Genomic DNA, 72089 nt, shown 5'->3' on the forward strand with positions numbered 1-72089 from the left:
ACATCAAGCAATAACACCAACAAGTTCTGGAAGTGTTTAAAATAGCTGAAAGCTCTATAGCTGAAGTGCTTCAAGCCTGCAGGTCTAGAATTAACATTGTTTTTCAAGGCAACCTCTGGAGAAAACTTGTTTGCATACCTCTTTCCAGATAATGATAGAGAAGTGAACACTTCTGGATGCTTCAGTAATCACTGTACTTGTTTGTTTAGAGTCTATACTGTATGTGATATCACAGGCTGAGCTGGAAGAACAGTTAAAGCTAACGGTTTTTCTTAGAAATAAAAATGACGACCATGATTCCTGCAGAATGGCTTAATATAAAATTAATTATTCATTTACTTAAAAAGAGAAAAGTGATTCTGACTCACAGCTTGAGTCATTAAGAGATTTCATGTGCTTCTTAGTGCCTTCCTTAACTTTCACCTTTTTTTTTCTAACTCCATCCTCTTTTTTTTTTTTTTTTTTTTTTGACTTTTCTAAATATCAGACAAAAATTACATTGAGAGAGGTCTAAGACTAATGCTGGTTAAAGAGGTGCATGTGCTATTAACTTTCTGTGATTTGCCTTGTTAACCAGACACACTTAAAAACACCCAAACAAGTAAACTTTAGAGAGATCTCTGATGAAGGTTACCAAAGGAGGAAGAAGAGATGGAAATTACTTCTTTCTACCAGTTGGTCCTCCGTGTCATTTTTAAACTGGCACAATTTTTCCCTAGGCATAATGCCATCTTAACAGACGGCCATAATTGCTGTTATTCAGGGGAAACCAAAATGTGCATCAGCTTTGAGGATTTGGGTAATATTCTTATCCAGGGGATATCAAAGCAGAAATCTGAGCCAGATTTTCTTCTCAGTTATAAAGGTGTAAAAGTGTACAAATGCAAAATTTATTTTCTTTTACATATCAATTTTAGATCTATTTAGATATGAATCTTTACAAGTTGCTTCTCAAGGCTGATCATTTTAGGTTATCAGTCTTACAAGACTGGCTGCACACTTGGCTTGATCCTGATTTCTGTGAGTAGAAGATCTACATTGACCATTTGGTTTGAAGACAGATACTACACTTAGACTCGAAACTCCTCAGTTACCCATACAACCTACACAGTGTCTCAGTTTTTCATCTCAGGTCTTTATTCTGTTACGGAAATAGAGGAAAATAGATGGACTGGCAATAACTCAAGCTTCATCCTACAAGCAATCTGGATACAACCAACTTAAGCCTCACCTTGAATACAGTTAATAAAAAAACCCAAAACAAACCAAACCAAAACCACATTATTACAAGCACAGGGTTTTTTCCTTTACCTGGTCTGACTGCTTCTGGTTTTAGACTGGCTCTAGTACCTTACCTTAGTACTCTACCTTAATGCATAACATACCAGTAAAATCAGATTTGGATTTCTTACTTCCTTTTCCTTTCAAGACTCTACAAGAATAACTGTCATAAAGGAACATCTTTTATTTGATAACAATATAATACCTAAAAATATGCTGTCTCACTTGTTCTTACATTGACTACCAGTTTGGTGAGACAGCTTTTTCTCTGAGCCCCAAAAAAATATCATCTTGTGGCTCTACTTTTTCTGCTTCCTGCTGGTTTGATGTGCTTTGCTTTCTCTGAGAACATGGGAATTATAGATCCTACTTAGACATTGTATCTTAATGACTCTTCAGGTTATAGCAATCATTGGAGAACACTCAGGTTTTTCTGTCTGCTGTGAAAAATATTTTTTTTTCCCTACAGTAGAGAATCAGCATGTTAGAGCCAAAAAACAAACAAAAAACCCCCAAAAAACTTCACCTTAATATAATTCGCACACTTTTTTGCATAGACCACCTAGAAAAATGTCTATAGAGAAGACTAGAATTGTTACATGAGAGTCAGTTAAACATATAATGCACGTATGTTAGATATGTCATGACCTCAGGACCTGTTCTCTACTCAGTGGAGTCTGAAGTAGTTCTTCCAAACACTCTATTTTTATATTAATGTTAGACCTAATGCTTTAGCCACACCTTTAAATGTGAGGAAAAAAAGAAACTAGTAAAATTATTTCTAAGTAACGGATTTATACACGATTTGTTTTCTTTTTATCATAAAACATGCACAACTATTTTCATACAGCTTTAAAAAAACCCTTGCGGTATTATTAATGTAACATAACGTTTTCTTCTAATCAAAACTAATAAAACCAGGGAAGAAATCCATAGATGTAAGTAAATGTGAATTACATCTAGGAAAACCTGAACTACACGTGAGATCGAACAACTTAGATGTCTGCAAGCAATGTTAGAGTAGAAAAAGAATTTGAAAGAAAACCATAGCCTGTATTTATAGCTAGGACATGATCATACATCTCTCAACAGCCTCCAGTCTAAACCCAGCTGATTGCTGTCACCCTTGCCCCACAAGCTATTACTACTGATGATTTTGCTAGCTATGGTTCTCATGTAATTGTATGATAACCTATTTCAGTCAAAACTATTTGTTAGCAAAGACCTGATACTTACTTTGCTGAAGATCGCATTGTCTAATTTATCAAAATAGATTAGAGATTCCTTTCAGAGAGAGTACAAAGCTAGTTACAAAATATCATATGTTTCAATATTTCATAGAATCATCATAGAATGGTTTGGGTTGGAAAGGATCTTAAAGATCGTTTAGTTCCAACCCCCCTGACATGGGCAGGGACACCTTCCACTAGCCCAGGTTCCTCAAACCCCCATACAATCTGGCCTTGAACACTGCCAGGGAGGGGACAACCACAACTTCTCTAGGCAATCTGTTCCATTGTCTCACCACCCTCACAGTGAAGAATTTCTTCCTTATATCTAATCTAAATCTAACCTCTTTCAGTTTAAAGTCATTACCCCTCATCCTATCCCTACACTCCCTGATGAAGACTCCCTCCCCATCTTTCCTGCAGCCCCCTTTAAGTACTGGAAGGTCGCTATAAGGTCTCCCCGGAGCCTTCTCTTCTCCAGGATGAACAACCCCAACTCTCTCAGCCTGTCCTCATATGGGAGGTGCTCCAGCCCCCTGATCATCTTCATGGTCCTTCTCTGGACCCACTTGAGCAGGTCCATGTCCTTCTTATGTTGGAGGCCCCAGAGCTGGACACAGCACTGCAGGTGGGGTTTCATGAAAGCAGGGTAGAGGGGAGAATCCCCTCCCTCGACCTACTGGCCACACTTCTCTTGATGCAGTCCAGTGCACAGTTGGCTTTCTGGGTTGCAAGTACACATGGCTGGCTCATAGTCAGCTTTCCATCCACCAATATCCTTAAGTTGTTCTCTGCAGGGCTGCTCTCAATCCACTCTGCACCCAGCCTGTATCTCTATGTGGACCTTGCACTTGGCCTTGTTGAATTCCATGAGGTTTGCATGGGTCCACCTCTCAATCCTGTCCTGGTACCTCTGGATGGCAACCCCTCTCTCCAGCACATAGACCGCGCCACAAAGCTTGGTGTCGTCAGCAAGCTTGCTGAGGATGCACTCAATCCCACTTCCCATGTCACTGACAAAAGTTAAATGTCACTGGTCCCAACAGTGACCCCTGAGGAACGCCACTCATCACTGCTCTACATTTGGTGAGTGGTCCATCCATCTAATCCACATCTCTCCAATTTAGAGACAGATGTTGTACAAGACGGTGTCAAATGCTTTGCACAAGTCCACATAGATGCTGTCAATATTGGTAGTGGTCAGTGCATAACCTGTACCAAGTATACTGTTCTGTGTATATTAATACAACTGTGTTTACTTTGTACTTACAGTTTTCTTCATTTACATTTAACTAATCAGCTTGAACTGATGTCTTAGTGTTATTTATTTGTGGCTGTGTTTTTCCAAAATGTGCAGAAGCAGTTTTTACGGGTTACATTATTTCCAAAATATTTTACCACCCTCTAAGTACAGTTTTAATTAAAAATGCCTAATACTTTACAGTGCTGAATGACCGGCACTTTCTCTGGCTCCAGAACCGAGTCACAGTAATTGAAATTCTTAGTTTCAGCATCAGAGTTTTAAAGTAAAACCTAACTATGACAGCGTGGCTCATTAACTCCTTTCAATTGCTTTAGGTGCTTTCAAAGGTGTTAGCTGCTACAGTGAAGGAGAGCATCTGAGAACAGACATAGATGATAAGGCAAAATGCATCTCTGTTACTAAGCGGTATATCATCTTTGTGACAACATTCCCCTGGAATCCTGACAGAGGAGAAGTGTTGACTTTTCTTGTAGTAGAGAAGTTACAACTAATCCTGCAGGAAATTTTAATCTTAAATTTTGGCCACTTTATGTTGAAAAATGGGCATAAAGCACATTTCTATCTTTGAAGTATTCAAAAAAATAATCCCACTGAAGTATAGTATTTACTATTTTCACTGTTTTTGACAGTAACTCTCAAGTAACATCTACAATGAGAGACTGAAAATTGAATTTGATTAGCACCTTAATCTTAACATATCGCTTCACAAATATTAACGGAACTTTTTCCACCAAGTTAGAGAAAAACTGTCTCATTATGATAGCAGATTGACTACTACTTCAATTTTAAATTTAAATCAACATTTTATACTGAGACTATTATTTGTTTATATAAATACAGTAAGAAAATACTACTTTAATTTTAATAAGCAATGCATGTAGTCATGTAATCGATATTGTATTTTTGGTCTATATTTTACATGTTGAGTTTGAGGAATTACGTTGAAATTGGATAGTGATCTCACTTTGCATGTTGTTTCTGATAATTTAGTGCTATTTTCTATCAAAGATAATTTTATATATGTTTAAACTACAAAAGAAATATTTTTTTTTCCCCAGTTCACTATTGATATAAGGGGAACCAGGAAGTCAAATAACTACATAGGATGCCCTCAGATATAACCTCTGCAATGTAGAAATAATATAACTGCTAATGCTCTTATGTTTGATTAACATCATTATACTACCGTTCTTTTGAAGTATGGAATGTGTCAGGATATAGTAATTGCTGTGCTTATGTTACCAAGACATTCCTAACAAAGCAGAAGTACTGACATCTATGACTCAGCCAAGGATATTAACCTAATTATCTGTAATGAAGAGAATACTGTGATCCCTCACTTAAATTTCCGGTGAAGTTTCCATATCTTATCCTCCACCCAAAGTCTTAAAAAGAATTTCTGGCTCCTAAATTATGTTTTTGCATCAGTGATCTATTGAAAGGTAGAGGAGCACTATTTTCTGTGTCAGGTTCGGATTCAGCATCAAAATATGGATGCCTGGCCAGGACAGTTCATCCAGTGTTTATTCAATCCCAAACACTCTCACTGTCTCTGGCAAAGCAAAACTCAACTCTGAACTGTGTCACCTGATCATGCTATTTAGTCGAATTAAACATAAAGACTGGTAACATCAAGTCCAAGTCTTCTCTTGCTTTTCACCATACCTACTCTATATTTGCTACCTAAAACAGAAATAGATAATTTATGACCCCATAAATATTGTCCAATACCAAACACATGCTTTAACTAATGACAGAGTTTACCTATAATCAAATTAAATTTACTATTACTTTCATGCTATTTTAATTCATATGCCCATTTATGACTTTTTAAAATCTCGTTTTATTATTTCAACAACACCCTCAAAAAAAAAACAACCCACCAAAAACCAAAAAAAAACCAACCTATTTTGCAAGATTTATTAATTTATTCATTTTACTGTAGTCTTTACCTAAGATACTCCTGTGGAAGAAGTTTTCAATGGAACCAGTTTATGAAGTGGAAAGAGTTTGTAAAGTTAGTTATATCTGGACTTTTTCTTTATGTTCACAACTTTCCAAAAAATATAAAAATGGAAAAATTAAATATTGAATGACAGAACATGGATATTCCAACAATGTCTGAAAACTATTTCAAGCTGTCACCAGCATTTTAATTATATTTACTGTTCATACACTAAGTGACGATCATATGCAACAATCTATTCACAAAAGATGTTTCCTTTTATATCTACTTATATATTATGTATGTATGAGGGTGCAGAAGGAAAACATTTTAGAAAAGTGGACAAAAGAGGATATTTAACCATGCTACCTTTTTGACAGGTGGTTAGAGACAAAGTAAACATACCATGGAAATTACAAATTTCAAATGCTGCTGAAGATTTTCAGTTTGTTATTGCAACATCAACAAATGACAGTTCATTTCAGTTCTGGTCAACAGTAACAATTTAAGCCTTATTTTGAAGGGTGTGGAACATCAGTTATTTATCAAAGCTAATCTAAAACATGGTCTACATTCCAAGCTCAATTCTATGTTGCTGTAAGGTGAATAAATAGGTCATTCAGTAATTTCTATTGCTCATACCTGACCTGACCTGCCCTAAAATACACAATGAATTTCCAGTTGCTTGTAACAGGATAAGATAGTGGGCACCACCTCTCCCTTAAACATAATGATTCATTTGTTCTGCTGTACCAGCCCCAAAAGAAAAAAAACTCTCTCAAGTGAACAAACCCTATTCTAAAGCTATGTTAATGTTCATTACCGCGTTTCTAAGGATTTGAAAACTAAGGCCTTACAAAACTTTCCCCAGAGAAATAAGGAGCCAGCATGAAAATAAGGTGCAAAAAAAATTACCTCTATTTTTCCCAAATTCTGACTTTTATCGAATGTAGTTCAAAAGACACATTTTCAGACATATGACAGAAACAAAGCCTATTGCTGCATTGCATGATGAAACATCATGCATCTAAATAGAGTTGAGAGATTATCCCAAACAGCGGGCTGACAGTACAGCTGTACACCACTTCCTCTAGTTGTTTCTGGGACAACAAAAATATTCCTGCACACCACTGCACAGTATGGACATGCTAAATGTCTTATATGATACATGTTGCACATGATCTCACTTTTCTAGAACAAGATAAATCTAAAAGTCCATCCATTTTCTTATTACTGAAAGTACTCCAAGTACAGAATACATTAGTAACCGAACTGAGATTATTTTTCAACTATATTTCTCCCCACAGTTATCTAACTTGACTTGGTTGAAAGCAGGCCAAAAGAAAAAGCATTTTGACCTAAAGTATTTATTTCTATGGACAAGATTGTATTTTAAACAATATAAAAGACAACAAAGAAGGAACCTCTAAAACATCTTTAAATGCCCTGTTCTTTGTCTTTTGAAGGATGAGGAAAAAATCTTCACCCAAATCTTCCTATGTGGAGAGGCAGGGGAAAAATCTGACTAAAAGTTATATTAATTACTTGACATACTTATTTTTGAGTCTACAGCCTATGTAATTTCTAGTGATGTGACATGAATCATCCTCAGTTTTCCTGGGAAGGAATAATCCCATGCACTAGTACACCTGGCTTCCCAGAGAAATTGTGCAGTCTTCCTCTGTGGAGAAACTCAAAACCCAACTGGAAATAATCCTGGAAAACCAGCTCTAGCTGACTGCTTGATGAGGGGAGTAGAACCAGATGATCTTGAGAGGCCCCTTAACTCAAATCTGTGAAAAGCATGGCAAAATAGCTCACTGTATGCAGAATGTAACATTTAATTTACTTATCTGTCATAATAAGTCGTGTGCCCTGATAGACATTTTTAGAATAAAACAGACATTACTTTTTGACACCATTGTCTTTACTTTTCATTAAAAAGAAACCACAGACTTTTCCTAGCTTAGGTTTGTGCAAGGGAAAAATAACACAGGGAAACTGAATGACAGAAACTTTTTTATTTTACAGCGCTTACCAACTCTCAGAGGACAGAGGAAATATTCTTGAAGTGTCAAAAGTTTGCAGTTCACTTGTTTCCAACTAACTGACATTATGCCACAAGAATCCAACTTGCAGCATGGGATAATTAAAAAGGGAAACAGAAAATTATTTGGCTCTTATTTAAAGCTTCCAGTGAGAAAGACACAGACAAGTCTACATGATGTAGTACCTTGCTAAGAAAGCCTTTGGGCTCCATTCAGAGCTACAGACAGAATGTCATCTTCCTCAAAGGCACATAGCCTTTAATTCCATAGACTTAAGTGTTTGGATTGTGTTTCAGTGGCTTAAAAGATAAAGAAGCCTCAATAGACTTAAACTTTCCATTGATGTAAAGGAGAGTAATTAGGACTTCAAAACGGACATCATCATTTTGCTGCCCTTACAACTGAAATAAGGGTGAACAGAGAACTAAAGTCTGAAACAGAAATAAAGACAACTTATCTTCCTTTCTAAGGGAAGACATTTTGGCAAGTATAGAAATGAGAAATATACTGAGAAATCATTCCTAACATTCATCTTGACACTCTTTCTAAATGTCACAATGCATATCATATCTAAAAGAAGTTTTGATTTATTGATTAGGAACTTAAGGTCATGGTATCTCAGGGGCTTGTGCAGAAAGAAAGAATATTTGAGAAATATTGTTACATAGAGGGAAGATTACCTCTTTTACTATATTCTAAAGGAAAAATGTATCATTTGAGTTTCTAAATAAGCCTGTGAAAATGATTGTAAGCTAGAAGCCTAACTCCAGAAAGATTCCCTTGAAACCTGCTCTTAGATCTTTTAAGCATGTTAATTTCTATTATCAATACGCAGATTAGTCACATTCAAGAATGGTCAGGTGGTTAACAGACTACTGAAGCATATAAAATCTGTAGGAATGGATATTATACAAATTTGAGTGGCATTTTTTCTCAGTTTTTTAAAAGTAGCTATTTAATGTAATGTTTCTCCTTATTTTATATATGTGGAAAACTTCACTGTAAATCAAGATGTTATTTTTTATGTGAAATTGTCTTTACTTAATAAAAAACCTGTTTAGTATCTAAAGCTAACTTTAACGGATATTTCCATTTTTTCCTATCTACTTATAACTTGCTTAAAATAATGAATTCTCAAGTCACATATATTATTTCTCATAGAAATAGTTTTACTTTAAATACACAATGAAATTTGTTAGATACATTTCCAGTCTTTCTCCATTTTATATCAAGAATTTCATACGAGATTTTTTCTAGTTTTGAAACAGCTTTTATAAGTCTCAACTCATTTTCTTCTAGATTTTGAACCTTCAGTTTCCATTTCTATCTTTTGATCTGAACTTGTCTTAATGTTTAGACCAAACAAGCAGTGAGAGCAGATTGTAAAAGAATTATTTTCTTTATTCAAGTTAATTATCTAGCAGCTGAGCAGCAAATTACTATGACAGTGCATTTTGATGTAGTGTAATAATATAACAGGAAAAAGTTAATTTTTTTTTTTCCCCAGAAAACCAAAATCTAAGTAAGGTATATGGTATGAAGACTATATCAGAATTTGTATCATCAGCAGTGAGTGGGGCAGATTCAGGAATCATATACAAGCCAAAGATATAAATGGGTATAGACATCTTCGATGGGACTACATCCCATATTAGGATGGCTAGTTAGGAGTCTATGTATGTACTAGATGTCTAACTCCTGCTATTGCCATAGGGAGTCAAACATCAGTAAGCATTAGGTGCTCTCTTGAATCTCACCCAAAAAATGGAATCCCCACCCACTATCAGATGCCATACAAGAATTCAGACCTCACATTTACCTTGGCATAAAACAATGATGTTAATTGTGTTGAGGGAGAGAGAGGTGGAAAAGCTTCTTTAACCCTCCGTGACAAACAAAGAAAAGTATACATTACATATTTTTTTCCACAGATGACAGAGAAGGTGGTTGATCTGCATTACATGTAAATACAGGACCTCAGAGACAGACTGGTCCTTATTGCCTTGACATCCTAATGTGCAGCAGCAAAACTCTATAGAGGCACTATGGTGTCCCCAACAAGCCACTGCATGGATGTAAAGAAACACAGAACATGTAGTGTTTCATTGAAGGGAACCCATTGTTGCCCTCAAGGTTTTTTTTAAACTGTTCTGCTAACTCCACATAATCTCCAGGGCAGGTCTGTATGTTTAGAAAAGATCTTGAAAATCCTTGCTTTGACAAAGGGAGATGCAAAGAATTCTACAGGACAATGCTGTTGAATTAGGCATAGATCAATACCTGCTAACTGCCAAGTCTCTTAGGCAAGTTTGTCCTGTGCTATATGGCTACATAGCTATTCAAAGTCAGTCTCAATATTTTAGGCTGGCACAATGATTTATGACAATGGAGATTAATGGGAGGGGGACCTAGAAAAAGATATGCATTGCCTTAATTTAGATCTCTTGTTGAACTACAATTGACTAAATAAACTTACCCTTTTTTCTTTTTGTGCTAATGTGATCATGCTTTAAGACATTGGATGCACTTGATTTCTACTTTGTCAGAAGCACTCAGAGAATGTGTATAATTTTGAAGAGGTTGTTTTACTGTTGTTCTGCAATTAGAAGTTTTACATATTTCTGGAATTCATCTCCCTAGGGAGCATGAAAGAGGACAGAGCTAAGGGATGATGTGTCAAACTATAGGTAACTATTATGAGAATTATTATCCTGAAATATCTGGGTTTTTAGCACTGATTAATTTTGCTGTGTGAATACATATCTACTGTAATTTACTAGGATTTAGTAATCCTAGTTTCAATTTCTCCTTGTCTCCAGATTTACTGCTTAAAACAGGACTGGAAGAAAGTCAGAGAAATTCCATGCAACCTATGAGCCTAGAGGAAATACTAGACGAATATAAAAATCTTTACATTTCCATCCTTTCACTTAATTTGTGCCTGATCTTCAAGTGACTTCATTCATCAAGGATGGAATTGGCCACTGGATACAAATTAAAAAACATAAAATTTCACCTGAATATGAGAAAAATATTTTTACTGTGAGTGTAGTCAAAGACCAAAATAGGTTTACCCAGAGAAGTTGTGGATTCTCCACTTTTGGAGATGTTCAAAACCTAACTGGACATGTCCTGGACAACCTCCTCTAGTTGTCCCTGCTTAAGAGGTTGAAGACATGGGGTGGACTAGATGATCTCAATAGGTCACTTCCAAACTTCAAAAATTCTGTGATTCTGTGAATTTCAGTTGTGTTAACATGAGGTATTTAACATTCTCAGAAGACCTCCTTGTTCATGTTTGAATAAAGATAGGTCAATCATTCATTTTTCTATGACACATAATATTTGAGTTTCAATACAGAAACTTAGAGGTGAAGAAGAGCTCACATTATATGAGACACACAAGCTTAAAAACGAAACAAAACAAAACAAAACAACAAAAGGACAATAATGAGGAACTCTGTGAAATCCTTGCTTCCTTTGCAAGCCTGGCTGCACATCACTTCTGCAAATAATTCAAAACTTAGGAAATGTAATTTTTGTTGTGTTGTTTCAGGTGAATGGCAGATGAGCTTCCACTGTAGAGAGTAATCTTAAAACCAGCATAGGAAATATTCTCATGTGTGTGTCTTTATGACTGAATAGATTATCTTTTAGAAAGGAAGTATCTCTTCTGAATCAACCCAGACTGGGTTACCAGTTTTGCATTGAATTTAATTCTTGGCAACAAATTCATTAAAATAATTTTGTTTTTCTGAGTCTGTAGAATCATCCTGGCTTTCTGCATAATGGAAATACCAGAACTTATTTAGGTCTCTTGAAATAATTTTATTGACTTATATAAAATAAAGAAACCCCATTCTAACTGCTTAGGACTGAGCATATTTTCGGGACACAGAGCTCATCTAGACAGACAGACTTGAAATGGACTGTGAGTGTCAGGATCCTACCTGCTCTTCAGTATGTAAGATCATAGCTAATTATTTTAAGAATAGGGTTTGTTTAAACATTTCCATCCAACAGGACCTGCTACAGAGCATACTAATTCACAGAAAATAATTCTTTCCTATGTGAAGAGAGCAATTCACCATTGTGATGGAGTCCAAGTGTATTTGTAATAAGAATTGATTAAATTAACACATTCATTGTTATTTCAAAAACTATCAAACCTTTCTAAAAATCAATGTTAGGTCTTCATTACAAAAATTCTAGAGAAAATACAATAATGGATCATGGATCATCTAAACTAACATTTAAAAACTGGTTGAGAAATTTTGTTACCAGTAGATATTTAAGACAGCGGACCAACATTTTATCTTAGACTTGCACAAAGTACCAACTTGAAAAGTGTCATGGTGGTTTCACAGATTCTGACTAACACCACATGCACCAAGTTAAAAGAATAATGTATGTGGTTTTGTCATATAAACTGAGCAAGAATTACAGAAGTTGAAGGTAGAAATGTTAAAATATTAGATTTACAGCTGCATATCAGGAAACACAGAAGATATACTTTCGGAAGTACAGTTTTCTTCAAATCTTGCCTTAAAGCTGTGATTTGACACAATAATATTAAATAACAGAAACAAGAGCAGAGAAGTACAGATGGCAGTAAATAGGGAGCAATGTAATGAGGAGTCATCTCTAAGACAGAAAAACAAAAACCCTGAAAAGTAAAAGGGATTGATGGTAACTCATATGTAATATAAAAAGGGAAGACAATTTACTGTTTTTCTATGAGTACACCACACACAAATCTATACATACTTTAGACATACTCCCATCTTCTATATCTCATCCAGCTGAATCAGTAAGTAAAACGACTGAGAAAAATAATAATTGTTCAGCATGCTATCACTGCTGCATGTAGAATCTATTTTTTAATTAAATAAAAGAAGAAAAATGTAGTTTCAACTAACAAAAAGAAAATTTAAAAAAATAAATGCACTTTTTTTGTTTGTTTGTTTTTCTGCACAAAATATCAGCAACCTTCCAGGGAGCAGCATAAAGGATGCATCTTAAACTTCATGAAATTTGTAAAACCTAAATAAGTAAAAATTGCATCGTAGTTACTCTAGTTGGAGACCATGAATAAGATGGAAGTAGCTAAGACCCAGAGAAACAAACTATGTAGATGGAAAGAAAAAACAAAATAGGCACCTAGGAGAAGGCTCCAAAAAAGCGTGACTGAAGTAAGATGAGATGTGACAGATACAGAAGTGGGTAAATGGAAACAATACCAATAAGAGACATAAAAGTAATCCCAACCAGAAACGAAATTGTACATGAAAACTGTTCTGCCTTGAAGCAAAATAATAAAAGTGGTGTAAAAAGTGGTTTTATGTCAGATGCCATTTAAATAACTAGAAGGAAAATAATAGAAGTTGTATTAAAAATAAGGAAGTCAGTACATTGTGGCTCCAAGAAATAACAGAGACTGTGAGTACGGAAATTTTTATTCATCTCTGTAGGCTGTCTTAAGCTTAAATTGTAAAACAGCAGAGGGTAATCAGAGTCATCACTAGGAACTGAAGCTAATCAGACATTTTCCACATTTCCTTCAGTTGAACCAGGGCCATTCCTATTCCTGCAAATAGGAATGAAGATATATCAGACCAGAAATAAAACCCAGAAATTAATGTGGTTTCAGGTTTATAGTTAAGGTACCTCCATCCTAAGCGAAAGATACATGTTATGGTCCCTGCCACAAGCAACGTTTGACCTTTGAAACAAATAATTACTTTCTACCAGATGAACAAGACATCCTAGAGGGACAATTCAATGACTACAACTATTCTACCCTTAAAGATACCTGTGTAAACTTGCTCTTGACCATTTTCTGCATTGGACTCCAAAGGTCTGACAAAGAGAAATTAAATAAAACCCCATACAAACATAAAGCATTAACTTCATTTTGAGACTCAAAATAATCAGAGCACAAAGCCATGAAGAAAAACTGCATTAATTAATATGCTGAAATTTCTTGGATATGATTTTTCTGAAAATCATGTAAACAATTTTGAATCATTTTCTGTTTTATTAAACCAGTTGCAAAGTTTCATGGGTGGCTCAGCATCTATAGGTCACACCTCTAATAAACATTCACTGTCTGGATGAACCAAGCCCATTAGGAAGTTCAGTCTTGTTTTTATAAAGTAGACTGACTATAAACAACAACAACAACAATAAACTCTTCTAATCTGTGTACATGTGCATTCTTTTAATCTTTCTTGATCAGACCTGGAAAACTAGTCTTGGGTTCATTGGTGTGACTGTGTGAGAATTATACCATTATTAGCAGTTGTCTCATTGCTTTGAACAAAAAAGCCGATGATAACACACAGGGCGTGAAAAACTATGAGACTACCCTGAGAAACCAACCTGATCAATTAGGATTACCAACAGCCTAGTCACTGTTACGTTTTGAAATTTAATAGTAACAAAATAGTAATTTCTAATATCTACCACTTTTCCTTATTACTTCCTTTAACTCCTCACTACATACACCTATCTCTTGTCTCCACTGATAGATTTCTGGGAAAGGATCATCACTTTGTCCTGTGATCGATAACACCTGGACTATATAATGGTTTTGCTTTGTGCATCTCATATAATACAGTAATGCAAAGACCCATTCTTGAAAAGAAAAAAACCCAACCTACAACCCAAAACTAAAAAACAAATACACAAAACCCCAACCAAACCCTAACATTAATAATAGTGAGGTGTTTCAAAAGCGTAGCTTTTACAGTACAACACAGAATTAGAGTCTCAGATTAAGAAAGTAAGTATTATAAAAACTTATTCAGGAATTGGTGGTATACTCTTTGTTCTCTCTCTGAATTTTTTTAATCATAATTTTTCAATCATTTTCAGATTTACTTTTAATAGTATTTTATTTACAATAATTAAAGTGATTTGGTTCTTCCCTGTTCAACCAACCTAATTTCAAATATTTTTTGTATTTTCTCTGTCCGCACTTCCTTGTATTACTTTTTATTTACCGTCCTAGCAGTTTTCTCAGTATGAAAAACATTTCTTTCATTTTCTGAGAAAAGACCTTTATTCATATATCCTTCAGAATGCAATCATCGCTGTCCTCAGCTATGGGGAATCTTGCTGACAATGGTCTGACTTTTGACCCAGACATACACTTCCACTTTGCAACGAAAGTTATTTTAAATGCTGTTTTTGCTCTTCAGTGTTCCTAATTCCCTGAAAAAGGTCACTTAGTCCAAAAAGCTGGATTGAGCAGCTTGTATGTGGCTAAAAGATAAACACAGCTTGAATCACATGTGAATAAGTCTTCTCCTGGAGATTCTCTTGAGCTAAAAGGCTGCATCCAATTATGTTTTTACACTGCCAAAAGATAAACGTGCTTTGAACTCCATCTGAATTTAAGAAGTTTATTTTTCCTGTAGTGCTGTACTTTTCTTCTGGTAGCAACTAATTTCCTTAAGAACTTTCAGTTCTGAGAATCAACGTGTTTAAAGGATTCCTCTGTATATTGATAATATTGCTGAGAGCACAGCTGAAGTACTGTATAAATTATTTTTTAAACCTTTTTATTTTTGTTACTCTTCATCTAATAAATATTGCTTGTGTCATGAAAAATCCTTCCCCTCCCTCCCTCCCTCCCTCCCTCCCCTTTTTCCATGCTCTTTCCTCTCTCTGCTTTTTACTTATTTCACTATCATGGAACAGTGAAGCACCTGCAACAAGAAAACGTTTCCTAACGAAAGGGAAAAGCTCCCTCTCATTCTAACATACAAAATAAGCGATTTCCATACAGATAGAGATCTATCAATTGTTCTGTGCTGGTTGCCAAGAGCCCTATCCTGTCTGGAAGAGCAAATGTATTTCATAGAGAAAAAGTCAACATCAGGGATATTAATAATTGAATATTTAGGAGTCTTAGCATTTAATTAGCTGATTCATTTCATCATGAGTATTCCACAAACCATTCTTTAAGCATAATAATATAAATACATTTTTTCTCATTAATATAATTTAAATCATCTCTCTTCAAAACTGATTCTGACATTTCATTTGTCAGGTATTGATATATAAATTAGTTGAAATGAGTTGTGGGTGTATTCTTTTCCCTTTCACTCACCATCATTCTCTCCCATTGATCTCTGCATGGAAGAATTTTCTATCATTTCTTTCTAAATATTTTCCCCTATTCTTCATTTATACTTCAAAGTTGCATAAATTAACTCAGCCACTGCTCTTCTCATCACTCAAAAGATGTCAGTCTTTACCCCTCTTTATATACCTTCCCATTAGGTATAATTTCCATTATATTCATACAAAAAGTCGTCAAGACCTTGTACTAGTTTATGTTCATTGTTACTATTTATACTTGTCATGCATTGATACAGACTGCACTGGAACAACAACTAAACACCACACAGGCGCTCACTTACTCCCCTCTCAGCAGGATGGGGAAAGAGAATCAGAAGGGTAAAAATGAGAATACTTGTTGGCTGAGATAAATTTAATTTAATAATAATTAAAATAAAATAACAAGTTGTAATGAAAAAGAAAATAACAGGAGAGAGAAATAAAAGCCAAGAAAAACAAGTGATGCAAATGAAAAGCATTGCTCACTACCAACTGACTGATGCCCAGTCAGTCCCCGAGCAGTGTGTCCCCTGTCAAGCTCTCTCCTAGTCTTACTGTTGAGCACGACATCATATGGTATGGAATATCCCTTTGGTCAGCTGGGGTCAGCTGTCCTGGCTGTGTCCCCTTCCAGCTTCTTGCACACACCCAGCCCACCCGCTGGTGGGGTGGTGTGAGGAGCGGAAAAGGCCTTGACTCTGTGTAAGCACTGCTCAGCAGTAACGAAAACATCCCTGAATTATCAACACTATTTCCAGCACAAATCCAAAACATAGCCCCATACCAGCTACTGTGAAGAAAATTAACTGAATCGCAGTCAAAACCAGCACAGTGCCTTTATTTGTATGTAATCTTAATAAGCCAAGGTTCCATATGCATACTTTGACATTCTTTCTACTATCAGACCAAATTGTACCAAGTAATTTCACTGAAGTAAAGTGTCATACCAGGCAAATCTGACCCTTCATATTTCTGGTTTTATCCTTTCTTTTGCCCTGCTTGTTTGTCCACTTCATATGTTGTCGTTATGAGCCCACTATGATTGGGTAAGTGTGAGGGTGCATTTTCTTGTAAAGTACCTGACTGAGTCAGTGTCAAGGTAAATGAGCTAGTATGAAAAGCAAAGACCAGAGAACATGCGATACCCACCTCAAAATTTAGTGAATGCCGTTTAACTCTTACTTGTTCTAAGAAAATACGAGGGAAATTAGGTAACAATACTACATGCTGCAAATTGCTTGAGGCAGCTTAAATCCAAAATATTGTATTGAGATCGAATTTCAGTGCATTTGTAAATGCATACATACCCTATCTCATCCCTGCATCATATTCACCTTTTTTTTTTTTTTATCTTTAAAGTTGGTGACTCACTTATTTCATGCAATCAAACATTTGCTTTCCGGCACCTTATTGAATCTGTTTGCAGGCAAAAGTAATTTAGAATGCTTTAAACTTCACATTATAAGCTCAAAAGGTTATATCTGAGTTTAAGATCGCAACATAAATTTTTTTGTGGGTTTAATGACAAATATCTTTCCCTTCTATAATACTTTCTGTCAAGCAGAAACCTCAGAACGATACCAACATAGACAAGTTTCTGTCCAACAGAAGTGTTATCCTGAGTTTGAAATCAAATTGTGCATTTTTATCAAGGAACTATCAGTGCACTGTGACTCTTTAATACATAAATATATGTACGTTTTTTCTGCGACTAAAGATTAAAGTGCTCTCTCTGCTCCTCTGTTACCTGCTAAGCACTTGACAGTTAAGATCAGTGGTTCCACAGCTCATTACCTGTTATTGCGACCTACCTGTGATCTATTACAGATGCAGGGTCCATGATTTTGCAAAGCACCCTACCTACCTACAACAGTCCCTCTTGTAAGGCAAATCAATCATTCACATTCTTCTTATTTATCAGCAGCTTCTGCTGACAGAAGCTGAAGCTGCACATCTCTTCTAAGACTCCCATATATTTCATCCTATAGTATTATCTAAAGCCATATTTTTTCATTTTGAGAGCTACTTTATGTTTGCAAAATACATTTGTCAAAACCCTCAGCATTTACAAATGCACAGTAAAGGTTCAATATAGTATCAGGCATAGTGGTTTTGCTTTACAATGGCAAAATTTGCTTACACAGATGTAGAATTTCCAAACTTGCAATATCAAAATTAACAATTCATGTTCAATCTTTCAGTATTAAACCTTAAACATCTGATTTTCTCAGTTATTCTAAGGACGTGCAGTAAGATTAAGTTGTTTATTTCTTACCCACAGACCTTCGCATCTGCAACGCATGTACCAAATCTATGTAAACTTAAAAAGAAAGAGACATAAAAGATCTCTTCCATTAGAAGAGGTTAAAAACCCTACCAAACAACAACAGAACCAACGACTGAACCAGTCGGGAACAGGGAATACTTCCATCATCTTAGACAAAATTTTTAACCTACTTCTGTGTTTAATGCTTCACAACTAATTCTTTTCTATCTATGCACTGAAGCATTTAAAGTTTTAAGGAAAAACAGTCTATTCTGTTTCAGTACACAAGATTAATTAACAGATTTATTTTTTTTTTTTTCCTATGCTCTCCTTGAATTAGATCATCTTTGAGGGCACTGCATGTGTAATGAAGTTATTTGTGTATAACTTCTATAACATGAAGACATTCTACCAGCCTACCAAAGTCTCTGGAAAGGTCTTTCCCTGCTTTCTAAGACAACAATAATTGTCACCACTACACTAGGGAAACTGTAGAACACAAAAAATAAGCAGAGGCATGGATGGATAATACTGGAGACTGAGACTCTACATAAGTTGTCCACAGTGACCGAGGGGACAATCATAGTCCGTGTTAAATTTGTGAGTTCATGCAGCAAGCACCTCCTTCTTTTCAGATATTTTTTTTTCCTGACATATAGTTAGCAATACTCTCTATGCTATATAACAAGTTCAAAATTCTAAAAGGAAATACTAACTCCTGCTTTTAGAAATTAGTTTGTTTGCTTATAGATGTGTTCAGGAAAATGACAAGGACTAACTGTATCCTTTTCTGTGTTCAGAGGATGACGATGGCATGAAAAATCAGGCCAGATATCTTTCCAGATGATTTCCCACTGAATATATGGAACATTTATTCAGTTTAATAATGTTTTCTGATAGAGTGAGTGGTTAGCAGAAAAATATGGGAGAACCTCAATCCCCATTTAACAGAAATAAATAAATACCAACAAAACACAGTCTCTCCCACAAATAAAAACAATAGGTCTTCAACAGTACTATTTTAAAACCTGACTTTGGAAAGAGATCTAACTAATTTGGAATATCCTCGCTAGAACAGAATGGAACAGAAGAGAACAGAACAGAATAGTTTCAGTGGAAGGGACCTACAATGATCATCTAGTCCAACTGCCTGATCACTTCAGGGCTAATCAAAAGATAAAGCATGTCATTAAAGGCATTATCCAGCACAAACAACATCCAGAGGCTTTCATTTACTTTTTCTGGTTATTCCAAATGTGATTCACAGCTCTAGATAGGCATTTCTACTTATAGTTAACACGTATTTCCAGGAATCAGCAAATCCTTCCTTTACATACAAAGGCAACCCTTTTCCTCAAAGCTATTCTCCTTATAACTGTTTTTTAAAAGCAAGTACAACTGTCCTCCATCCTCCCTGAACCTGGTAGTGGAAGATCTATGACACTCGTCTTTCTCACAGGCACTGCAGGTAGTCTTTCCCTTTGTAAAAGGATACACAAGGGAAAGAACATGTTAAGGATTCTAACCCCCACAATGTTCTATCTCATAGCTACTCTGAGTTACAGCACACTGATCTGGATGCATTTTAGTTTCAAAAACACTAAGAAGGTGTGAAGCGTTTGCAACTGTGATTACAAAACCAGAAAGGACACAGGGTGGTTATGACTGAGGGAATTCATGTTTCACACCCCAAGGGACAGCAGGAAAATTTTTTGTCCTCCAAGGCATTTGTAAAACCACTCAGAAGTGTGGTTATCATCACTTCTTTTTTCCTTTTTTTTTTTTTTTTTTCCTAAATAGCAAGATAGTGTTAATGCTATCCTAGTTAAGATTGCTCTCAAAACTATTTTTTTGTCTTTAGTACAGAACAGAATCTGTCCCACACCATACGGGAAGCACGTCAACAGAGGGCAAGAAACACCAAATTTGATTTTTTTTAGTTATTAAAAAAAATTGTTAAATTTATTAGCTCATACTGAGTTTATAAATTTTTTAACTGATAAAAATTTCTGAGGCAAAGAGAAAGTATGATATGTTTTCCTTCATTTAATGATTTCCTTTAATTTTATTATTTTTTTTTTAAACATACTGTTGAGCATTCTGTTCTGTATGGCCTCTATCCCCCAAGTACAACACAATCTGATGCTTTTAAAATCCAGACAGATTTATGGAGACTATCCAAATACTGGGACAACTTCCACTCAGCAAATTTAATGACTTGAACTCAGATGTTAATGGAAAACACTCATCCAGCCATATTCTTCAGTCCTATCGGACTGCTTGAATCTGTGAGTTTGCTGTATATGTAGAGTGCTTTGAAAGCTAAATTCAGTTCTCTTCCTTAATACATGTTTACTCACAAGAACTTCGCTTGTGAACTAGCACAAAAAATTCCTTATCCTTCCTCTGCAGTAGCCTGTCAGTTTGGGAACTGCATAGCAGTCTACACAGCATTTATAAGGTTACTAAAAGAAGTTGTGAAGAGACACACACACAGAGTGAATGTTTTTCACTGTGGACGGGTGTTTAATTGTAGGAGAGCTGGAAGTTTTGCATAAATTTGATGAAAAGTGTGAAAGTGTAGGAAAGCCTTAATCCAAAACACTTGCACAGACCCTCAATAAAGCTGGAATGGGATCAACAACAGGGTGCTCATGACTGCAGTCAGTTGATTGGAAGAGTAACTTAAACAATGATAAAGTTTGCTATTAGACAATCTCTATTTGTGAAGCTGATTGCAGTTTGCTGCATAGCTCACATTTTCTTTCCAGTATGCTCTTCATCATATAAAGCAACTGAAGCCCTCTCAAAGCTTTCCTAGTATTATTTCAGTATTAATCTGATGCAACATATTAATCTATGGTAAGCCATGCCTACCAGTTGACTGAAAACTCCAAACCTCATCAGGAGACGATTAGTCCCCAGTTGCTAAAAAGTTTTTTCACAACAAAGGCTTTTCAAACTTAGGAGCCAAGTTACTTTAACAGAGTCTGTTGAATCACATCCCTTTTGAAGCCTGTGACCGGTGTTTCAAGCATAAATGAGCACCTAACTCTACACATCTTCATAAAGAAATAGTTATGTGGTATGGTATTAGGATGTTGCCTTAAAAAGGCAGCATCTCCAGGACAGATGTTATGGGTGAACTAGAGACACCACTGTTTGTTACTCACATCAGCGTCCGTACGCTTCCTTGGTTAAGTAATAGTCTTAGGTGCAAATCCTGCTACAAATCAACTGAATGCTGTTTGTACTGCAGCAGCCATATAATCTTGCAAATGAGAATGGGATGCTAGTATTCAAGCGCTGTTTATGGGTCTTTCTGCACTAGATGGAGATCATACATCATTCACTACATGTCACTCAGATTCTGTTAAAAACATAAATTAGTACTTATCCATAAAACAAAAGAAGGAAACCTATTTTATTAGTCCCCTGGAAAATCTAAACAAATTATGCAACATCACACTTCCACGTACTAGAAAGCAATAAATTATTTATGTAGAAAGGGGAAATAAAAGTGGAAGTATCAAAGAAGAACAGAATATATCATAAGAATGCTGTTCACACTACAGGATGCAAGGCTCAATTGCTTTTTCTATTCTGAGCCAGTATGCTCTGGGGATCATCTCAGCCTTAGAGCAATTCTTTTCATTTGACATAGTACTCTAAAGTGGATGTGCTGTGTTTCTTTTGTTTCTGTCCATTTCTGTAACCAGCAAGGAAATACTAAATGCTACTGTACAGGCACCTGTATTAGTGAGACACAATAGGCATTTACCTCATATAAAATGTCAGCATGAAAATGTATTTAAACTAGGCACAAATGCCAGTATTACCAGATACTTAGAGTTTAGGATAAAATCACTAAGAGGTAGAGACAGGGAATTACCTCAGAATTCCCAAGACAGGTTATCAAGTATATTCCTGGAGAAGTTTGAGAGAGAGGGGGAAGGAGTAGAGCAAGTAACAGACTGAAGTCCTTTGTCAGGGAAAGAGCTAGTTACTTAGAGCTTTCCAATTACCTTTTGGTACCCAAGCAGCTCAAATTCTTCAATTATAGGTATCAGGAAACCAGCTTGTGGGGTTGTTTTTTTTTTTTGTTGTTGGGGCGGCGGGGGGGGAGGGGGGGGGAAGGGGAGAGGATATTTCAAAACATTTGCCTAAGTCAAATCTTGCTATCTTTTTGTTTTCTGTTTTGTCTAAAACTGTTTGAATTGAGTCTGATTTTTGACAGGACACAAGGAATTTGCATTCTTCAGTCTCTTGAGAGGAAATTCATACACAGTGCTTCTAGCTCTTTGGCTGTTCTGGAATCATCGGTTAATGCACATTCAAAGCTGTTTCTAATGTTTCAGCAACATTCGTTAACAACATCAGTCACCAGCCACCACAACAAGGGTGTAACTGTCATCTAAGATTTATACAGCAGCTTATTGCGGTGGTTAACTTCAACAGGCCTGTTGTGCCAAATGACAGGGCATAAAGTAGATCCCAGTCATTACATTTCTGTATCTAAAATCTGGGCTCCTGCATATTGTTGCAGCTGCCTTGATCTGCCTAGATTCATCCTTTTCTTGCAGAACATTCTGAAACTCTTCAGGTTTAATTCTATTTACTGTTAATAGAGTTATGAGAAAACAGCAAAAATATCACATTGACCTTTTCCCATTGAATACTTTGCTGTAATAGGAAGGCAGAATGCAGGCTGCTAATCATGCTAAAACTGAGACAGCTTTGGCTAATGCAGGCAAGACATGATTTTCTCCTAAGTATAAACTACAGTTTGCAAGAAAGGATACAAGATATCTTCAGAGTTCAGCATTTAAAGCAATAAAGTTTCAGAACAGAGGATATTTTTTCTTAATTATTTTTATATTTACATTTGGTGGTTTTATTCATAGAACACCATCCAACTACCATTTTCTATAGATCACACAATTTCCTATCTACAGCTTCAAAAAGCAAATCTAATATTCAGAAGTATCATCTGTGAATTATTTCCCTCTGATTCATACTTCCTTCAATTTTTAATCTATTTACTAAAACTTCATAATTGAAGAGCATATTGCCTCATCCAGATTTCCCTGTAGTTTATGGTAAACAGGTTCAAGTTCTTCTGTTACTAAAGACGTTAACAAATCTGAGTCCCCATAAATGCATACCACCATCCCTTTAAATTCTTTACTTCTGTAATACCCTGTTCCTTCCTTGTTCCACCTGCATGACTAGCTGATAATATATCATAGACACTATATGTTGGTTCTCAGTTTGTCCTTTAAATTCTCTCACAAAGAGTGACTGGGTCAAAAGAATTCCCTTAAGGGTTGCTCTTGCTTTAGGTAGGAGCTAGGCAGACTCTGAGCACAGAAGATTCAGAGGTCTCAGGGTGTCAGAAGTGAGCAGAAAGCCTGTGGAGAAAAGGCGGGGGGGGAGAGAAGAAGAAAAAAAAAAGAAGAAAAAGGAAGAGACTCACAGCCCAGTGTCAGAATGTGACAGAAGGAACCTGTGGATTAGTGGGGACTGAGTATGCTGCAATTCAGAAAATTATGTTATTTCCATACTTCAGGAATTCCTGTGGTCAGCTGTATGGGGAAATAAAGAATTCACCTTTCCTCTCACCCACACCAATGCACATATTTCTTCCTTAGAAATAAGTAATTTTGCTTCCACATAAAAGGAATGGCCAAAGGTACCTAGTTAGAATATCTTTGCTCATATTGGTCTGAATTTATTGCCATATTTATGGTCAAAAATTTTTTTCCTGAAAGTTAGTTTGTTATATATATTTATGGTCAAAAAATTTTTTCCAGAAAGTTAGTTTGTTATATATTGCTTTGTAGCTCTTTCTGATGGAGTAAAATATATGCTAAATTAAATTTCCAAACGTCTTAATGAAGCGTGTACTTTTTAATGCCTTTTATCATGCAATCTCTCCTCCTGATGTGAGCTGTTTTGGAAGAAACAGAAGTTTCTAAATGTTTGTTGACCAAATACTGCTAAGTTCTGCTGTCCACAGTCAAAGAATCCCTGCCTCTTAAACATCCCTTCCAATCCTTTGGGATCACAAGACAACTCTAAATAGCCACTGTAAGGATGTGGAAGATTACCACAGAGCTGTCCTTCCTATGGGAAGCATGCACAGAGGTACTGATATGTGGTTACAAAAAATAAATAAATCATTCTTGCAATCACACTGTTGGTGCAGTTCATCAAAGGAGGTGCCAGTTCCAATTCCCTAAACGTCATTATAAGGCTAAACTGAAAATTACGTGAAAACTAGACTCTAATGAAGTTTTGGGTTATAACAAGAATTTCTCTTGGTTATTTTTAAGTTTTGGCCTTCTGAAGATTCATTATAATCACAGAGGTGCAGAAGACAACTTGGCCTCCTCCTGCCTGCTTCACCTCAGATCTTTAATCCAAAACTAGACTGGAAACCTGAGGAGCAAAACTGCTTCCTTCCTCTAGGTTGTTCAAAAGTGATTACCTCTGTTCCTCTTTTTCTCCTTCATTTAGAATTTGTTCCTTACCTGTTTTCATTCTTACTGTGACTACCTGGTCATTCAAATACAAGAGAAGAAAATACCATGTAGTATGAATGGAACAGTCTAGTTTTCTGTGGGCGCATAAGGAAGCAGGGCACAAGAGGGTTGTGTCTCAAGTCTCAATAATTTTAAATTTCAAAGACTATTCTACAAAACATATAGCATAATTACTCATAATATATGCATTTCTTCAAAAACACTATCATGTATTTATAGCTTCTTATGCAAAGACCACATGACATTAATGCATATGACAAACTTATAAAATAATTTTCTCATTCTTTACATCTTCATAGTATTCAAATAAATTATTGGAAGAAATCCCAGAAATTATTAAAATCAATCCATCAATTAATCTATACTGTAGTATTTCATTTTCCTAGCCAGTTTAACTGACATTATAACAAGATAAAAATCTGGAGCAGAGCAGGAATCATATTGCAAGATCTGAGTATCCATCTTGAAAAAAGATTGATAAGAATGGTTCTAATAAACAAGGTCATATATAAATAGATTTCATTTAAAAAATTCACAAAAGCAAACACCTTTCAGCAGGACATTTGTTCACGTGCTTTAGCCCCACCTAAACTGTTATTTAATAATGAACACATGTGGCAAAGTAGTCCTCACAGTATGTTGAAGTATCTACAGGTATAGTAATATCAAGTGAATAAATGTTAACATAACTATCATGGAAAATACATATAATGATTTCCTATGCCTTTTACTCCAAACACATAAATGCTATTAGGTTTTTTTGTTGTGTGGGTTGTTTTTTTTTTCCTTATCTGGTAAGAAATTCCTTACTGTCACTGTTTTGGAGACAGAGAGGGGGGTCAGAAAACAATTTTTGGCAAAATAATGAATGGAACAAACTGTCAGTCTTTCCTTTGCTAATTTGCTCTTTATTTCACCAGAACACTTAAGTTGTTATTAACTTTAGTTCATCCTTGCATCCATACAAAATGAACACAGGGAATAAGGAAAGAAATCTTGGAAGAAGAGAGAATTGCTGATCTTGTACTATAAAACATTCATAGTTTAGCTAGCTAAACTAGCTAGCTTACTATATTTATGTTTGTTTTATAGCTAGCTTGCAAGAACAGAAAATAGTATAAAGATGATTTTTCAATAAATATTTCCAAAACGAACTGTGTTTGCACTGGGATAAAAACTCATAGCTTGAAGCACACAAAAATAAACAGACCAAACAGAACTAATATTAGATCTAATATTGGAACAAGCTCCTATGAGTTGTTTGCTGTTACTTTGACATATAATAGTCCATTCAGCCTTACTACTTACCTTTTTCTACTACAGAGATTACCCTGACTACTTCTTTATAAACTCTTGAGTTAGGTAAGAAAAAACTTAGTCAAAGGCTTTTTTTTTTTTTTTTTTTTTTCCTTTAAACACCATGGTATTTTGGAGTAGCTTAAGTCATAAATCTTGATTGTCATACTGTAAAAAATTTATCCTTGAGTGTTTGATTGTCATCTAGCTCCCTGAACTTCTTGTACATTGAAAACTTTTGTTAGAGGGAAAAATTTCAGTATATTCTTAGTTTCTCTAGATCTGGGGAATCCACAGACCAGGAAAATTACAGAAACATTGGAATATTAGTTACAAAAATAAAACATAAACAAAACTTCAGAAAAATTCAGTAACTACTATTTGGCAGACATATATGCACGCTCCAATACATTCAAACCAACTCTTTCATCTCTCACCTAAATTCAAATTAACTGCTCAAATGTATAAAGTAATAGTGTTTACAGAACACAAAAAGCAAAACTTTATTACAAAAAGCATTGAAGAGAATTAGCACTATTGGCTTAGTCTAGGTCACATAATTTTTGAAAAATGGATTAATAAATGAAAAAATCCTTATGTGCAGTGTCTCAGTTGCTGGAATTTGTTCATATGTGCACAAGTACTTTATGGTTGCTTGGGGTAATTAGTTGATGTCAAAGGAGGTTCTTCAATTACAATAAATTTACTGTGTACAGGAGACAAAGTCAGAATATTTTATATGAACATAGAAAATTAGGGGACATCAACAGGTATAAACAATGATAGGAAAAAATTTAGTTGCAATTCTTGTTGTAGCAGATTTTTTAATACACTTTGCTTTCAGAAGCTGACAAGTCTCACATTCTTTTTTAAATAAGTTAGCTTGAGAAAGCAGGTCATCATGGACATTTCATGTTGTGTGCTGGCACCCAGTGTTCCAAATTACTACATGTCATCACATTGGAACATGTGGTGAAAAATCTTATGCTTGCTTACAAATACCCCAGAGAACTAGGCAATATTCATCTTAAATGATGTTCCAATGATTCTTCCACCTATTTTCACTAGTTAGAGTAGGATCTGTTAATGTTTGGATCCACCAGAATAAAGAAGCCTGGTGACTTCAGAGCACATTCACTTCATACTGGTCACCAGAAATGATGAACTGTAGTGCCCTGCAGTCAGCATTAGCCAGGTATAAATATAACACATAACGTTTGCTCCTGGAACCCAGGTTGGTGGGGGTAGGGGAAAGTTATAATCATTTGTAACTTGGCTTCATGAAATCTGGAAACTCCTCTGAAACCACTGACACCTATAAGCTGACATAAGTAAATCCAAGCTATATAGCATGACAAGAATACACAGGCGCTGCTAAGTAAATCCTGTCAAAGCAGATTCTATAAACAGTTTCATAAAATTACATAAATATTATCAGATATTTTATATTGTCAGTATGAGAGAAAAAATATCTGCAGTAAATCTGAATGTGATAACATCTCCTCAGACTTTTTAAAGAACTTGAGATGAAACAGAAGTCTCCTGAGATGAACGAAAAGTCTCCAGATACCAAATTTCTTGATTTTTAACATTATCTGATGAATTTTATATTTTATGCATCACAGTAATAACATGAATACATGTGGCCAAAAAAGTGTATACATATTCTTAAGAAAAAGCAATTGAACTCTGGGTACTAATCAACCTCTATACTTCTCAGGTGCTGTGAGGCATTCTAAAAAGTTTTAAAATTAGTTAAGCCACATTTGGAGCAAGTTGTATAGATGGAGTGAAAAAGGTTTATCATATGTTTGCAAGATCGGCTCAGGCCTCTTCTGAGACCTGCTACATTCATACACATTTCACGTATATGAAATATACGTGAAATGTAATATATGTTGAGAACATCTGTTTCCTAATAGATTGAAGACCATAAATTCACTCTATTCTTACACTTAGGAAAAGAATGCTGCTGTTTTCTCTTGACAAAGTCATTTATGTGAGAGCAGCCAGTGACAGACTAAGCTGAGGTTCTGTGCTTTTAATTCTGTACCAGCAATATGCCACACACCTCTGCAAATCTCCTTTCTTGATCAAAGTCCCTCTACACTGTGTAAAGTCTCCTCTCACCCCAGACCTCCCTACATATCCACATTATCACTACTCATTACAAACCAGAAAGAATATGTTTGGTTTTACCCCCAAGTACTCCTGCATTTTTCTTATCAATATTTACAGCTTTAATTTATTTAATCTCAAAAGCCAATTTTATTTTCTAGAAGAAACATTAAACTTTGCTGCTTTCTGCTATGCTACAAAACCAAAGGAAGTTGTAGCTCTTTGGAACTATGGATTATTATTGCTTGTTGCAACTCTAATTATAATATCTTTGCCATTAGTCCATTTTTAAGAGAACTTTTAAAATAAACAAAATTTAATTTTTAAAAAGCTGAATTTAACAGGATTGAAATTTCTCTGCTGTTCAAGTCTTCTCCACAGATATATGCAAGGTCAACCACCTAACACCTCCTTTCCACCCACTCAGATATCAAATCTTACACTTAAAATCTTTTTCAGCAGTCTGTTCTTATCGTACCCCAAGGAACAACACCACTCGTGAGCTACTTGCAAACATATAAAATGTGGTTTTGGAGGGGACTCAGGGTGCCACCCAATGCAGTTGCTTTCTCCAAGTAAGCGCAACCTCACATGTAGACCAGTTTTCTTTGAACCTCACCCAGAGGTGTTCTGAGAACCTCCAGAGCATCTCTGAGAACCTGCCCAAAAGGGTCAGTCACAACAAAGAATTTTTTTTCTTTGCACTTCTACATCCTATTGCAGATTAAGACTGCCAATTCCTTCCTTTTAATTGTGGATGTCTGCAAAGAGTCTAGCTCTATCTTCTTTGTAACCCTCCTTTACATTGTGGCAGTCTATGATTAGATTTTCCCTGCTTCCACAACTTTCCCTTTTGCAGGCTAAGTGAACCAAGTTCCTTTGAAGTTTTTTGTGTGTCTTGTGGTCCAGCACCACCAGTCATAGTGGCACCTCCACAGTACCTTCTCCAGCTTGTCAGCATCTCTTTTGCACTGGGGAGCCCCAAACCATAAGAAGATCCCCTGAAGCTGTTGTCAAGCCCTTGAGGGAAGGAAAAAGTATTTTATAAAGAGAGCAAGTGTGGGATGGCTGTCAAACAGATGTTTAGGACCTAAAACTAAGCTTCATAAAGGATGTTTAACAGAGGGGACAGAACAGATGTAATTTAACTCTATTCCATGCCTACTTCATCAACCTTATTCCATCTTTCCCTCAGAATTACAAAATGATAAATATCTAGGGGTATAATAATTGCTATAAGGTCCTAGCCACTATCCTTCACTAGATAAACAGAAAACTTGAAAAAGAAACTGCATAGAAGAGCTAAACAGTATAAATCTAGCAAAGCAGACCCATAAAGCAGTTTAAGAAGATACTACTCCATCAGAGGAAGAGGAATATAGAACTGGCTTGAGACCATCCCCTTAAGAACACCCTTTAGATGAGCAGTAGATAGAGGAGACCTTATACCGTGTAGTCACAGAAAGACTTATGCAAATTTCCCCTCACCTTGACACATAGACTTAGGAAAGGTATTAGAAAGAATGAGCAGCTGAGAATGTGAAGATAGCACAATAGCAACGTAAAATAATTCAAGAAATGTCCAGTATCAACCGTTGTCTGTACTTTCTGAATCTTTCCCTCTGTATTTTTTCTGCTTGCTGCCATTCTTCTCCTTCTCATATAATAATTTTCAGCTTTTGGCATTTTTATTTGTTTGTTGCTTTTATATTTTTTCCCTTCTTCATTTTTCTTTAAACATTTCTTTGCAGCTAAACACAAGCTTGCTTTTTTCTGAATTTTAGTTTTAATGTCAAACTCGAAACCTTGGGATCTAGGACTCAACAGCAAGCTGAAAGTCACCAGTTACCTCTTAAAATTATACTACTCACCAGAGCCAAGTGGTGGGCCACTCAGAGTGCTCTGCTGTCAAGGTCAAACAACAAAGTCTGACAACTCTCTTCAACCCTCTCTCCCCCATCTCAGCCACTCAGGTTTTCCCACAACTTAATTATGTGTGCATGCCTCAACCTGTTTCATTCTTTTCATTTCTTTTCATTTTATCACATAGGACTTAAGCACAAGTTCATTTTGGATCATTCACATAGAAGGCTAATTTGCCCTAAAGCTAATTTTATGGTATCTGCAGTCCCTTATAAAACTCAACCCAAACCATCATGACAGAACACACAAGCTAAGATCCTTTTTTCCCCAAGATCTGTGAGAGAAATATAGTTTATTTCCAACAAGCAGTCTCTTGGTTTTCCCTTACCTGAACTGGACGCTGTCTTTTATAAACCTATACTGATATATTTCAGATCAAGTAAGCTTTGTCAAGCTACTTTTCCTCCATTTCCCCACCAACAAAACCTCCTGCTGAAGAATACATATGGTGTAAACCCACCCCTGCAACGAACAATCTGTTTGTCTCTCCATTTCTTATAATTTTTCCTGTTTTGATTAATAACATTCCTAAAGAGGGACATTTTTTTTCGCTAAATCTTTCTTATTGCTTCACTGGTAAAGTTCCTGACATGGTTAAATTCCAGGCACAACCTGACAGTTGAAATAATAATAATAAATAATGTAGAAAAAGTTCTGTCTTTCTCTCCACATCCAACAGTAAATATGACTTATAATACGTTGCTGAGAGTGATCTGCGTATGATATGTCTTACTCAATCTTTTTACTTGACCCAAGATGTGAGATTATACAAATTTCTTAAACTTCCAATATGATAATTTAAAGGGAATAATGGAAATCTCTTTCAACCCTTCCTTCTAGCTTTTATTAACATCATTATGAAATAATACATACACACATAGGATATAAACAACACAATACTAACTTTCTAGTAGAAAAAAAAAAAAGTACTACAATAGTACTGCAAATAAGCAAAAATCTAAATTTTTCTGCAGTGTTTCTGAACAGAATACAAAGACTAACAGGCTTTAAATTCTCCTTACTAGCTAGATTTCAGCAATTCTGAAACTTTCCCTTGTTATTTTCTGAAGGAGATTGGAGTAGATCAATGGTTGCCTTTGCATGTTACTGTTTTCTATTTAACATCTACCATTAGCTCTGTTATTGTTTCCAATTTTTACAGCACAATGTAATCTACAACAAACACTAAGCCCAAAAGGAGCCAAAAATATAGCTAGAAGATTCTGGTCATTTATAGTAAAGGGGATTTTTAAAGCATCACATTTTATTTCAATAAAAAGCTTATTGTCTGTAATACATCTAGGGTAATTAAGACCTATTTGGAATTCACTCTCACTTTTCAAAGAAGAGCTTTCTGTGAGGTATCTAAATCTATCTTTAAATTTAAAATGATACAGATTTTAAATTCTGTTCCAATACAAAGTGTGTTTTGTATTTAATCGTCAGTGTTAGTTACATCATGCTACAAAGGGATGAGCAGAATTGCCAGTAGGAAAACTGTTGAAATCCTAGCAATAAAACTCCCTCCTATAATACATGATATCTTTTTTATATGTTTTTCCTAGAATACATCATATCTTTTTTATGTGTTTTTCCTCTTTATACAAAGAAAATACGACTTTAATTCTCTTGACAACTGTTGTACTTTGACAGCACCTTTGTAGAACAGACTCTAGGAGTAAATTTGCTGCATCATTATATTTTACAGTTTTACAGCCACAGTTAGTTTTCTTTTTTGGAGTCAGCTAGTAATATTTTGTTATCAAAAGTGTGAAAAAAAAACATGTAAGAAAAGCATTTTTCTAGAGAAAGGGCAACAAAACCAAGTACTTATTCTGAGAACTTGTACTTGTCAACAAGAAGTCAAATAAAAACTAAGATTTAACTTTTGTATTGCTAATAACATGTTGAAAAGTCTTCATTAAGAGGCTTGCTTTATTTTAGTTTGTCACTTTCAAAGAAAAACATAAGTTGAATATTTTACCTCTCATTATTTTGCATTGAAAAATAAACAAGAAAGATGTTTTTAAAAAGACTTGCTCAGCTGCTGTTCATAGTTAAGTAGATTAAGTTAAGTGAAGTTACTCTTTGGCTCTCATGTACTTAGTTTCTTCACTAATATGAGTCATCAAACACTTTACGGGGTTTATGATAGACACCATGATGCCAAAATGACAGTGTTACGGGAAACTTTAGAAAGATATGAAAAGAACATCCCTCTGTTTTCTATCCACAGGAATGCCAGAAGATATTTTCTGAAACAAAAATTTGTATTTTCAGTCAGACTTTTCTCCAGCTATTAATAAAAACATAACCCCTGTGAAAAATAAAAAGAAATTGAAAGCTTTTGAAATGTATCCAGTCCACTCACAGAGCACTATTTATAGGAAATGGATCTTGTAAACACATCAATTCAAAATAGGGACATTTCAGCTTTGGACTGTAACTTCAATTTTCATTTGAGATATTCAGGTAATGCAGCTGTAACAGGATGTCTTATGGCTAACCTCAGGAGTCCAACAGAAGCTTTGCAAATGTAATTTTGAGGCAACATGCACTCAGTAAAAATTTGGAAATCTGTGTTAGATACCCATGGACTCCCAGTAAGAGTGATGCAAACCACCCATCTTAGTAAGACAGAAGCCAAAGACAGGGTCCTTAAGTGTGTAGCTCCTTACTTCTTTAGATGACTAGAGATAGTCTACAGAAAACATATAAAGACACCATTTGCCTGGGTTCAATTACTGTATTATGTGAAGTCTCTTCATATTATTTGGTACCTATATTCAGGAACTCTTTCCTTAAATTAGGATCTTTCATTCAAAAAATGAGGTGGAGTCATTCCTTTATTTTTTTCCCCAATAGAAAAAGACTATTATGACCCTTCTTTAACAGGGGTTAATATTGGGTTTCACAAAACCAGAGAACAAGTACTTTGAATGTACTGAATATATCATCCTCACATTATAATGTATTTGGCTAAAGTTACACCAAAATGTGCAACAGATGAATTAATTATTAAAATAGTTTGGGGGAAATTGATGTTATTCTAAATACAAAGAGATTTATTGAGTCCATTGTTATTTTTCAGGGAAAGAAGAAGAGGTGATAGAGAAGTAGATGAGATTTCTTTTTTAAGGAGTTTTCAGGGGTTTTTGATTTCTCTAGCAAGATTCACTTGCTTCACTAGAACAAATAACAACCTATACAGAAAGAATTGGAAAATATGCCATATAATGAAAGACTAAAGGAGTTCAAGCTATTTAGATTACCAAATAGAAGGTTAATCGATCTCAGTTTATGAGTATCTACAGCAGGAACAAAACTTTGATAATGAGTTCTTCAGTCCAGCACAAAAACATACAATAAAGGTCTCAGAGCTGGAAAACAAAGCCATACAAATCCAAACCAACAACACAGCATACTTTTTTACAGTAAGAAATTAATCATAGGAACAGTTTAGCAGTGATTACAATGGATTCGCTGTCACTGCCATTGCTAATAATATCTGATGGGATGGCTAATTTTTTTTTTTTTTTTTCCAGGAAGCTATATTGCTGCTCAGGGATACATAGAAGTCCTATTTAGTGTGCTACAGAATAGCTGTGATCATGTTGTTTCCTCTTACTTAATCATGTATGAGTAATTATATCAGGTACTACTAAAATGTACACACATTAAAGGTTTCCATCAACAAACAAATTTTAAGTACAAGTGATGGCATATTTTTCCTTGCCTTAAGAGGATGTGAGAGATGACTTGTAACTTCCCAAAAACAAGGCCTGAGAGAAACAGGCCCATGAGGAAAAAATGGTCTGAGAGAGATAAGGGGTGGAGGAGAGTGGAGGCCCTCCGAGCTGAGGAACATCTTAAACACTCACAAGTAGCAAAACTATAGTCATGGGGTGGGTAGTATGGAGTTTGGAGATGATAAAGCTGCCTGGATAACACAGGATGCAGCTGGAGGAGGGAGTTCTGTGAAGGCAGGATGGTCATGCTGTGGTACATCTTGTAAAGTTTCAAGGGCCATCTGTCCAGTGAATGACCTTTGTTTCATTATCCATGAAATGCATATCAAAGTTGACATCCCTGAATATGCTAATAAAGATTAACAAGATCATGATAATTACATCATCCCATGAAGCACTTTACCCATCCTCGTACATGGGATACGTAGGTATGTGGATTGACCTAGGAGACAGACCCAAGGAAAATGTGTATAAATGAGGTGTGGGTGTGTGGGTGTGTGTGTGGCACAGGGAGGAACAAGAGGGAGAAAGAAAAAAAAAGAAAAATGAAAAATGAAGAAGTGAGCAAGAGGGATGCATCCCTGACAAACTCAGACTGGTGATCTCTATTTCTCTATACTCTTTCTCCCTTCTTTCCTTTTTCCCCTTTTGCTTTGCTACCATTAAGTAACACAAGGCATACTCTAATGCTTGCCATAACTCACATACTTAGTCAATTATCATGTATCAAATTAGTACATTGTGGGAAGGTAACAAATGTTTAGGCTCTGATACTTGTCTCACCATTGTCCACTCTGTTGGGGATTTACGAATCTAAGTCACAGAATCACAGAATCGCCTGGGTTGGAAAATACCTTGAAGATCACCCAGTCCAACTATTAACCTAACTTGTTTCCCTTGTCTGAGCAGGACATGACAGAGGAAAACATTTCCAGAAATCTTGAAATTAGTCAGATTCTGATTTGGAAAGAAGAATATGCCCCTGAAGTACCATAGAAGGTATGTGCACATTCATTTTCATTCTTTTTGTTAAGGGACTACATGGCAGAGAAAGAGAAAGCTCCAGTGCTTCCCACAAGAAATATCCATGTTTCTCTGTTTACTTGCCACTTCACAGCCAATGTCATTCTGTGAAATGGCTACTTTAAACAACAGAACCTGATTCTCTCTTCATGTGTAAACCAGCTGTAAACTATGAGCTTCAGGCAGGAATTACGAAGTTAAATTCTGTACTCTCTAATTATTCTGGGCAAGCTAATACAGCATCAATAAAACCGGTACATATAAAGCAACAATAATTAAACATACCTGTTCACTAAATGTACAGATCTTACGTATTTTCTACTTACTTTTTCTCCCTGTACAATTTTTTCCCCTTCATTTGCATCCCTAAATTTCCTCTTGGGTTTCAGAATACACAATTAACTAAAGGGAAATCAGTGTCGACAAAACAGTACAACACCAAGCTCAGGTGCGCTTCAGTGGCAGTTTATCATAGTTTCCTATCCACCATCATTCCAATATGGTGGCAATGAAAACTAAATCCCAATAGCCTACATAGACTTTTTTATTTTTTTAAAAATCGCTCCAGTATAGTTCTATCTGAATTACCTGAATGCCTTATGTACTTACATTCTGCCTTCCACCCCAGAACTTGCTACATTTCATATGAGCATAAATTTGTAAAGGAAAAATGACATTAAAAGGTGCTATATAAATGAAAAATTTTAATGCTGATGAATTTTATTATCATATGTCTTGTCACCCAACAGACTTGTTCAACTAGAAGCTGGATATAATAAGAACTGTCTTTTAATATGGTTTAAAACTGCTATTGACTCTGTACTTCCTAAAAGTTAGACCTTTGTTCTCTTCACTGCTATTTCCCCCCTCCTCTTTTTGATTGTCAAAACCAATTAAGACATACAATGATTACACTTTGAACTTGATATGAATTGCCCAGAGTGGATTAAAACTTGCTTTATACTAAGATGCCATACAATTATCTGGCACATACCATGTTTGGTTCAGGTAAACCTAATTTTTTTTGGTTTTTGTTTTTTTCAGGGAAAAATTCCTATTGAATATCAGTGCTGAAAACTGTCCTTACCTTATAACGTTATCCTGGGTTTGAGTGAGTGGAGGGGGTTTTTGGTAATGGGCAAGGGGGATACAGTGGTGTCCCCCTGTGACAAACTTCTCCAAGCTCCCTCAGCTCCAAGTTGAACCTGCCTTTGCACCCAGGACATGCCAACTAGCTGCAGCTCTGCAATAATGTGTTTAAAAAGAGGAACCTGGGGGGAGTCGTGGAAGTTGTGGGGAGAAGTTGAAAGGAGAAATCCGTACAAACACAGGTCGGTGGAAAAAAGAAGGAGAAGGGGGAGAAGTGTGCCTCATCAAAGACTCCCTTGTATCCTGTAATAGGATGGCAGGAGGTCTATGGTGGAGCAGACACCATTGGTGGAGCATCCTGTGGGTGGCCCTGTACTGTGCCAGGTGACTGTGCCTAAAGAAGGCTAGGGATCCTGTGGGAAGAGGTGCCCGCTGTTGTAGTTTGGTGCTGGGAGGATTGCAACACGCAGGGGTGACCCATACCAGAGCAACTCGGGAAATGCTGCAGCCCGTGGGAGGGACTTATATTGAAGAATGTTTGTGGAGGAACATCTCTGATAAGAAGGGAACCGTGCTGAAACAGGGGTAGAGCGCTTTCCACCAAGGTGAAAGAAGCGGCAGGACAAACCACACCCCCATTTCTTTCCCCCTGCAACACTGGCAGTGAGGAGGTAGAGATAGCAGAAGCAAAGATGAGCCTGGAAAGAAGAAAGAGGTGGGGGAAGGTGGCTTTCAGGTGTGATAATGCTTCCCACAGTCCTACTCTGTTTGTTCCATGTGGTTGTTGTTAGTGTCTGTATTAAACTTATACTCTTTTTTTCTTTCCCTAACGAATCTGTCTTTTGCTCATGACCATAATGGGTGAGTCATTCCTCTCTGACCTTATCTCGAGTCTCAAGGAAAACTTTTGTTTTATTTTTTCCTTCCCAGCACTGGGGTGTAAGGGGAGAGCGAGTAGCTGAGTAGTGCTTAGTTGCCCTCTGAGCTCAAACCACAACAAATATGAAGGTCAAGCAAAATCAAGCTAGGTTTGTGGTGGTTTTCTTAATTACTGCTTTTCATTTAAAGGATTTAATTATTCCGACTCCAATAAATCATTTCTTCTGTCTAGGAAAATAAACTGCACAAAAAGATGGGATGCATCCATATAGAAGGTAGGAAAGATTACTTTCTCATCTTTAGGCTAGAACAGAGAGACAAAACATTTTCTTTCTTATGGCAATATCCCCAAACTATTTTTTATTTAAAGCTTGTGATATGGGAAAAATCACCATATTATATCTAGCCCATAAGAAAAGTTCCATTGAATGATGAAATTCAGTGTAGATATTTTTATGTGGAGCACTCCCCACACAGTTGATGGAAGTGCAAAAAATGTTAATCAATATTGATATTAGCCCAAGAACATTGGTTGGAGAATAATAGCAGACTGGGGCTGGATAAGAAATGAACTGCAGATCAAGTATGAGAGATTTCCTGCAGAATGTGCTTGCACAAGGCTTTACCTTTAGCTCAAGAAATAGACCATGTTCTTGAGCATAAAAATGTTTCTCTTTCAGCCCTACAGAGGATTTCTTAATATAAATTACTTTTAATTGCACATTTATTTGTGTGTGGGACTGTAAGCAGGTATACATGACAACCTCTGGTTGTAGTTATATAGAAAATGTCACATTATAAATGATTTTTATTTCACAAGTGAAGAAAGAGTCAATAATTCATATGTGGTGTAACCACAGGCAAAATTCCTAGGTATTTCTACACATACCAGCAAAAAATCTATCCATGTAGTCTACTAATTTTAACTACTAAATTTAACCTTCGTTTCACTGTTTCTAGATATTTGGTCTTTTTCTGACTATAATTCCTTTGTTCTTTCTCTGGTCCTTCAGGTTCTAGTCCCTGACATTTACTGAGAGTCCTTTTGTTGCAACTCATTCTTACAAGTTTGTGAACAATTTCAGTGACTAAGAGAAATGTAATCTTCAAAAACATGTAAGTATTGAGGTTATTTGAAATTCTGTTCTGATTAATACAGCAAAAACAAGGGAAGCACCTGAGAAAGCAGTGCTCTAAAGCATATAATTTAAATCTCTGATCCTTCAAACAAATATATCATTATGAACAACTACTGACAGAAAACAAAGTCTTTACTGGTTTTGATTGGTTGTCCTGTAGATTTGAAGAAACTCCTGATTTGTTTTAATTTCCTGAAAAGTAATTTTACAGTGATGCCTAGAGCATATGATTGGCACTTTCCTTTGCATAGCCATAAATCTAAAGAAATAAATGGTAGTAGTGATAGTATTTTCCTTCCAGATAAAACTGTTATATTTTGCGGAAAAAAAAAAAAAAAAAAGGAAAAAAAAGAACAGGTAAATCGGTTTCTTATAGCATCAATTTAGAATCAATGTAGCTTAGCTGCATAATGAAAATGATATGACAAAACTGTGCTGTTCTAAGTGTCAACAAGATAGACTTACGTTAAAACATTCTCACCTTCAGTTACTATAATGGTTCCCATTTTGTATTGTTAAATTCTTTAGTTTTACAATGATCATTTGCATCAGGAAGAAAGATAACTATAGAAACATTATGTAATACCATCTGCAGAAAACTGGGAATATGGATAAAATAAACATTGCAAATATGCAGCCGGAGAGTACCACTAGAAAAATTTTGTTTACAAATTTTTCCCCAAAATCCATTAGAAATTTGTAACTGCTCATAATTTCTATTCTTATCTAAATTGCTACTAATGTGCCTAACAGTATATATACCAAAAAGACATGGATTTTCGAATGCCACTGAATTTAAGTACTACAGATGAAAGAATTCATCCGATTTAGCAATCTAAAATAATAGGTACAAGGAGACATATCTGGACAAGAACTTAAGCATATGCCTCATTATAAAGATGTAAATGGTACCAAGAAAGACTAAGGTATTAAAGATAAATTGAAACAAAAGGAAAAAGTCATGCACATTAAAAAACTACCTGGAACTACAATCCTGAAATAGCTTTGTTCAGTGCTCATCTACTTTTTAAAATTTGACAAGAATGTAAAACTTCTAATTCTGTATTCTCCATGACCCAAAGTAAGATGTGGGATCATTAACTCATTCACATCTCTCGTGGATTTCTGATTCTTAGGTTTTTCAAAATTTCCATTTCATAGATTTTTAGAGAGTGACACAGTATACATCTTTCACATGTCTGTTGGGGTGATTGTGAAGGGTGGTGATGATCACACACTGAAATCTTTGAATAAAGGTTTGTTGACACCAAAAAAATAACAAAATTGATTTTAAAAGCCTAGCATGTTAAAGGAACAGACCAAAAGGATTAAAGAAAAACTAATTAACTTTCAAATGAGAAAACATTAAAAAAAACCCCTAGCAAGTTAAATGTAAAACTACAGTAAAGCAAGAGAGGTAACACAGAAGTAGGACAACTGTAGAGTCAGTGGGGCTAGTAGATTATCAAAGTACAAAAGGAGCACTAAAGAAAGGTGAGACAGCAGAAAAGATAAATGAATCCTTTCATCAGTGTTCACTGTGGAGAAGGTCAGCAAGGTTCCCGTCTTCACAAGGGATGAGATGGAGAAACTATTTTTTAAAAAAGCATTAATAGAAGAGGTTTTGGCACAAATTAATAAATTGAACAGTAACAATTGTCAGGACCAGGCAATTTGTTCAAGAGTGAAGGAAGTCTAGTATGAAGTTGCTGAGTTACTAACTGTGGCATATAAACTATTACTCAAATCAGGCACTGTGGGAAGAGGTATAAAAGACTGAAGAGATATAACTCTTGAGAAAGGACTCCTGTGATGATTTAGGGGCTACAGAACAGTAAACTGGGTATCCGTCAGGAAAAAAGGTAGGAATTACAATAGACAACAGAACTAAGAGATGCATAGGTAAATATGTAATATTTGGTGAAATTCTACATGGTTTTTATAGGTAGTAATCACCAAAAATCTATCAGATTACTCTGAAAGGGTTAATAAGCATTGATATCATTAATCCAGATTTTCAGAAAGCTTTTGAGAAGGTTCTATTCTCCAATGCTTGACCCATGTTGTCTTTCCTTCTTTCATTCCTTGTATTTCTTCTGTTTTCTATTAAATGTGGCTTTTTTAGGTCACCTATATCAGTGTAATTTCATACACCTACACTGCATTCTTTTTTCATCTGCTATTTTAACTTACTAAAACAATGAAAGAAACACAGGAAAAACTTTGATGCACATTGATAGAAAGCTGCCATGACTATTGATCCGTCAATTTGCAGAGTTTCCTAGGGTCCTTTTACAATGAAATTCTGACAGTGTTTCCTGTTAATTTAATGATAAATGCATCTCCTGGGATAATATACAACTCAGTTTTCAACCTAGTGTTTATTCTGTTCAAAATGCAATTAATATCAAGCTAACAAGCAACACTGTGAAATCTCAGAGGCAAATACTCTGTACAGTACAGATAATCGCATAAGACAAGACAGTCAATTTTTATGAAAGTTGGACAAAACACCCCTTGTGTTCTCTGGAAGAACAATTTTGAAAGATTAAGAAAAAATGCTTATTGAAAAAACTAGAGAGGGAACAGCCTGAAGGTACTGGATTTGAATGTACTCCTTCTAAATGCCTTTCAAATATTCTTTTATAAGAGGTAGATTAGGAGACATTTTTCAGTTTAGCCATAGATGGTTGGGAGTTTATTTTTGCAAAACTGCAGGTGTATATATCAAAGAGGAATATGGTTCAACTACATAACATAGCAGGACAGTTTCATTTCAGCTGCAAAACCCTGTGTCTTAGCTATGCAAAGGATAAATTCCTCTCGCTTGAGAACTGAAGAAATAGTCCCACGTTAGCCCCACTTCAGTTTTGTTTTATTCAATTGGAGTATCTAAATTGGATTTAAAATTTTATGCAAGCAAACCCAGTTAAACCTTAGCAGTAAATGTCTCCCCAGGTTAATTTACTACAGCTTTGTTTGAGGACAGAAATTTGACCTTTGAGTGTCATCTACAGTGTTCAGCAATATCAAATACAGCACATAACTATCCAGTTAATTTTTATGTTACCAAAACATACCCTTTTATAAATCCTCAATTTGTCTTTTGCAACTAGAAAGATGAAAAAGGGATTACAGTACACACTAAGTTTAATAAAGAGCAAAAGGAAGCTTTCCAGCCCCAGATCATTTTGTTGCTATTTTTGTTACCTGCCACTTGCTGATTTGCTTTAGTAATTGCATATTTTACCTCTGCTTAATTAATTTATTTCCCAGTTCCCATCAAAGATTATCTTATAAACCAAAGAGAGGAAAACAATACACTTGCCTCTTCCATAAATAAAAACCAAACCAAATCAAAAGTAGCAAAAAACCACCATACTTTTCAGAATACAATGGATTCTATGGGTCAGGAAATATCTAAAAACTTAAAATATTTCCAGTCAGTCTATTTTCTATGAGTAAAAAACCCCCTAAAGAGCATATAATACTGTGTGAAAAAGATTATCTTGGTCTCTGCAATGTCAGTTTTGTGCATTTAAGCAATACCTGACATTAGCACTGTACTACACAGTACAGCCTTTAAAAGCAAAAGTAAATACAACAATTTTTCTTTTTAATTATGTCATTAGTCTGGAAGAATGGAAGTGAGGACTGTCCAAAAAGTTATTTGCAGTAGCCCAGTATGACACAGCAAAAAAAGAACAAATGACTAACATCTTAACTGTCTATAATCAGTAAAACATGTGCCCCAAAATACATCAAGAAAATGTTAAATCTTCAATTTAAATAAAAAGCGACTTAACCCAAACCCATTATAGTACCAAGGAATTATAGATTTCCAAAAGAAATGCTCAAGTACATGTAATATACCATATGTGAAGGCCTCCACCCTGACGATGAATCATCATAGATTTATTCTTACAATAGTTTTGAACTGAATGCATTTATTCTTAATGTCAGCGTGAAATAATTATAATTATTTTATGAAAACATGAAAAAAAAAAATTTGGGGTTTTGTTTTTTTGGTGCAATTATTTTGGTGGGGTTTTTGAGATTGTTTGTTTGGGTTTTCTTAAATCCTGTACTGCAATTCTAATACTATAAAATTACAAAGTGGCTTTTGTTTCTGAGAGAAGTTTTCCAATAGATTTCAGCCATAAGTGGGACCAGACAAACTCCAAAGTTACATCAAAAGTCACAAATTAAAAAGGCAAGGAAGGGGACGTCATTATTTATGATAGGGTAAATATTTTCAAACAACCCTCCCACTGAAGATGACTTTGTGACACTACAAAGATGCATTGCTTAGATAACCAGAGGATGATGTTTTATGAGTTTCTTTCTTTACTATAAAGCAAGCTTAACAAAAACTTTGAAAAATCTTTTTCTGTTTTGGGGGGAGTTGTTATCAAACTAGCTGCAAGTTTTGCAGTTGCATTCATGTTTTTTGGTCAGTTCAAATGTAAAAATCTCATACTAACATTCAGAAATGTGGCTCACTACATCAATTTGTATCAGGTAAGTTACACATTTTGTATGTGCAGAATCCAAAAATGTGTAAGACTCACTGTTCCTGAAGATTTTTCAAAGTAGTGTCAAGTATTTTGAGGATTTTTGGTCTTTATGTTAAGTCATGCAGGAAAACAGTATTACTAAACAAAGCTGGAACAAGAAGATAGGAAAAAAAATAATGGACAGGGAAAAGCAAAGAGATATGTTAAAAAGAGTGAAAGGAGTAGGCATAAAATTAATGTAATCTGAAAAAAAAATGGGAACACAATTAATAAAAATTCAGAGATAAAAGAACACAGGAAATGAGACGACATACTCTTATGAAGTCCAAATATTATTTGCAGTAATAAGCACTAGATGGAAAAAGATTAACCATCTCTCTTGAAACTGAGAGAAAAATCAGAGAAGGGGACCCCAACGAAAGCAACAGAAAAGTTTAGAAATTGAAGAATGTAGCCAGTCTGAAAGTTGTTTCCTACACAATGTATTGTACCCACTTCTGTCACTTGGAAAAGGGATGTAATTGTAGTGAGTCAAGACTGTAAGTAATACTTTACACAATTCCTCAAATTTTTTTTTTTTTTTTTTGTACCATGAAGATTTATTTCTGTTAAATGTGCTTCAATACTCATAGCTATGCTTATCTAAAAGGAAGGAGCAAATATTTGTCTGCTGGGCCATTTGAACTCTGAAATGAGCACTTGCTCTTAGAATAACAGAAATATTTTGACTCTCTTAGGTTGAACCATGTTTGGTGTCTCTATTGAGTCTACCTAGTAGGTTGAAACATGCTTACAAGGAACAGGGACATACCATCACTACTCTGTAAGAAGCCAACAAAACTTGATTCCAAGTGCACTTTTGTTAAGGTCTGAAATGGCCTTGGCTCACACTGGTTCTTTAAGGTGAAAGACAGTTTAAGTAAGCTAATGCTGATATATCTAGAAATTTTAGGAGCTCTTACATAGTGCAGGTTATCATGTTAACATCAGTTTTAACATTTTAAATGAGAATATGGTCAGAAACCATTCATAACCTCTAGCAACGTGGAAAAGGGTTTCTTAATCTGCTTTTCTGATTGATTGGCAGTACACAATGTAAGACAAATCAAAAAAAAAGTAAATTCCAACTCATTCGTGTCAGGAATTTATAAAAGAATAATCCCCACCTGTTCCTTTCCACAACATATTCACAAGTTTTGATAAATATTGTGATCATATACAGTTTTAAATATTTAAATTTACTCTGTTAATCACATGGCATCATTGAGATCTGATCAATTAGCCTTCAGCATGCCCTGCACTTCTCTTTGGACCTGTGGATTACCTTATAATTACAGGCTTTGTTATTTGCTGCATGAGAAAAACTCATGGTTGCTGAGTATAAAACATCTGTGATGGATCTTTCCTACACGAAAGACCTTTTAAGCAAAACACAACCTCAGTCCTCCTGGTTCCTCACACGGATTCACTCAATGTGATTACTACGACAGATGAAGGATGTTGGGTCCCCAGAGTATACACTTTCCTGTTCCACTAACTTTAACAACAGTTTCTAGTACTGCATGAATTCTTGCTTTCAGTTTTCTCTGGAGAAAACTGTCAAGAGGTGACAATCTATACTTCATGCTTCTCAGTACCCCTCAAGCTTAGCTTTCAGTCCATTTTTAACACGTCTTCAGCCTTTCTTCCTCTTGGTCAATTTGCAGTCTAATACATAAACTTTTCAATAGACAAGACATGCCTCTTTTGTGAGCTAGTATGAAAAACAACCAATGGAAAAAGCACCCTCACGTTCGGAGTCCTAGCACCAAGAGCTGTTAAGAATTACTAGTTGATTGAGATAAGCAGTAGGAGAGAAAAAACTTCAAAGACCTGTGATAAATATTTTCCCACATTGTTACCCTAGCTTAGACTGTATCCAATCCATCTTTTATCTGATTTATTTCAAGTAATTTTTATTACTTGCTACTCAGCCAAAGTGACTTTCTTCTTTTAGGTGCTAGTCTTAACAACAAGATACCACTAGTGACCAGTAGTAAGAATTGCAACTCCAACCCATAACCCAGCTAGATGTAGGAAGAGTGACTCATTTGCAAAGATCTGGAAGCTCTAGGGGAGCCAAAGAACACCACAAGTAGATAAAGCTTGTGTCATGCTGCTTTGAAACTGGTGTATATTTTTGGGAAGAGCAGTACTATAACTGAAAAGACTTTCAGATCCAAGAATTTCCAGTTCTACATTACCTCATTTGAAAAAAAAAAAAAAAAATTGCTAACAGTAATAACAGTAAAATGAAAAGGTAAAATGGCAACCATTATCCCTGGAATATAAAATAATGAATTATGTATAAAATTCTAAGTAAAAGAAGTGACGAGATTTTCACTGAAACGTCGGCTACAGTTGCTTCAGTGTAATTGTTACTTATATACATGCTACCCAGACATTCTTATCCACTGCAATTCTATTAGTGTGCAGAGTGAATTAATCTCATACATTTACCAATATTGGTATGTCTGAGTCACCATCTCACACAGGTCCAATTGAGCAAGACAGGAAGGAATATTATTTATTTGATATGATATATTTTTAATTATTATTTATTCTATAGTATTTCTCATTAGGTACAAAATTCCCTGTTAACATTTATTCTGTTTTAAATCTGAAAGGCTGCCTACACCTCATTAACAACTTAAGCTGTTTATTTCTATCCTAGAGGTCTGCAGTACAATACATGCTTTATGCAGTATAGCAACTCCTTGTTTAATTCTTACTTAATCACTCCTGTGTGTTGTATTGCAATGCAGAGATTTCATTTGTGCTAAACTAAGATCACATTTTTGTTTAAACAATGACATTGGCCTGTGATTTGCTTGATCTTGATTAAGTTCCATGTGATGGTATCATTTTCTGTTTACATAATCTATTACATTTTCTGTGTAACTATATTACATTTTCTTTGTAATTATACTAAATAGCAGAAAATTAAAATATTCAAATTTCTTTTTATAAAGAAAATTAACTCTTTGAAGTGATCTAGTAGGAAAATTTCTCTGCATATATACTAAGTTTATGAGCAAAAGAGTGCATATAAAATCAGTTTCAGTGACTAAGACAGCATTTAGAACTTTTTGTTTCTGCAGCTGTTACAGTTATGAGGCTGTTTCTGTCGTCTAATGAGCTGGAAGAGGCACACTTTCATGGAATAAATGATACTAAGAGTAAATCGTACGCTTTGTATAGTCAATTAGAGAGGATTTTTATTCTTGTACTGCCTTATCTGGCCCAAAAGAACACTGGTCAGTTGAATCTCCGATTGAGAGGCCTTATTAAAAAAGATAGCAAAAGCAAAACAGTTAATGATACCAAGATTTCAAAAGTTTGGAGCAGGTAACATCAATTATTGTTGATAGGTACTTGAGTTTCATGCAACTGCCACCTACTTCATCCTCTCCTAAAGAGATGCTTGATTTCAGCAGCAGTGAACAAATAGTATCTGATGATTTATTTCATGTTCTCCCTATAGTCTTCCAGTATTTTGTTCTTGCTTTCACTATGCAAGGAGCACCAGTACAAAAATGATTCCTGTAGTTGTAAAATGGCATTACTATTCCTTTGTAAAATCTGGAAACAACGAAGATCATATGAGGAGAAACACAATAAGCCCTGTTTATCTTCCAAGTTGTACAGAAATGAATTGGTGTGCCTAGAAGTCACATAGCTGCATTAGCACAAGATTGTGTTTGAAGTAATAAGCCCTGCTTAGAGCCATGATGTAGGACCTAAGAAGTGTTTTTAATATTGCTCTACAGGGAATGGCACAAAACCAAAAAGGTAGAACACAGACAGGAATTCTGTGTACATTTAACAACACTGGATCTCCAAATTAATTAATCTGAATTGTGTTGTGTGTTTTTTAGTCCCCACAGAGGGTATGGATCTATTTCTCAAAACTTCCATCCAACTAAGATGTAGAAGGGCACTTGAATATTTTAAAATCTCAGCCAAAGGACTGACAGACTCTGATGGAAAGGTCACTTTTCAAATGAGATTTTTTTTTTTCCTCTTTATATGCAATAGCCCATAATGAATGAGCAAACTGTATTTCAGGATTGTAGCTCAACTGGAACATGGAAATTAATTGTGCCAATCAGTCAGCAAGTAGCAACCTGTCACAAATGCCTGCACATATTAACTATGAAATGAGTCAAAAGAATAAATATTCAGCATTAAAACCTTCTGAGTGCATAACACAGTTATATCTGTTTCCACTAATATTCACAGCACAGCTGTATTTGCTGTGCCAAAAGGAGATACAAGTCTAAAGCCAAAATAGGATTAATTAAACAAGGGTTGCAGGATCACCACAGGCTGATCTCAGCATCACAAATGAGATGAAGACTCCTGTTCCTCCTGTGTGCTGGCCAAAATAATTGTTCTGCAGCAGGCTGTGCTTGGAAAGATGGCTCTGAAGGCATGCTATTTGGGTAACCTCTTACAATTAAGCCATGGATTAATCTGCTTGTTAATGTTTGTCATCATGGAAAGACACTGTAAGAATCTTAGATACGTTATTGCTGCCTAGTATGACCATCTGCAACAATCAGCTCCTTGGAATAAATTTCAAAGTAGTGGTACATTTTGAGCTAAGACCATGCTGAAAATTTGTAGCTTGGAAACACTGTGGATTTTATCAATGTTATTATATATGGTGTGTAAACCATGTAAATGTAGTATTATTTCTGTATTAAAATTATTTTAACAAAGAAACATTGCCCAGACAAGCCTTGATTTCTCTGTTTCTTTTAACAGTGAATGTCTTGGCTACCATCTTGTACATGTTCCATTGCTGGTGAGAGGAAACCAACCAACCAACAAAAAGAACTACTAGAACTATTTTCCTAGCAACTGAACACTATGGATGCAAAGCTTGAAATTAAGGGAACCATAGATCCCTATCAGAAAAGAAGTGGAGAGAGAGAACTCAGAATCTATGAGAGAACCCCAGGCAGATAGGCTGAGGATAAAAGGGAGTTGCTCAACAATTGCCCAACAAAACCTTAGGGCTCAGTATTGAAGGGTAGTACATACCCTCAAATTTTAAAATATTGATTTAGGACAGGTCTCAATAACACTGGATGAGACATACCAGAACAGCCAAGATGAATTTTTTTTGTTAGATATTGGTAATTTTGCTAATTAATTTTTCTCTTCATAATCTAGTCTCAGGCCTCATAATTAAGAGCAAAATCTTTTTGTTTGCTAAAATAATTTTGTGTCAATTCCGACTGACAGAACACTTTGTGATAGAGAAGCATCTAAGTGAAGGCAATCTGCAGCACATTTCCCCAGAATCAATAGATTGAAATCAAATGGTGTATAAATGTCACATATATGTATACCTGAAAAGAATTTAAAGGCCTCAGGTACTGTTTAAGGTACTGCAGCATCCTGCCAAACAAAATTAAGATTCAGTGTGAGGACTGGCAGCACCTCTTGTTTTCTGGGGAAGAATTTCCACTGGAAGCATAGAACAGCACCTGTTCTGTAAAGAACAGGCAACAAGAACCTTAAATTTTCATGGTAATTTGAGAAAATAAAAAAATTTTTTTTTTTATTTATAAGGATACTTCTTTGTGTCTACTTACAATATTTTAATATACCTACTATGATAATATTTATGCACCACAATTTATATGGACATTAAATGAAAAAGATGAACTAATGCACTTGGTTTAGAATTTTCTTTCTATTTTTTGTCTTTTTTTTTTTCCCCCTCCCACTTCTATTGACTATTACTACTTGTACCTAAACAAGATCTGTGATTAAAGTCCTAATCCTGCAAAAAGTTTACAGCTTCTGACTCACTACAGGAAATGCAAATAGAGAAGAGGTACCTCAAAACTGACCTGTAGACACACAATCAGAACACTATACAGCATCCCTGCCTGGAAACTTATATTTTGTTTAAAAGATTGTTTAACACTGTAAGCAAATAGTCTTTTTCATGTTCTCACACACAGAAAGCATGAGGCATGACATCTGCCATCAGACCAGTGAGCACTACTACCATTAAATGTGTTTAATGGGAGAAGAAAAGCTCAAGAAAATCTGGAAAACTCAAACACAGTACTGTGGAGGGAGTATTTCCTAATACTGGAAACATTAAAATCTCTGTAATGGAAGATAGGTATTTAGGGTTGTGCTACATCAGGTTTTCAGAGTTAATATTGAAAGATGCCTCTAATTAGGAAGTTTAGTCTAACTGTCCAGGTGGAAGTTTGAAATTATGACATCCACTAGTATAGAACAATTCACAGACTTAAGCTAAAAGTTACCAGGACTCAAGACAGAAGACAAGATAAACCAATTATAAACATGTCCTAAGAGCTTTCCATATATGCTGTGAAAAATATCATAAAGGCAAAAAGAATGTTCCACAGCCATCAACAGAAGGTTGTGAAAAAATTATGTTCTAAATTTATAATTTCTCCAGTAACAGAACTAACAAATCACACTTGAAATTACACAGCTGAAATTTGTGGTGTGTTTTTTAAGCAGACAAAGCTTTGCACTGCATATAGTAGCTGCTGTCTAACTACCTTATTTCAGCACTGTTAATAGACAATGGCCAGTCACCTTCTAGCTAGATTGTGTAGTCAGATGTAATGGAATCCCTGTCACAGTGCTGGGTTCCAGAAACACTAAGCAAGGACTTCATTTTAACTTCCATTTGCAAATGCTTACTATAAGCAAGAATTCCATGAAACAAAGAAAATTTGGAGTTTAGTTGATACAGAATACTGCACTTCTAAGAAGCATAGAGTGAGCCCTGTAAGAGTTGAATGCAATTATCACCATGTGAAAGAGAAAGAAGATGAATCTCTAAGTACACAGATTAATATTTATCAAGGTATGCTTTCAGGAGCTAAGCATGTGGGAAACAAGCTTGCACTAGAAATGTTTTCCCCTATGGAATCCATTGGGGAATCAAATGCAGAGTTCTGTCTCCCACCAGAAAGTCTGCATCATTATAGCACCTGAGACTGCTTTGAACACATCTGCAGTCTAGTGGGATAACTCTAAAGTAAATTTGTACTCACAAAATTACTAACGAGTTGTTACTTGGATTTTCCAGGGGGTAGGTGGGAGGAAAATCAAATTATTCTGATTAAAGAATATGAAAAAAATTATTTATAGGCATGATCAGCTTTCTGAAGTATGTATGTATGTACATACAGAAGCTTGGGGGCTAGTGAGCCAAAAATAAGTGTTTGATGAAGAAAAACATAAAAAAACCTCCTATCCCCAAATGTTAAAATGATATAGTGCTCATGCGGTCCTTTTGCGATGCCCTGGAAACCAATGTTAGGATCAACACTAGCCAGCATTTCTTTGTAGTTGCTAACAGAGACGTGACAGAGATGGACAGTGATTATGATCAAGTAGAAATGTACAACTTATTGCATACATTTTGGAAGTGACAAATTCAGTTTTCACCTTTGGGGCAAAAGCAGACTGGAAGTTAAATTGCAAGCCAGTTTTGTGATGAAATTACCACTTAGTTGATCAAAACTCTGCAACATTCCCCACATAATAAGCCGATTATGATAAGGTACTAGAAGATGGTCCAAACAGAACATACTTTGCAGTATATTTATGCACAAAGAATAAACCATCAACATGTTACAGTAAGGCTGTATGTCTGATGGAGGACTTGAAACAATGCAATAAAGCCCTGAATTATTAGGAAGCATTTCTTTACAGAAGGGGTTTTTAGGTGTTGGAATGGGCTGCCCAGGGAGGTGGTGGAGTCCCCATCCCTGGAGGTGTTCAAGAGTAGGGTTGACTTAGAGCTTAAGGATATGCTGTAGGTGGGAACTGTGCTAGGTGAATGGTTGGACTAGATGATCTCCAGGGTCCTTTCCAACCTAGATGATTCTATGATTCTATGAATGAGATGGCTTGCCACAGGCACTTCAAAAAAGTCTTATTCCTGGGAAGAATACTTTCAAGATAAGTACCACCTGAGCTATACTGGAAACAGTATTTCATTTACGGGAAGGGGAACAAGGCCTAATCTCAGGAGATTTAAACATGACATCAAATCCACAGTCTAGACTGCAAAAGGCATATTTCAGAGGTCATAGCACAGATGCAGCATTTTCAGAAATAAAATCAAAAAGGACACTTCAACAAATGAGGCAGAGTCCAAATCTAGAACTTAGACAAAGCCTAGCCTCCTAAATTGACTGAAGAAGGAGGCATAAAAAGGGGGAATAAGTAGTACCAATGGTATAAACATGAAGAGGGACTCCGTATTGAAGAATCTGAATCATCAGTCAGTTGGGCCATAATGTGATGTCAGAGACATTTTCCTTGCTAGAGAACACATCTTTTACTAGAGGAACACAAGACAACAAATTCCTGTACAAAAGACCAATGGAAAAACTGTTAAACAAGCTGCAAAGTGCAGTACGGGTTACAAAATTTTAAAGTTGGAAGTTGCTCCAGGGCTTTCCCCTCTATAGATTTATTTGAATGCTGCACAACATCACAATATCTGTGGAAAACAAAACAAAACCAAAACTCATTTCTATGATAAAAAAGCCCATCTAGTTTCACAAGGGTGGCATCTCTTTGTATTATTATCCAGTATGCAGCTTATCAAATACTCTGAGAGCAGCCTGGCCTTACTGAATTCAGTGGAAAATTTGAAATTGTCTTCAGTGGAGCCAGGATGAAAGTCAGAGAGCAATCCCATTAATTTCAGCAAGACTACTAATTGTCTGAAGCTATACACAGACATGAATCTTTGAAAGAGCAGGGCTTTGAACAATTTGTTTATGTGTATTTACTAGTTAAGACAATATTTTGAAGCAAGCTGCAACACCGACAGGTGTTTCGAATGAAATTAAGTGCAGTTTTATTTTGTTGAACCTCGGATATATGCAGTTTAACTGAAATGAGCTTTCTGGATCAGCAGGTATCAGTCCCCTACTGTGAAATAAATTAGATAACTAAAAGCAAAAGCAGCATCCTGCAGCGGAGTCCAGAAGCTGTAGGTGCTCTAGTAGGTTTTTCAGACCTGCAGTTTTCAGGGTCCTCATTTTTATGGAGTAGAAAGGAAGAGAAATCTCCAGATTGAGAGATTTCAGGGCATCTAGGCTACTTGCTTCATGAAGTGGGATTTCTTCAAATGCTCAGGCTATTTCAAACTCACATAAGTGCATTCCAGGTACAAAATGTACTCACATCCGAGTCACAGAAAATACTTTTTTTTGTCTACTCTAACTGATCATTACTCTCTTTAACAAAATTGGATCTACTCTTTTTTAAAAAATACATAGTATCACAAGCTGAAACTGCAGAAATGTGTTCTGTAAAACATTTTTTCTTTTGTTTTTTGATGGGTGAGAAGTATGAGAAATACATGGGGGGAAAAAAAAAAAAAAAAAAAAAAAGGACTTCATTCTTATGCTTTTTGACCCCCTACCCCAAACTCGGCATCTTGGACGTGATGCACACAGTTGATTTTTCAGTGCACAAGGGAAACATAAAATCATCCTAGTACAAATAACACTTCCTTTTAAGGTTGTATGTTAACAAGAACAATCTGTTTTGCAACTGCCAGCCTATAACTTGTCTAATCAACTCTGAAATGGATATGACATGAAATTCACTGATGGGCTCTTTTTCTTCACTACCATTTCCTGTACAATTGATCTCTTAGTTCCATAACATTATCCACGATATAAACTGTATATTTAAAGTCATTAGGCTTTCAGTTTTACTAGATAATACCAGCTGTACTGCAACTATTTAGCTTTAGGTTTTTTTATAATCCTATATAAACTATATCTTTTTTCCATTATTTGTATTTCACATAAAAATTGTCATCAGATAAATTAGAGAGAAACAGCGCTAACATTTTCTTAAACATCCATGACAAAACTGAATGAGAATTCTAACACCTTTAGTTTATCTCCACCTTAAAATGAAGTTAATTTTATAAAAAACCCTCAAACCCTATACATTCAAATTACTACATTTACAAACTGTCATATAAATTAGCATTTTTAACAAGATGTGTACAACCATTGCCTAGTTTAGTCTGTTAACTTCATATGTAATATTGCTATTTAAATAAAAATGTAACATTTTGTCATAACATGCAATCAGGTCAAATTTGTAAGATTATGTAAGAATAATCTTTATGAAATACCTTGTAATGTGATTTATACTTTTAATTTTCTCCTGCCTAAAAAGCAGCAGTAAAAGAAGTCAGGTTTACTGTATGGAAAAGTAAAAGACTTCTGTCTGTTATTATTGCTTGGGAAGTTAAATCAGTTGGGGTTTTATCATTAAAAGTTCAGTTCTCTAATAAAACTTTTTTGTAATTTTATTAACATGGTGTTCAATTTGTTTTAATGATGTTTTTCTATATGGAAGACATTTGAAGACTGACTACTAAAGGCCAGGAAAATTCATGAGAAGAGCATAGTTTAAATTAATTTGACAGAATACTTATGATAAATGAATTTCATATTTGTAAGTGATGAACACCTGAGACACAATTTGGATCCTAAGATATATTCAGCAATCCAGGGAACAGAAACTATATTTTGTTATTTATATCACTGATCAAAACAACCAGGATTTCACACATCAGGAGAAAAAACACTGAAGAAGCTCTTTATGAACAAGCTACATATTAATTTCTACTTATTAAAAATTCTAAAAAAAATAACCTACTTGGGAGGGACCTTTTTTTTTGTTTTCTTAATGTTTGCAGCTTCCTTACCAGAAAATATGCACAGTATGTCTGATAAATTTTATACTGAAGTATTTTTTCATTCTCGTTATGAGCCTCAAGTACAAAATGGAATGTGCTCTACCATGTGAATTTACCTGTCACCCTAACTGGGGACCTGCCTGAAGCTCCTCCTCATTTTCTTCTTGAACTTTTCCCCTTACAGAGCAGCAAGGGCACCACCTCTCATCCCAACATGAGCTGAGGACAGGCAGAACCAGGTCCAGGAAACCCTAAGGTTCACCATATTCCTGCAGCTAAACACCCATACATGCTTTGGAAGAACTGAGCCAAGGCTTTCTGCTGGTGGACTACATCACTGTTAGCTGAGCTATTCAACTCAAACAAGTTTATGGTAAAGCAACATCACAAAAGATGTTGAGTCTCTGTTTCAGAGCTCCAGAGTTCAACCTAAATCTTTTATTGACAGAAGCAAAGAATTCCAGGATTACTGAATACACAGCAATCCTAATCTTCCAAAAAGCTGAGAGTATCAGGGGAATTACATGCTTGGCTTGGTTTTATACTCTTCCTGTGGCAGACAGTTTTAACAAGTTCTAGAGACACATGGTGGCTTGATGGACCTTTGCTCCATGAATTGGGTGTGTGCTGTTATCTGTGTTAGCTTATCAGTGCCTAAAACACCTAAACTGAAGACATCACCAAAGGCTGGGTCCTTTCTCACCTTTGTATGCTACAGGACAATTTTACCTTTGTACCTGGATTTTCTTACAGTGCAAACCAGTGTGTAAATAGATAAAATTAAGCATCATTAGTTTAATTAAAACCCTATAAATCAGGATTTTTATCCCAATTAAAGACAGAATATTTTCACCAAATAACAAAGTGCCCACCTTCTACCTAGTAAAGTCAAGCATACTCAAAAGAGATAATCTCCTCCAGAATGGGAACTTTTTCGCAAATACAAGTATCTTCTATAGAGCTAGTTATCATACTGCTATATATTAACACATGCACATTTTTTCCACACTAATAATATTGGTGGTGGGGAAGAAGATAAGAAACAAACTCACTTGTTCTTCTCAAGGTCTGAAAAATCCGGATGACAGCACAGAGACTGAGGTTATAGCATGTAAGACAAAGCACTGTAAAACAATTGAACTATCCCTGTGCAAGATAGAATGCAGACTGGAAACTGCAACTGCAGTAACATGATGTGTCGTGTTGCTTTTTCCCTTCATTGAAAGTAATTTGTTTCTATGACACCTGAAAATACACAGTATAGATACACCACAAGAAATTAACCTGAGAAAAAAGTTCAGTGGCACAAGTACAGAAACATATGGGTTGGGGTACAAGTGGAGTATGAGTGCACCTATGCATTATGCATTTGCATATATATTAATGAAAGGTACATATTAATTTTGTCTTTTTTAAAAATAATGCATAACATATTATTTATATACAGTTGAAAAAAAGTGCAAACTTACAAGTGCTGCTTAAACAGATACTATAATAAATATTCACAAAGGTTCCAAGACCTAAAGTGTATTCCAGCAACATACTCAAGTGTTTGCGTTACTGTGCTTTTCTTTGAAGCTGCGCCACTGAAGGAAAGACAGACTTAAAGTATTCAAATATTTCAGAAGTCAGTACATGTTATGTTGGCAGTAACTCCAAGTATTGTTCTCAGAGCTCATGATTTATTTCAGTGGCCAAATGGACTTTTTGCACAGAGTTCTGTAGGAAAAGTACCAACAGGCAACTTGGAGTACAGCAGAGAATAAAGGCAGGCTTTTTTATATTAAGAAACAGAGACATTTATGAAGGAGCCTAATTATTTTGTACCCTGCAAAGAGTAACTAAATGATCTGGAAAATGAGAAATCTTTGTAAATGTTTGTTGTTCCATCCATACCATGCATTAGAACGCAGGTTGAATTTAACAACACATGACTTACTAGTTTCGTTATCATGATCCAAAGGAAACATTTATTACAAAAAAAATGTTACTTTTAAAATTACCTTCCCCCCCCCCCCCCCCCCCCCCCCCCGCCTTCTCTCTATGTGAAACTGGGTTAGAAACCTATGTTTTTAAATGAGGTTTACAAGGAAGATAGCCACCCACTCACCTTTGAAATTCACGGATAATTTATGTAACTTCTTTCCTGCCTCTTAAGGGTTTCTCAGTATACAAATAGTTTTTAAATTATGACTCTAAATCTGTTAGAAAAAAGTTTGTGAAGATAAACTAGAAACTGTTTTGTAGAAGAACAAGTTATTTTTATGACGTTGTGCTGAAATGCTTTTTAAAGAGATGTATATAATCTTGACACAGTATTTTTACCTTATCTGAGGATCTTTTGTATAGTCAACTTCTTATTATGTCACTTTTATTAAATAAGTTAAATCTATTCCTTGACTTTGATTCTGGGCCACAGTTGGGCAACAATATTTACAGGTAGTCTTGTTGAATAATTATAATCAGCCTTTTATTATCAATGAGCAAGCTATAGTTTTCACAATAAAACCAATTACTCCATAATAAAGCATCCATGAAGTCCTTGTATGACATTGTTTGTTTGGGTTTTTTGGTTATTTTTTTTCTACACCTTAGAATGAGGTTATTTACAAAAAAATCAGATGAATTATTTTAAGAAAAGATGTATTAATGTATTTTTGGAACAATTTTTACTTTTCCAGAAACAGAAAAAATTTTGCAAATGGCAGTTTTGTTGACTTGATCATATATATCTAATATGTTGTGATGCAGCACATTGGAAGTTATAAATATTGGCAAAATCCTGGTCCTATTGAAATCAAATGGATTTTTGCCTTGGCTTCAGTAATACCATTAAACTATTTTTAACTTAAAAAAAAATAATTACTTTTAAGACATTTTGAGGACAGTATCTTGGTGTATATTAGAGATTACACATAACAAAACGACAGAAATTTATGAATCCTCACAAAAGAGATATTTCTGTGTGCTCTTTTTGGTTTGCTTTTTAAAGTTACATTGCATGAATTGAGATATTTGCGATGCTGCATAAGCAAGGAGTAGCTGCTGTGGCCTGGATAATGCTGCACAGCACAGTGCTTAATATTCCCTCATGGCACTAAACTGCTCTCTAAGATTGGGGTGAAGGAAAGGGTCTTGCATTTTCCCGAGTTCTAATTTCTCTGAGCATATGATCTGTTTATCCCTTTCCGAGAGAAGGCACATTTTCTCCACTTTCTCTGTCCTTACTGTCATGTGGTGAAGTGGCAGTGACAATATGGTTTGCCCTCCAGCCCTGTGGAGGCCCAAGTTGAGTGAGAGCTGGACTCCTTGCACTGCTTGGCCCTGACAGCACCTTTCTGCTTGGGCTCATACCAGACTGTTTATTTTCTGCAGAGAGAATCCCCAAGAATCCTAATTGTCATAAAACAAATTTTCTCCTCAAAATTATATGTGTATGTTGTGTGGTTACTGGCTCTAAAATGTCGGTGTTTTTCCCAAACCAGTTTAAAGTGTCACTCTGCTATCATTAAATAAGGGCTTAATAAACATGAAGGGATTTTCTTTAAATTCAGAATTATCAGTAAAGGGCTAAAAGGCTTGGTGCTTGTTTGATGTGGATTGCCAGCACTAGAAGTGGGCTGGATGATTCACAGGACAAATGTTAAAATCATTAATAACAAACATTCTGAGGAGAAGAGCCAAATAAAAGAGGTAGGAACAAGCACTGTGTGTGTCAGTGATAAAATTAAGAACTAGTGTCTATAGGATCTCTAATGAATATGGGCCATGTTAATTAATGTAAGCAGAGAAGATTATACCTTTCACTTTTGGAAACTACCAAAAGCCATGTGGAGAACAAGCTATGTTATTATGAAACTTTTTCTAGGTAACATGCAGATTGTAGAGTTGTGGTGGCAGTAGGAACTTTCATTTGTGAAATACACAGTCTCAAACTATCACTAATAAGACTAAGCTCTTCGTAATCATTTAAAATAAAAATCTTTTTCAATCACAAAACACACTCATTTATGACAATTTCAAGATTAACCAGCCACCAGCTTGAAAGCTAATATCTTTAAATAGATATTCAAGTAGAGGAATAAATACTTACCTGTGCAATGACATCAGTAATAAATTCTTTACTGCTGTAATCCCAAACTGAGTTTTACTGGCATCATCTTATTCTCAAGTGATCAGGATAACTTTTGGAAACAGTTACAACCCATAAATAAAATATTTGACTCTCAAGTCCAAAACTGAACACTGATTACCTCTGAGGGGAAGGCCAATTTTCAGACTCAAGGATATTTTTCCACTTATATAAAAAAAAAGCCAAAAATGGGTTCATTAAATTAAGTTCAAGGATCTAGCTCATTTAGAACACAGAAATTAAACCTGGTTCATGATTAGAGCAAACTACCAGAGAAGTACTGGATTGGCCATCCTTTGACATCTTGTGTAGCTGTATGGAAATTATAATGCAAACTGTAATTTACAGAAAGATGTCTGATCTTGTGTTTCTGTTTACATATTCATAAGATGTTTGACAGTACAGGAAGACAGACAGTGGTTTCTGATACATGCAAACACAGATAATCCAGTAGTACCTTCTTGTCTTAAATTTTTGAAAACTGTGGTGATGTAATATTTTGCGGTTTTGGGGTTTTTTTCCTTTGGTTTGTTTCTTTTTTAGGGTGAAGATGGAAATACAAGAAAAGGTTTATTTGCTGCAGGTTTTTATTGTTTTTTTTATGGTTTTAACTTTTTTTTTTTCTTAAACAAGCTAAACACATGCTATTGCAACAAAATCAGTATGCAATATACTGAAAACAGAACAATAATTAAAGTTTTTTACCTGTCCTACAGACTTCTAGCTTCTGTTATTGATGCCAGGAAGCATCTAGCACTAATTTTTACAAAAAAAAATGAATTCAAACCAAGAACTGTTATAAATATCATTAATGCTATAACACTAAATTCTTATCACACATCAGTTTCAGAAAACATGATACCTTTTTCCTATATGAAAACAATATGACCTTTTTTGACAGACTTTAATACACATAAAATGTAAACACATTATCAAAAATATATTAATAAAACCCACGAGCCATCCTATACAGTGTACAGGTTGAATTTCTTTGATACACTAACATCAAAGTAAAAAAATATCTGAAAACAAGTAATCTAGTCTCTGTTGCAGAATCAGAGCAGTCCTAGAACTAGGACTAGTGCTAGCAGTTCTAACACTTAGGAGTCCTATCTGGGTTCCGCTCTGAGTGCTTGATTGTAACTCAAAATCAAGGCTGAATGCTTAAAGAACACATTTTATGCCTGTTCTGTTCCTCTTCCATCAGTAAATTGTAGCAAAAGAACAGTGCTCACTATTTCCTCTTTCCCATCCTGAGAAATTTCACAAGCTGAATATCTTGAAAAATATGTATGTGGAGAACTACTGGCTCTAAAAATCTGCTTATGTCTAACTTTCAGGGTTTACTTGGGCTTTTTTTTTTTCTTTTTGTTTGGGGGTTTCTTGTTTGTTTTTAGTCTGTGTTTAAATCTTGTTATGATCCTTGTAATGAAATTTCACTTGTTACAATCATTTTTAATGTGTATGGGTGAGTAAGGGAGAAAATGGATAATGCAATGCCTTAATGAGAGTGTTTGCTATTGTGGAGATTAATATGGAAAATGGATTATACCACCAACTGCTGCTGGACTGGATCTGAAGTCTTGGCTATGTGAATAAAATAATAAGTACTCTGATGTAGCATATGACAAAGAGCATAAATAGATTTTTGGAGAGTTTCTAAATAATACACATTTTTAGTTATAAAATGCATTCATTATTTTTAGATAAAGCACTAAGATATCAAAATAACTAAGTAGTATATTCTGGTTTTGGTACAACGGAATGGGAAAGCTAAATTATTAGCATGAAATGGGCAAGAGCTACAGCACGTTATAAAGATAATATAACCACTTCATTCCATGGTTTTCTTGAAAAGATAAAATAAGTATTCTAATTGTAATACCTGGTACCTGCATATACCTAGTACCCTATGTACAAAGAGAAGGGAGGATAGATCTTTTTTTTCTTCCGGGCCAGTGCAGAAACTGGTACTGTTACCTCTTGGTATAGATACTTCACTTACCTGTGCAAAGAGAAAAGATGATCTTTAATGGGTTATTTTCTTTCTTTTAAATGGACAAGAAGGTGGCAAACAGGGGCACAGAATGGATCTTCAGGCGACAAAGCATAACAGCTCTAGCAATATGTTATGACAACAATTTGCATAAGCTTTTTAAAAAGTTTTTTCATCCATTAAGCTTGTGACAGAGCATGGAAGAGATTATAGGTTAAAAAAGTAAAATCTAGACATTCTTTTGTGGATATTCCTCAAACAGGACAGATTTTGCATTTCCTTTTTCTTTTCTTAGCTGAATGCAAGTTTACTACTAGCATATAGTAATTAGTCGAGCAGTATAAAGCAGGAAGAAATCATGGGTTCAAACAATGACCTACCTACAAAAATTGCACCAGTAGTCACATCATTCACTTGTCCTACAAATGATGAGAAGTTTCTGTCTGTTGGAAGTCTTTTAACCTGTGTTTTTCTTCAAATTTTTTTTTTCCCTCTCTCATTTCTCCCTGGCTGACATTCAATTTTAAAATTATACACCTTTTGTAAAGCCCATAGCAACCTTTTTGTTATGCTTTTTCTCCCATAGTATGTTTTCATTATGAAGTCAGCCCGAAATAAGTATACTGAAATAAACTTCTCGGGGGTGGGGGGAGTGTATTTATTTTTACGCTGTTTGGGAGAGTTTGGTTGGTTTTGGTGGGGTTTTTTTTAAACAAATCCATGACATTTCCTGTCATCATAGTTGAAGGGATGTCAGGACAAAAATGTAGAAAAACAAAATGATCAACATTGGTTTTACACGTAAGATTAAAACTCTATAGACAATAGTTCTAATAGACTAGTAAATTTATAACTTGGTGCATTGATTTTTAGTGCCATGTGAAGATAATGGTAAAATGAACACTACTCTGTCACATAATGAACAATAAAATTAGCTCTGAGTTACAGAGAAGATCAAGTAGTATGCTAAGCTGGAGGTTGCAACAAGCCATTTTGATAATATATCTAAATACAATTAGATATAGTTGTTATATTATCAGAAGTTAACTACTTCACTAACAAACGGGCCCTAAAAGACACACTTTCCAGTTGTAGAGACAACAAAATATGTATTTTTATGGAAATAGGAAAGGATTTCTTGTGGCATAGGACAGTACCCTGTTACCATCTATTTAACAAAATTTTTAACAGTTTAAAATTAATTATTTTGCACATAATATTGTTCTATCATTGATCATAGCTTCTATCTCTACAGTGTGAAGGGTACTTAAATGATAAAAAAGAAAATTATCTTGTAACAGTGAACAAGAAATAAAATTCAAACAGGTTGCTTCCAAAAGGAGATAGAAGAAACTTCACAAATTACAGAGGCTTTTCTATTTTGCACGTTTATTTTTTTAAGCCAAAGACCTTTCCTCCTTTTAAAACACTGAGTTGAGATGAAGTACAAGGGTGATTCACATTCTGTTATTAGTTAAAATTTTGCTTCTTCTGGCTCTGAGCAAAGATTTTTCTTTATATTCTCCAAGTAAACATCTGTTTCATGGGCTTGCCTTCCTTCTACTATGACTAAAGTTTTGAGACAGACTGAAAAATTAAACATTGGGAACTTATCCCATTGCACATTTTGAAGATTGATGAAACTCTATCCACCTTGAATGACACACTGAATACATGGAACTGTGGATGTGGGAGCTATGAAGTGAAACAGCAAAGTTATTTTTGATTTATAAGCTCCAGAAGGCTTTACATCAAAAACAGCAGGAAAAGCTTTCATATGGTCTAGAATGAAACCCGCTTCTTAACAAACAGGAAAAAAACCCTTAAGAATGAAAGTTGATTTAAAGGATGTAATCTTCCTGCAGGTGAAAGCACCCTCTTATTGCTACTTATTCTAAATGAGACCTTCATTTTTGTTCCTAGCATGAAGCATTTCTTGCCTTCCAATGGATTTATTGCTCTCCAGCCTGAGTTTTGAGCAAACACCTCTCTACCTCAGAAGATGAGATCAGTGGCCTCAGACTTTTAAAGGTGTAGTCTTCCATAAATTTGAAATTTTAAGTTATACACCAGCAAATTGTAGTAGATATAGCCTGTCATGAACTGAGTTATAATTATAAGTTGTGTTTTGAAAGCTACTCAAAAAGTTGTCCTGGACTTAAAGAAGAAAAATTCACTCATTAATCATCTATCTATCTATACACACACATATATATCTATAATTATCCAACTATATCTTTTTGTAATTTTAGCACAGATCATGTCTATTCGATGCAGGTGATGTTGGAACATAAACATGGTACTATCCCATGAAGGGATGTGAGACAATGATGTTAAAGCAACATCACACCAGCTAGTACAAAGGCCTTCACAAAACTAAATGGGAGAAAGGCTCCTTCATTCTCCCTCCCCTGCTGCATATCCCACAAAGGCCAGTGCCACCTGGATGTGCAGCAAGTACCTGCAGAGTCCCCCAGCCCACACAACCAGTCTTGTGTGACCACATGGCATTCACAGGAGAACTACGCAGAGTGCCTCGGGCGCTTCCAGGCAGAATCTCCTACCCGAGACTACACTAACCCATAAAGACCTATTTTGTCAGGTAAAAAGGAAGATAGGTAAGCACAGCAAAAAATACATACACAGACACATAAATATGTGAAACAAGGTATGGGCAGGTGCATCTGTGCAAACAAACACACTTTTTTCCTACAACTTCAACACTTTTTCCAGCTCCCTTTCTTCCTTGTGCTCAGAATGACTGAAATAATAGTGCATAATTGTATCATTTCATCATATATCCAGCAAGCTTTGAGTTGTTTGCTAAGTGTTTTGGTTTTGATTCAGTTTCTGTTTGTTTATTTGGTTTTGGTTTTTGCAGGCATCTGAAGTCTGAGAATGTTCACACAGTTCGACTGGAAGGTGTTTAACTAGCTTATAATCAGGTTGTTTGGGAGAAATAGAGAAACTTGCTTAACTTAGCAGCTGTCTTGTGCATACTCAGTACAAAAACTGATTCGAGAGAGACTTCAGGGAAAGCCTACGGCTGTGTTACCTCTCCGGGGTGCAGGAAGCCAAGACTGCTTAGAATGTTTGAGCAGAGTCCTGGCACTAGGAGGAAAGGAGGTCATCGCTACAAGCTGAAAGCTGCTGGTATCCATCTTTCTGTGACGGTAAATCCCAGAGCAAATATTATTCAATGCAGGCAAAATATATCTATACTTTTATACTAAGGCAATAATGCATACCTTTTTCTTGTCTGAAGATTTTTGGCCATGTCATGCATTATAGTCTTAACTGAGAAAACTGAACTCTATCCATGGCTGTAAGCATTTCACAGGAATCTCATTTGCTGAAAACTTGAAACAGCTCATTCAGACACCACAGCCACTAGGGCAGTATCATCTGCTCCAATGTGATGGGAGCGTTTATTTCTTGGTTACCCTATTTCAATTAGGAACTGAAGTTACTGAAATCTAAAAAAGAGGTTTTTTCTTCTCTGTTTCTTAAAAGCAGGATGATTACACAATTTTCTACTGTTTTACTTGAAATGTAGAGATGTATAATCGGTAAAGATGACCAAGAAAATTTAGTTTCATGGAAGACGTCACCTGATTTTTTTTTTTTTTTTTTTTTCCTGTTACCCAGAGATTAAAGGCAAATTTGTGCATATACATGTAACACAACAGGATATTTAAAATGTATCATTCTGGACCTTCTGTGTCAAATTCTTCTAGAGGAAACTAAACTTCTATCAGGGAAAAGCTTACTTTGTTAATATAGTCATAACAGGGAAATATTCTAAAACAACCCCCCAAACAACATATAAACAAGTACTTCTGTAATCAGGAATGTTTCAATAAGCTGTCTGGTGTATAAATAAATTGTCCTACTGCTGATATCATTAAGATGCATGACAATGCTATGATTTCAGTAACAGAAGTACATATATTTTCTGTCAAAATAGTGAGAAGGGTGGAGTTTGTGTCAACATTTTCAGTGGTGTCCATAGCAGCATGCGACTGAAGGTGTTTGGCCACAGGTGCTCGGAAGCAGCAGCAAAGCTCCCTTGCAGACACACCACTGCATCTCCACTACACAGAGGAATAAAGTCTCTGGGACAGCAGGAGTGGGGTGCAGAGTCACTCATCCACTCTTAGAGATCTCATCACGGCCAAGAGACATACTGGTGGTAACAAGTCAGAATGGTCTACAGCAGGGCAGCACAGAGGCAAAAGCAGCTCCGGCTGTGCAGTCACCCTCACTGCTTGCTCCTATGATGCTCATAGGCAGTATGGAAAACCCAACTGCTTTGGGTAATTCAGCACTAGGACAGACACATTTCTTCTCTTTCTCTGCTAAAAGGTTATGGCAGGGGCCTACTAATCCCTGAAAGGAAGTTTTGAGTTAGAAAACAGAGACAGCTCTCTTTACAATTTTAATAAATCTATGTTCATATCCTCCTTAAAGAAATTCTATACATATTGGAAGAACATGTTTTTGACAGTTTTATTGTTCAATCCATTTTGTTCAGCTGTCTGCAACTGACATCCTCCACCTTACGATTATTTTTCTTAATAGAAATACACCTGTAAGATCAGCAGGTTGTGGAATTACTGAATGATCTTGAAAACCAGTATTAAACATTTCCCAGATTTTGGGAAGATAACCACTTGTATATTGTTGCTGAGTGATTGGAAGACTCTGGAGTAAACAGAAAACTAATGCAAATTCCTCAGAGTGATGTTTCACATACTTCTGACATTACTACAATAACAATTGTTAATTAAATTCACTCAACTAGAACATACTCTAGGAATCACTGACTTAATTTACTGAGCACTTCAAATTTTAAATTATTAAAGAATGAGAGGTACAAAAAATAACTGTTGATCAAGCGTGCTACATTTTTCACAATATAGCTTTTACACATTTCTTATAAAGAAGTAATCTAAATCATGTCCACTATGAGATGAATATGTTTCTTTTCCAATGTGAGAACTATTTGTCATTCCAAAGACCATACAACTAACTGTTCTTTTTAGCGTGATAAATATATGCAGTCATATGTCAATACAGTCTCTTCTTCCTTAAGAATATATTTTATTTGAAGGTGTTTGGGTTTTTTTAAACCTTTTTCTACTGGTGAAAATATCACACTTCCTCATGGATGTGATATTTCCTTATTCTTCCTATATATGAAAAGTCTTAATATTCAGGATGCTAAGCTACCACTGCTCACATTAAATTCCACTGCTTGGAGCCAGTAAGCACACTGTAAAGCTCAAATATAACATTATATTGCACCGTCACCACCAGGACAGTAGAAAAATATACCTAATTGTTTCCACTAGTGTTGGGTAAATTTTTAAGGAAACTTTACCCTCATTTGATGTAGCTGACAACAGTCTTCTGTATAACGACATGGCCATGTAGTGTTGACCAATAATGGTAAATCCCCTGGATGTCAGCGTCCATTTCCTGACATCTGAAAACTGCTGGAAGATGTTGCAACTTCATTCCTAAGGTCCCCAGCGACAAAACAAAAACCAAACTAAACCAACCAACAAACAAAAAGAATCCCACTTATCAAAAAGCAACTTGTTTCACTAACACATATACCCAGAGCAGCCCTGGTGAACCAACAGGCACCTCCAAGCAACTGTCAGCTCCCAGAGGTCTGCCTGGAGAGCAGACAGATCACAGCCCAAGGAAAGTAACACAGCTAGTTTTCCCAAACTCTGGTTTATACATAAAGGGAAAAAGCAACCCATGGATCATTAAACATGACAGTGACATCCACCTACAGACTATCACCATGTTGAATTACATGATTATTTATCTTGTTGACCAGAAGAAAACATGAGGCTCTGAAAGCCCATTTCAGCTGCTGTTAGTCTTTAGTATGCTTAACCATGCAGTTAATCCCTGTAGCAACCAACCCAATTAATTAAATATTATTAGACTGGTTTCAAAGAGTAAGAGAATGGTTCCATCAATATTACATTGTAATGTTTGTATCATGGCAAAGACCTACTCTTAAAATCATATGCATTATGACAGTGTCATCAGAATCAGAAGCTCATCCAGTGTGCTTCCAAGGCTTTCTTGTAAAAGTATCTTTCTTTTCTATTTACTTTTTAAGCCATTTTAACTGCTTGAAGACATGTAAGAAAACACTTTTGCTACCCCTTTGCCTACTTCTTCCTGACAGTTATGTATTGAAAGATGTAGATAATGCCCATCTAATGAGTATTTCATTCGCTCTGCTTGAGATCAGGCAGAGCACAGTAAGTTTCACTGAGACTGATTAGTGTTCATACAGAACATCGCTGGCAGAGCAAAATATAAGCAATTATTTTTCTCTATAAAAATGCAACTATATTTAACACATATTCAGTGGAAGGGGGGGGGGGGGGGGGGGGGGAAGGGAATATCCAGGAAACTACTATCATTTTGTGGCTATGCTTCTGCAGTCATTGTTATATTCTTGTTACAGTTATGCTAATACAGGGATTTAATTCCGCAAATGCATTTTGGTGCCTGTCATGGATTTTATCACATTTCAAAACCCAAATTACTATAGAAAGAGCCTATTATGAATCAATTTCAAGTTTTCTGAGAACTATTGATTACCTTCTCTCCTTAGCTGCAACTGAAAACTGTTCAATTAATTATAACAAAATAATAAAGGAGATAATATTGCTTTTAATAATCAAGGTGTATATATTGCATACCTGTGGAAATGACTAAAAGATAGACTAAATCCTCTAAGTTACAAATGGACTATATTTCTATATCTATATATAGATATTATATATTATTCCCCTAGCATACCAGTTAACTAGTGTGCCCATATGTCACAGGTTCTGTTGCATGACAGTGATGTTCTGGGGCACAGACAGGTAGATTATGAGGAATAGCATTCCTATAACACTCTCCTAATGTACTGATTCTAAACCTTTTCTGGAGAAATCCTTAAGATCATTCCTTATTGCCAGCATGACTTCCAAATTCAGTAATACTTGGTGATGGGAACAGAAGGAGAGGCAGGGGTGGGAAGCAAGAGACTGACAAAAGGTTAAAAAGGATACGGTGTTACTCCTACTGAAAATAAACAGGGGATGTTATTCATTGTGCATTCAGAATGACAAGAATAATAGTAGTTCAGCAGAAATCCCTAATAATAGAATCCCAGGATGCTAACAGAGATTTCTAAGGGTAAAAACACAAGCCAAGAAGGTTAGTTACTGGTCATTAAAGGAATGTAGTTTTAGAGTTGGGTAGAAGTAGCTTTATAGTATATAAATGAGAACAAGAACATATCCATTACATTTGAAACAAGCAAAGACAAAGATGATACAAAAGAGATAACAAAAAAAATATGCAAGAGAATTACAGTCCTTATGAGAATGAGAATCAAGGGAAAGAAAAGAATCAGTCCAGCATTATCTTCTCCAGTTAAGGATGCGACCTGACTGTCCAGAAAATTCAACTCTAGAATAACTTGTGGTGATCTGCTGAAACCTCTTCCTGCTGTTACAGGAAATAAAATTGTGCTCCAGACTCTTACATAAGGTGACTAATATCACAGTAAGTGCAGATGCACCAGCAAGCATGCAACTAGGAACGAGCTAGGATGATGGCAGGGGAAGAAGTTTGCGGAAGATGGTCAACAGGGACTGAAGGATGTTTGTAATTCAGTAAGAAGGCATCAGGCAACTGAAAGTAGTCTGCAGGTTGTAGATGTTACAGATATGGCCCAGTGTCTGCTGTTGCACTTCAAAAAACAAGCCCCAAAACCTGCAACTACAACAGAATAATTTGGTTTGAGTTTTCACTCATTTGGGCGATTTTCTTAATTTCTTCATCTGGGACCTGAGTGCAAAATACAGCACAGTTCTGCAGAAGGAAAGAATTTCTTTGTGTAAAGTCAGTGATACAGAATTCAAGTTCTGAGCTCTGTTACACCAATTACAATGTTACACCAATTATATGCTTAAAAAAGCAAATGCTATATTAATGTACTCATGAATCTATAAAAAGTCTGAAACTTAAACATTTTGACTCTTTTCTAATGAAATGTATGGCCTGTTACACTAGACTGCATTTTTGCTGATTAGACATTTAATTTTCCCCAGCTGTTCACATACACTGGTAGTATTTGATAAGTGCTGATTGCAAACATTCTTATCTGTGCTATCAAAATTTAAAAACCCACCCTACACAGACAAGCAAACAGCCACTATATATCAACGAAACCCTAAGTATCCTGTTATCACCTACCTCTAATTTTTCAACCCATAAAATAGTATCAGCATCAACATCACTTCCCAAATTAGATCTGTATCATTAGATTTCCCTTCTCTGTTTTAAGGATTTTTACCAACTAAGACATACTTTATTTGTATATAGATAAGCCCAAACCTATGCTATAAATATGCAAATATTATTTTAGATTTTGTATTAAATCCTTAAAATAAACACTGGGTCAAAATAATTAAAAATAAATAATAAAATTTCTGGGCCATGCTTAATTTGTTATCCGATGCTATCTCAAAATATTTCACCATCTTCCTGCTATGAGTAACTTTAGTGGTTGCTAAGGAGGAACCACTGCCTTCTGAATTCATGATTGACTTAAAACCCACTTTATTTGTTTAGTTCTTCCCTATGGATATGAAGTACATCAAAACAAGTTACAGTATCTGGATATGAAGAACTTCTGTTGAAGGAAAAGCTTCCTTCACAATCTGTATTCTTCAGTCACCTATTTTTCGTTGACTTGTCAAAACTGACAATAAATAATGAAATTAATAAGATAGCTATGGACAATGCTGTTCTTTCATAAAAACTAAACTCACTCCTATAACATGAAAGAACAACTAATATAGCATCTCTTAAAGTGATAAATATAAACCAAAGACTAGCCCTAGGAACAGTATTCTGGTAATGTAATAATACATTGTTCCCATCAGGCTTCGTTACAGTTCCTGGATTTATTTAATTCTATTCATGCCTAGCTCAGCTCTCAGAAAGAGCTATTAGAGTATATCATCTAGGTTGTCACAAAATAAATAAAAGTCATAAATTTCAATCTAAAAGTAAACTGAAAAAAAAAAAATCTACATCACTTGTACCTACTCTTTCAATGTGTTCATTCTTCGTCACTGTTAAAGTTTTGGTGACATCCATGTAATGACAATGCATAGCAACACTGAGATCTTGGAAATGACCATAAAACTTCTTGAGATATAAGCTGTGATTTTTGTCTGAAATACAGAGGTGGAAGAATGCAAGTTCAGGAAAACAAAGTGAAGTTTGAAAAAAGCAAACCAATTCCAATGAACATTTTAAACTTATACACATACAGGTTTCTTCTCTTTAAAGCTGTCAACAAGTTGAAAAAGCTTCAGCAGAGAAGGGGATAAATTCAGATTACTGTTCCATTCGTCAGAGAGAATGGTCTCAGTGACTATCACAGTATGGAATCCTAATTTCACTGTTTCTTTAGCAAGTTTTTTCTGTTCACACTGCCCCCACACCCCTCAAAAGAAAAAAATACTAGTCATTGTTTTCATGCAAAATGTAGTGCAATTAACTCAAATTAGAACATAATCTTCACATAGGACAGGAACAGGCATGAGTTCCAAGTATGATGTTGAATACAAAGGAAATGTTCTCTCCTCACTTCTCATAAAGAACTTCAGCTCAACCAAATAAAAGCATCTACAGTGAAATTAAATCAGAGCAGCACATTAAACCTTTTTTTTTTTTTATTTTTTTTTAATAAAAACTAGAGAAAGAACAGTGTAGAAGCTGGGTTTTCCCTTCTAAATAGAAAGGAAAAACGTTTGACAAAAGCAGTATTGCAAATTTTAGTTTTCAACAAAACTAGTATTTAAAAGTAACTTTTTCTAAGACCTATTATTGTGGGAATGTAGCTGTGATATTTTTGCAGATGAGTCTATAAACGAACAAAGATATTAACACTCATTCAATTTCGAACATAACACTCATTTAATTTTGTTGACTGTAACTGCCTTCTGTCTCAAACCAGCTTACCAGAAAACAGGCAAACTCTGAAAAGTAGAATTTTTTTGACCACATTGCATACTGAAGACTGATTGGTCAGCTTACATTGAAGTTAAGAATTTGAGAAATGTAAACAACCATTTTAGTATCATTTTGTTGCAAGATACAGTAAGCAGTAAAAACTATTACTAATTTATAAGATATTCACCCTTCTGCTTCTCTCCCCCATCCCACCAGTGGGGAGTGAGTGAGTAGCTGTGTGGTGCTTAGTTGCCAGCTGGGGTTAAACCACAACAGGTTGTTATTTAACATAGTAATGAGAGAAAAAAATGAAGTAAGGGTTGATTTATTTATTTAAAACCTTCCCATTACTTTCCTCTTTTTATAAAAATATTCTTTTATTAATTTATCAAAGTGACAAATTTTGATCATCTGATTAAAACTGCAATAACAATTGTTAATTACAGAGCAGTTTTCAACATGCAAGTCTTTGTAAACCTGTCAACATATTTTACAAGTAATCAGAAGTAATTTATTTTAAATCACTTCAGAACAATCAGGATTAGTATAGGAACACTTAAATGACAACTATCCACAAATACATGATAATCCTCTCAAGTAGGCAGAAGCTTAGGGCTGCAAAACAGTCACTTAGGAAGGATTCAGCTGATTAAGAGATAGGTGCGCAAGACTGAAGAAGCCTAAATCTCACTTTCAGAGGAAAATTACTGTCATTGACCTCAGCAGGATGGATTGGTTCTGGCTTGGAACTATTTTACAACTGCTTACAGAAGTCTGCATGACAACCCTAATCTAGGTACCTGAATTTTAGATGCACAAGCTTAGATAAAAGGAAACACATCACTAGATTTTATTTATTTATTTTAATCAAAGCATTTTTAAGACCAAAAAAAGATCAGCTAGGTGTTTCATCTTTTATAAATCACTTGTAGATTCTCTGGGCAAATACTCCAGATCCACTATAAAACTCCCTTCTCCAACTAAGGTGGAATTAAAGTCTTAAATCATCTGAAACCATTTACTCACAGGACTTTCAGAAATTGAAGATTTCTATAGTAACCTATTTAGAACTTTCCACGTTTTGATTATACTAAATAACTGCCTGTGTTTGCACCTCTGTGCAACTACAACCCACATACCCTTTTAGAATCTTACTCTTCCTACTCGAAGTCAAAGATCTTTCTCTGTATTTTACCTTACATAGTCACTCAGTGATAACTAACAACAGTACAGTAACGGCATTTTTTTTTAAGAATCACAACAGCAAGTGAAGCCCCAGACCCCAGAAGCACTGAGCAATTTCAGCCATAAGGAGCCATCCTAGAGGAGCAGTTCTAGTATCTCCCGGGAGCAACAACCTCTTTGAAGTATGAGGCCTCAGAAATCTCTCCTATTTTCTGAATACAGTCAATTTTAGTATTTGAACATATTAGTCACAACTTTTTATTTTATTTTTTTATATTCCCTTTGCCTTGTGCTCTGCAAATAGTAGTTTCTATTCTTTAGTACTCCAGTTATTTTTACTAAAGTTTTCTGTTGATGGCTATTCTCTAGTTATAGCAATTTTATTTTTCCTCTGGGAAATGTGACTTTTGTGTTTATTATCTGAGTGAAATGAGGAATGAGAACATCTAGATTTCAGCTTGGGTTCAACCAAATCCTAGATCTGATCTCTGTCAAATATTTCCAGTATTTTGCTTACCCTTATCTCTCCCTCTCCTCTCACAAACAGTTGAAAAAACATTTTCGTCTATAGAGAACAAGCTTTCCTGGGACCTGAAATTTCCTCTTGGCAAAAACTGTTCTAACTTGCCTATCAGTTTCCATTTATCTGGGAATGCATTCAGTTACTATTTTTGTTAAATGTAGACTTCTTGAGGGTGTTTTTCCATCACCTAAGCAGTAAAATGCTAGAATTGGAAACAGGTTTGAGATTAATCCCATTCACTGCCAAGTCAAAATATGCATCAGTTTTGATGAGGTAAAATAAACATATGCAATGGCTAAAAGACTGACATATATTATCAATGTATATTCTAGATTCCTTTGTCCAGCCCAAAGTTATAAGAACTGTCAGTGACTTCAAGTAACTTCCTTTCTTTTCTCCTGAAGTACCAAATTTTATTTACACATAGACTGTATGAGAAAAAGAAATTATTGTACTTCGCTTATTAGTTAAAAGTGGGTTCAAATGTCTTTTCAATTAAACTTGTTCACATGTGTGATTGTGGTTTCAGGGCAAAGACAGATGACAGACTTGTGGATCACCAAAAGGTTTTAATAGAAATTTTAAGTTCAGAGCTTTCATTTTACTAACTATAGCCTGAAGCAATAATAAATCATTTTCAAGCAGTGTACTGAATAAAAGATAAGTACAAATATCACCAGGATCAATAGCCTGGGGTTTTATCATTGTACTATAATTACTAACATAATTTAGCTTTAACACTATCTAAAAAATGAGTTTAATTACTTCAAGGCACCAGAACAATAGAAGTGAACATATAAACTAAAAAACCCTCTTTAAAAAAAAAAAAAAAAAAAAAAAAGAAAAAAACCCACAGATATTCAGTTGAAACTACGTGCTAACCATATGAGACACTGATCAGCCCTATTTGAACCAGTGTGACCAATTTCAAGACACAAACAGGAAAACAGGAAAACCCTAGGGAAAG

Source organism: Athene noctua, chromosome 4 (assembly GCF_965140245.1).
Source record: "Athene noctua chromosome 4, bAthNoc1.hap1.1, whole genome shotgun sequence".
NCBI classification, from domain to species: Eukaryota; Metazoa; Chordata; class Aves; order Strigiformes; family Strigidae; genus Athene; species Athene noctua.